At 34.7% G+C, this 72,089-nt stretch overlaps 1 protein-coding gene, 1 long non-coding RNA gene and 1 pseudogene across 7 annotated transcripts; 1 reads left to right on the top strand and 2 right to left on the bottom strand.

Moving 5' to 3' along the window:
* The first annotated feature begins 31,100 nt into the window (after positions 1–31,100).
* LOC145820175 (uncharacterized) lies at positions 31,101–35,241 on the top strand. 6 transcript variants are annotated; one of them, XR_014361291.1, is made up of 9 exons: positions 31,101–31,522; positions 31,608–31,811; positions 32,784–32,841; positions 33,065–33,381; positions 33,655–33,846; positions 33,962–34,009; positions 34,094–34,201; positions 34,749–34,925; positions 35,112–35,241. It is a non-coding gene; the product is annotated as an uncharacterized LOC145820175 (long non-coding RNA). The 6 variants fall into 6 exon arrangements; XR_014361287.1 differs by having other exon boundaries at positions 34,749–34,966; XR_014361288.1 differs by lacking the exon at positions 35,112–35,241 and having other exon boundaries at positions 34,749–35,069.
* A 9,105-nt stretch (positions 35,242–44,346) lies between these two features.
* LOC145815241 (disease resistance protein RPM1-like) lies at positions 44,347–44,976 on the bottom strand. The gene has a single exon (XM_082911975.1). It carries the CDS (start codon positions 44,974–44,976, stop codon positions 44,347–44,349), a length of 630 nt encoding a protein of 209 aa, XP_082768101.1.
* A 9-nt stretch (positions 44,977–44,985) lies between these two features.
* On the bottom strand, positions 44,986–46,570 carry LOC114262807 (disease resistance protein RPM1 pseudogene; annotated as a pseudogene).
* Positions 46,571–72,089: the final 25,519 nt, after the last annotated feature.

Below are 72,089 nucleotides of genomic sequence, written 5' to 3'. Positions count from 1 at the left end.
GTCGACGTGAAGCTTATGCTTAATAAAATGAATTTGCACATACTTTTTCGAAAGTATACTGATGCTAAGAGAATCCATGAATTATTATTTTCCCTCTAAACGTGGAGGCTTTCCTAGCAACCATGAAAGATTAGTGTGAAACTTTAGAATTGAAGTAGTGGGTAGTGTGAGAAAGGGAAAATTTTGAATTTTTCTTCCCTTGTTTGTTTACATGATAAATTTATCATGATAATGTTAGAAAATGTAAGATTGTTAAATTTTGTATACAATCCATAGCAACATGGTAAGTTGCTTTTCAATTTCTTGTAAAAAACAAAGAATGTTTTTTTTACTATTTTGTCACTTTTGATTTCCTATCTAAACATGCAGCTTTTTACACTTGGTTAATTTTGACCTAACGAATTGTACTTTGTTTTTTGAGTAACGTTATTATAATAAGGGATGTGCATAGTAGCATTTCCTTTATATATGTATATTATATACTTGTAAAATTTATCTTATAAATGCTATATTTTTTGGGACAAGTATCTTAGATGATTGGTTTCAGTTGGATTGTTTATATTCATATGCCTAAGAGGAGGGACGAATATCATCAGGATAGTGTAATTTAGTAATTTCAATTTGGGGAACTACATCCTAAGGACATTAGGGCTGCAATTAATAAATCAATGAGAAATTTTTTTATAATTACAACTAAAATGAGAAGGTGAAAAGTAAATATAAAGAGGTGGCAATCGCTTATTTGATTTACCAAAATATCCTTCTCTTCTTCCTTTTTCCTTCCCTTTGCTTTGGAAATTTGGTCACTGAGTCCCATACAACCAATTTCCTCCCTCCTTGACCAACCCCAACACCTTGCCTGCCACCACCAACCCCTCACCCACCTGTCCCTTCCTTCCTCCACCACTTGAAACCCCTCTCCACCCATTTTCATCACTTCCTAACGCTACTCTCGTCTACCTCTTCTACACAAGCCCCTTCTAACCCCACCCAACCTAACACCCTAATCAACCCAAACCCAAGCCATCGGAACCCCCCAAACTCCTCTAGTCCCTCCCCATCTCTACTCTGCACCATCTCTCTCTTCACTATTGTTAAAAGATACAAGTCCAAACTATGCAAGGTGATGATAACCTACTCCCAATGTTTTGGCCTGATAATTACATGATATGTATGGAATGGAAGAATTATATGTACCCAAGAAATTAGTCCGAGCAAGGCCTGACACTCCGGTGACCCCCCCCCAAAAAAAGGAAAAATCATGAAGGAATATGTATCAAACTTTTAAAAACAAATAATAAAAGAGAGAATATTTGTGTTATGTATTTCTATGAATTATTAAATGGTTGAACCAACAAGTAAATGTGAGTTTTGCCAAGATTGATTATTTGGTATCTAAATGTTTTGACTTGTGCATAAAAATCCATACAAAAATTGCTTGACACTTAGAGCTTATGTGCCCCACTTTGACGCAAGTTTCCACACTAATGGCCAGACTCAAGAGTTATATCCATTCATGTTTTGAAAAATCCATGAGAAAAAATAATCCGTTTCAATATGCTACCCCTTAAGGGTTGCATATAATATTCTCCCTAACTATTGGCTCTTTTTATTTATTTATTTTAATTGCTCGAAGGGTTGGTTTTGGTACGTTACTAAGTCTTTACATAATGGCCATTGAGAATTCAAACAAATGTATTAAAAGTTTCATCTCTTGTATGCTTATGTGGTTTGTTAATGTGAAAGCATATGTGCAAAATGATATTTGTTTTCTTTTAAATGATAGCATGGCACTAGCGGGTGTGCTAATTTATTTATTTGCTTTTAATTGATAACATGATACTGGCAGATGTGCTAATTTATTTGTTTTCTTTTAGTTGATAATAGGGCATTACCAGGTGTGATACTTTTTTGTTTGCAATTGATGATAGTTAAGGATTGGAGATGCTCTAAAGTGTACTATTATTGTTAGTCATACTCTATTGAGGTGTGAATTTATTGGGTTTTATGCCATGCTTGGGACTTTTACACCATGTTGTGAGTCCCAAACATGGTGTAAAATTCTATAAAATTAAATCTCACATAACTAGAATTAACATATCAAGAAATATATATTTAGAATTAACTTATAAAAAAATTACTTTTGTGAAAATAATAAGGATATCAAGTGAATGAGGATATCGCAGGTATACTCTACTGTCTTGATGTGCATATTTTTATATAATTTTATGTTATTAAATTTTGTCTATGTAGACTTAATGAAAATTTTACACTTCTTGATGATGCGATTGAAGGTGTGGTCATAATGTGGTTTAAAGTGTAGTCTTGCATGTGTGTTTTTTAGTTATTTCAATGAAGTGTGTTCTTTGATCTAGTTTATACTCATTGGAAAAAAAAATAAAAAAAATTCTAGCGTTGCCACTAATTATACACTGTTTTGAAATGTGAAACACATGGGTGACAATTACACTCTATTTTCAAGTGTCTCTGGTTATTAAGCCTTACATTTTTAATTTGAGTTTTGAAACATAAGTAGTTTCATTCATATGCAATTTGTAATATCCTTAGTAGTTAGTTGCCATTTGTAGGAAGCTGCATTGGTTGCATTGTCATTGATTACCGTGATACAAGGAGGACATGATAATGTTCATATAGGTGTCAATCATAGTAAAATTGAAAATATTTGTTTGGATTTGGTCCTTGTGGCTGCGTTGTCATTGCTTGAACTAACACCAGTGTGGTTTGAACTCCATATTTTGCAAGGCTACCATCCTCTTGGCGCAGGATTTTGCTGCATTCGTTCTTGGCGCAGAATTCCTTGGACTTTGCCTGTCAAATCCCTAGGTCACACCTCTCTCTCTCTCTCTCTCTCTCTCTTTGTATTTCCTAAAATCTAGTAGATATTTTGGTCCATTTTGTGAGCCTTATTCCAGTTGTGCTTGTGTTAATATATAAAAGTTAAAGTACCTACATATTCTTTTGTTCATATATTCTCTCTTTCTCTCCTTGCATTATGTGAACTTTAGTTGCTGATTTTTGCTTCTTTTAAGTTCATTGTTTGTGGGGGTGAAACCCATATCACCTATTTATTATAATTTTCACTAACTCTTCATTTTTGGCTACTTGGAAAACCTAATACGAAGAAAAGAACAGATCCAAGTTTCCATACTTTTGTTTGCTGAGTTGCAATATACTTACTTGTGCAGATTTTATTTATTTATTTTGTTATTTTGTTATTTTTTTGTTAAATTTTTCATATTCTAAACTTGAACTTTTGTGTTTTTCTCATATTTTCTCTGCAATTTAACACAACATATATATATTTAACTGTTTACTTGGGAATTAAGCAATTTTCTGATGTTAGAGAAGATGTTTATGTGGCCACTCACTCAACCACTATGTGTCATTACTATGGACTATTATTAATTAAACTTGTTAATGTCTACTTAAGTACTCAAGGAAAATATGAAGTTCTCCATAATTTCTATTTAAAACCAGTGAGATTTAGATTTGTCTAGAAATTATATTTTGTAATAATGAAATCCTTTGCTCCTTTCTTTCTTGGATTTTTTTTTGCTCCCTTTTCTGCAATTGTCACATGGATGCTCCAAATATGCAATTATAGTTAGGAAAATCAACACCACTTATTAATAGCTCATTATTTGTGATTTTGTTTGATGAGATTATTTGGTTTCCTCTACCTATCAATTTCGAGTTAACTTTTAGAGCGATAAAGAAGTTTTGATTCCTTTCTTGTAATGAAATAATTTGTGAATATGTTCATATATTGGCATGTATACATTTGTTGTATTTTGGAACCATATTTTTGCTTCAATCTTTTTGAACAAGAAGAAGTATATAAACTAAAGCTTAATTTTTCCTTTACTTTTTTCTTCTAATTTTTTATGCACAATGAAATAGCTACATTTTTTTCCTTCTCTTGAGAAGATAGTGAACTTCAATACACGCGCGTGTGTAGACACCCCATTTTTGACCGTCCTCAAGACTTGGACGTCACCATTGGAACACTTGGTGATTACCCTTGTTTGTGTTCGTCTTGAGTTCCCGGAGGTCTTGGTTGCGCGCCTTGCCTCAAGATCTCTCGACTCGATCATGTTGTGTCTGGTTTTGCACCAAACACTTATGTTTTGCCTTGGAGGGGCAGGGAATGCCTTGTGAGGCATCCCCACACATCACCGGCCATGGCTTGAGGCCACCGGCCAGTGATTTTATGCCATCGGCAATGTATATTGCCGGTCGGCACTCTTTGTTGCCGGTCGGCCATTTGTTTTTCCAAAATGGCAATTTTGAATGGCCGATCACTGTTCATCTACTTTTAGTAGATATTTTGTGCCAGCTGTGATAGCTGGCACCCACTCTGTTCCCCTCCATACACATGTATAGAGGGATTTTCCTCTAAGCAAGCTTGTTTGGTAAGCTTTGCAAGGGGGAACTTCTATAAGAGGAGAGCTCTCCTCCTTCTTCTAGGTTGGTGATTTTGAAAGAAAAACCAGAGCTTACACATATACATACACACTCTCTCTCTATATTTCCCTCTCTCTCCTCCCTTGTGTGTGTTTTGTGGCCTAAAAGTGCATTTTTACCTTAGTTTTGCACTAACACACACACTACCACACCTTACTTCGACTTTGAGGGTTGTTTGTTGAGGTTTTGGACTGATTTTGGTCAGTAGAGGGTGGCTGGACCAACTGTTCTTCAAGGGTTCTTCAAGGGTAATCACTTTACTTTAGTTTCCCCAATCTTGCATTGGCTTTTGACCTATCTTGCTTTCTGTTTTAGGCTTTGTGTATAACTGAAAATAGCTTTGTATTTTCATGCTTAAGGCATCTCATTGAGGTCGTTTTGGCATTGGGGGTCGAACTCCCCCTCTTAGGCCTCTTTTGGTGCCTTTTCTTTAAGCCTTGTTGACCTTTGTTGTATTGCTCTTTTCACCACTGAAATCCAGTGGATTTTTAGTGGTGAAGAAGATGGTTTGAGGTCTTGCACAGGGGAGGGACACCCCTCTCCCCTTTGTCTCTCTTTTATCCTTGTTTTGGCTTAAAGGGCAACATGCATGCTTGACTGATTTTGGCCCTATTTCAGAGGTTTTTAGGTGTCTTTTGATCATAATATATCTCTATCTTTGGTCAGGTTTGTGGTCTTCTGCATGCATAATACCCTTGCTTTGTATCCCTTCATTTTGCATAGAAATGCATCTTCTATTTAGGCTTCCATGCTTGCATGATTTAGCTTAGCTTGCTGAAGCTTTCGGTCATGATTTGTCATGCTTAAGGTCTGTTGGCCACTGTTTTAGTCATGTTCGACATGCTTGACGTAGGTGCTTTGCATTTTGGCTTGTAGGCCTTGAGTATTTTGGCTTCTAGCATGCTTAACTTAGACTATCCTCATGATTTGGCATTATTTAAGATCATATTTCAGTCTGTGTAAGGTGGTCTTATATTGTCATTTGTGTCCCTTCCCATGCTTTAAGGTGTTGTAGTTTTGTGCCTTGAAATGGGCATTGTGCATGCTTGTATGTTTAAGACATTTTGGGGCTGCCATATCAGCGGGTTTTTGGGTGTATCTTACTGCATTGAACATCTGTTTTGGTTGCTTAGTCCATGCCATGAGTGGTCATGATGGTTGTAGTAGAATGCCCCTTGTTTGTGCCTTAGCTTTGGGCCCCTTCGGCTTGCATTTTGGCATGAGTGCTTGTTCACCATTTTGGACACTTTTTGGTCACTGTTTTGGGATGGACTGAGGTCTGCCCTTCATGGTTTAGCACCATCATTGCATGATCATGTTGCATTGTTTTGGTCCTCATGCTTACATTGTATCACACTTGCATGTTGGCATGGCATTTATCTAGTTGCATCTCATATACATTGTACCATACTTGGCACATTTAGAATGCACTAACTTAGTTTGCATGTTTAGGTTGCATTACATTTGGCATGTTTTGCATTTTAACCTCATGTTGTGCATTTGAGCCAAGTTCGTATACACGCATTGCATTACTTGGTTTGGGGTGTCAAACCGGGCATGGGGATTGAGGAGTGTTTGTACTTCAAGTGACAAAACACGCCTCAACCCTCGGTCGCCAATCCCCTTGACTCCAACATGATAGGGTGTTGGTATTCATGTGTTTTGTTTGCATGCATTTTACATTGAATTGTAACCTCGGCCTCTTAGGCCATCATGCATCAAAAATGCACAATTGATGGCCCGAAGGTCGAGGGTCACGCTCCCTTGAGTCTCTTGCATGATTGGGAGTGTGACTGTCACACCCCAAATCCGGGTATGACCGGCCGTGGCCCACAGGGACTTAGCCCAAGGCACACGTAAGCCTAAACATGAATCCAAAACCATAAAGAATAAATGTAATGATAGCCCAGAAATAAATAAATCAACACTCAATCCAGTGACATACCACAAGTGAAAAACAAGTCATAACCAACTTCCTAAAAATATATATATACTAAATGGGACACAAACCGCCCACAAAATAAAATAATTCTAAATAAAATCCAATCACAATGTATGTACAAAACTCGACAAAGCAACCTAAAACAAATTAAATAAATGTCCTAGAGGTCCATGAAATTGAGTCCCCACTACGCCATGAGTCCACTCTAAGTCCTTCTAACACCTGGAAATGATAAACAACTAAGTCAGCTGATAGCTCAGTGAGTAGCAACATGGATAGTAAATACAGTTTTGAAAACAGGGTTCAATTCCAAAATAAGGTATATATCACAAAAACTAGATTGGCATACAGTTTGGTAAAGAGAATCTGTTTCAAAAAGAAGGTTCCACAATTCAATACTTAAAATACTCATGTCTCGCAATAACATGATAAACGACATTTTCCACTGAAAACAGATTATAACATGAACACCAATAATTTTCTGGGTACCAAGAAAAACAAATAATATGCCACACATTTCTCAGGCTATAAGCCCCGTTGGATCCAATACCGAACTAAGAGTCATCCTCAGGGTGGCACCTGGGCCTTTTCTCAAAGACGATCCGATTGAAGGTCACCTAGTTGTTTTTAAAGGTCTTTTCCTTACAATCGTTGAGCACTAGAGTCATCACGGCCCAACCCGGATTTGTTCCCTAGTGGCCAGAGTCACCGCACACAGTGGAATAATTTCCCTGGACTAAATACACACATGGTCCCAATAATCAATACACATCAGTTTCGCAAAACATGGTAGTTCATCATTATAAACATGAGACCAAAACAAATAGTTTACAGTATGCCAAGTTCACACATGTTTCAGAAATAATTTGATTCAATTGATAATATAATAATTTATCAAAACAGCTTAATCATGAAACAACAATTTAATCTTCCAACAGTTCAGGGTAGGGGAACATTTATAAAAATATGTAGCATGAAACTACTCACCTGAAAACGAAATAATATAATCCTCGTATAGAGTGTAAAAGTCCAACTAGTGCCCTGAACCAAGTATAAAAACTACACGTCACAACAAATTTAAAAATACTAAAAAAATAGGAACTAAGTAACCTCAACTAAAGCGCACTAACACGGCTCAACCCAACTCACCGTTACTCTTAAATATTACCTAAGTTCATATTCTTCAAGGTCTAAAATCACCCAAGACATAGATTCCGATCGAAACTTAACTAAAAATAACTTTAAGATAAAACAGTGTTTTAAACAAGTTTTCCCAATCTATTCGCTAACTTTGAAAATTACAAAACCCACTCCACGCTATTCAAAAAATTCCAATAACCTCCAGATATGATCTACTATATCCTAAGTTTCAAACCCAATTGGTTTCACTTGATTTGCTTATCAAAATAATTTTCTACAATTTATTATATCCAAACAGGTTGTTTTTTGCAGCACTTTAAAGAAATTAACGGTTCTCTTAATATACACGAGCAATCAATGCAAGGCCAAAAATTTACGAAACTAGACTCATAACCGGTTCTAATGACACTAATTTGATAATTTTTGGATTTATACCCAAAGAGAACAACACTCCCGTATTTACTGTTTCAGACTGGTTTCCTGGACAGATTTGAATACCTCAATTTATATGGATTTTGACTCCCAAAAATTATGAAAAAATTCAGATATGCAATTCAATATGTAATTGATCTACTGTAAAAATTTCAGATTAAAATTCATCTGTTTGATATGGTTTCTTGATTTTTAAAGTTTGCGATTATGTGCAGAATTTTTGGACTAAGATTCACACCGATTCTTTATACATGAATTTAACTCCTTAGATTTCTTAACAGCATATATATATACACAAAATACATACACCTACAATCTCTCCATCAATGAATTAAATAACAATATTATTAGGATAAAGAACAAAGAAAGAAGAGAAGAAAACCTAGGAGGCCACACAGCACAACACACCCAAAGCTCTCCTTCTTGGCTACAACAATAATCTTGATGATTGAAAAATCCCTATCTTTTCTTCATAAACCCACGGCTGCTAGGGCTGCTAGTGTTGTGGAAAACAATTATAACAAGAGTTAGGGTTTGTGTTTATTTTATTTTATACTAGTGGTGGGCACACTTAGGTCAAATAGATAGATAAATATACAAAATACATATATAAGTTACATGCAATTCAAATGGTAAGAGTCTAACTTATTAATTTTGTGGTCTAGAGTTCAAGTCACACCCTCTTCTCTATTTTTTTTTTTTTTAATAATAAACTTGCTTCTAAATCAATGACTTTCACCATAAATTTATTTTAGGTTTAAAATTAATTAAAAGATTCTCCAATAATATTTAATTTGCACTTAAAGATTCATAATAAAATATTTGAGATTTGTAAAATTATTATTTAATTATTTACTTAATTTTTATATTCGGGTTCTCACATTCTCCCCCACTAAAAAAAAGTTTCGTCCTCGAAACTAACCTGAGTAAATCATGAGAATAGATGTGGGTACTTATCGCGCATCTCGTTCTCGCATTCCCAAGTCGCCTCTTCAACTAGATGATTACGCCACAGTACCTTAACCAATTTAATGACCTTTGTACGCAACCTTTTCTCTTTCGAATCCAAAATCTGAACAGGTATCTCCTCATACGAAAAATCCTCTCTAATCTGAAGCGGCTCATAATCTATCACATGCGACGGACTGTGCACATATTTCCTCAGCATAGACACGTGAAACACATTATGCACTCCTGCCAACCTAGGGGGTAGAGCAACACGGTACGCAACCTCACCAACCTTCTCCAATACCTCAAATGGACCAATGTATCTAGGACTCAACTTTCCTTTCTTTCCAAACCTGATCACTCCTTTCCATGGTGATACTTTCAAGAATACCATATCCCCCACATGAAACTCTAAGTCCCTCCTACGATGATCATCATAACTTTTTTGTCTACTCTGAGCAGTCAATAATCTCTCTCTGATGGGGATAATTTTTCGTGTAGCATCCTCCACCAAATCAGGTCGCAACATTTGCCTTTCACCAACCTCATACCAACACAAAGGAGACCTACACTTCCTTCCATACAAAGCCTCATAAGGAGCTACTCCCAAACTAGAATGATAACTATTATTATAGGCAAACTCCATGAGCGGCAAATAATCATGACAATTACCTCTCCACTCCAAAGCACAAGCCCTCAACATATCCTCAAGGGTTTGAATAGTCCTCTCTGATTGCCAATCTGTCTGAGGGTGATAAGCTGAACTAAAATTTAACCTAGTACCCATAGCTGATTGTAACGCACCCTAAAACTTAGACACAAAACGAGGGTCCCGATCTGACACTATTGACACTGGTGCACCATGCAATCTAACAATCTCCTTCACATACAACTGTGCAAATCGGGCTTGAGAATAGGTCATCCGTACTGCAATAAAATGTGCTGACTTGGTTAATCTATCAACAACTACCCAAACTACATCGTGATTACTACTAGCACGAGGTAATCCGCACACGAAGTCCATGGTAACATGATCCCACTTCCACTCCGGTATAGGCAAGGGTTGTAGTTTCCCCGCACGTTTCTGATGTTCTACTTTAACCTGTTGACACACCAAACACTGAGCCACAAATTCCGCAATATCTCCCTTCATACCATTCCACCAAAAATGTTCATGAAGATCCCAATACATCTTAGTGCTTCCAGGATGAATGCTGTAACTAGAACTATGTGCCTCCGTCATAATCTCCTTCCTCAAATCACCACTAGCAGGAGCACAAATTCAGCTACGGAATCTAAGCAACCCATCATCACTAACCACAAAGTCTACGTGTTTACCCTCTGCCATCTCTCCTTTAATACGCTCACACTGGGGGTCAATCTCCTGTGCTAAACGAATCCGTTCTCTCAAGGTCGGCTGAACTGTCAATTGACTACAATAAGCCCTATTACCAGGTGTAACAACCTTAAGCCTCAAACGTCTCATGTCTTCCACCAAACAACTCTCAATAGACAAAGCAGCTATATCTCCAACTGCGACCTTCCTACTCAAGGCATCTGCAACCACATTTGCCTTCTCCGGATGATATAAAATATTCACATCGTAATCTTTTAGTAACTCAAGCCATCTTCTTTGCCTCAAATTTAGTTCCTTCTGTGTGAAAATATACTTCAAACTCTTATGATCAGTTTAAATCTCACATGACTCTCCATACAAATAATGCCGCCAGATCTTAAGAGCAAAAATCACTGCTGCTAACTCTAAGTCGTGCGTAGGATAGTTTCTCTCATGTACTTTCAACTGTCGTGACGCATAAGCAATCACCTTCCCATGCTGCATGAGCACACATCCTAAACCCTGTCGTGAAGCATCACTATAAATCACAAAACCACCTCCATCTGTAGGTAAGGCAAGGATTGGAGCTGATGTCAATCTCTGTTTAAACTCTTGGAAACTACGCTCATAATCATCATTCCACTCAAACTTTACCCTTTCCTGGTGAGATTGGTAAGTGGCAAAGCAATACGGGAAAATCCTTCCACAAACCGTCTGTAATACCCAGCAAGCCCTAGAAAGCTACGTACCTCCGTCACAGAAGTAGGTCGTGGCCAATCAACAATTGCTGACACCTTCGTACTATCCACAGATACCCCATCTTTACTCACTACATGACCTAAAAAGGATACACTGCTCAACCAGAATTCACACTTCTTAAATTTTGCATACAATCTCTTCTCCCTAAGGATCTGCAATACTACTCTCAAATGCTGCTCATGCTCCTCCTTACTCCTCGAATAAATTAGGATGTCATCAATAAACACTACCACAAATTTATCCAGTTGGGGTTTAAATACTCTGTTCATTAAATCCATGAACGCAGCCGGTGCATTTGTGAGACCAAAAGGCATTACCAAGAACTCATAATGCCCATAACGGGTTCTAAAAGCAGTCTTAGGAACATCCTCATCCCTTACCTTCAACTGGTGATAGCCTGACCTCAAGTCAATTTTAGAGAATACTTGAGCTCCCTGCAACTGATCAAATCGATCATCAATGCGTGGCAAAGGATACCTATTCTTCACTGTAACTTTATTCAGCTCTCTATAATCAATACACAATCTCATAGACCCATCCTTCTTCTTCACAAACAACACAGGCGCTCCCCAAGGTGAAACACTAGGCCTAATAAAACCTTTGTCTAGCAACTCCTGTAACTGAGTTTGTAACTCCCTCAACTCCAACGGTGCCATTCTATAGGGTGCTTTAGAGATAGGTGTTGTATTAAGGACCAAGTCAAAGGAAAATTCAACCTCACGGTCTGGAGGAAGACCAGGTAGATCCTCTGGAAAAACATTAACAAATTCCCTCACTACAGGCAGCTCCTCTAACCTCTGCTCTGGTTGTTCAGTACTCATCACACAAGCTAAATAACCATGACACCCTTTTCTCAACATTCGGTTAGCCTGAAGGGAAGAAATAAAACAAATAGAAGACCCTTTCACATCTCCCTGAAAGAAAAACTCATGTTGCCCCGGCATAGCAAAAACTACCCTCTTTCTAAAACAATCAATAGAGGCATGATGCTTCGTTAACCAATCCATCCCCAAAATCACATCAAAATCCTTCATCTCTAAAGAAATCAAATCCACTGGAAAAATTCTCCCATCTAACTTTATCTCACAATATCTACAAACATCCCCTAACACTACTGTTTCTCCTAATGGAGTAGACATAGCAATACATGCATCCAAAGGCTCACAAGGATTAGACAAGCAACGTAGAAACTTAGGTGCAGCAAAAGAATGTGTAGATCCTGAATTAATTAAAACTCTGGCAGGTACAAATGATATAAGGAGTGTACCTTGCACCACAGATGGAGCAACCTCAGCCTCCTCTCTAGTGAGAGCATAAACACGTCCTTGGGTAGCTGCTGACTTCTTTTCCTGAGTCCCATTCCCGGATGTCTGACCTTGGGTAGTCCCACTTTTGCCATTATTCTGTTTCTGGTTAAACCCACCGCTATAAAAAGTTCGTCTCTGCCCTTGCCCCTGAAATGACTGTGCTATTGACTGACCTCCCAGTCCCTTAGACCTACATTGTGCAGAGAGATGCCCAGGCTTGCCACACTTAAAGCATATTCGAGCTGTGCCATTACAATTATACCCAACAGAATGTGACCTACCACATCTATCACAATTCCTCCGATTCTGCTGTCTCATGCCATTGCTAACCTGACCTTGGGTGTAAGGCTTCTTGCTAGGATTGCTACCACCACCACGTTGCTCTACTTGTTTCTCTTCTCTAAGTCTCTTGTTTTGTGGTTCCTTAGCCTTTTGTTCCTCAGCTCTCCTTTCCTCTTCTACTCCCCTTTCAGCTAGTAATGCCTTGCTTACCAATGCAGAATATGTCTTCATCTCCAAAATAGCTACTTTTGCATAGATCTCTGACCGCAAGCCATTCTCAAACAACATCACTCTATCTTCCTCTATGGCCACCTGATGTGGGGCATACCTCGACAACTCCACAAACTTGGCTTCATACTGAGCCACTGACATGTCATTTTGCTTCAAATTGAGAAAATCCACTTGCTTCTACCTTCGCACCGCTTCAGGGAAGTATTTCGCATTAAACAATTCTAGAAACTTGCTCCACACTAGCTCTGTTTCTCTACCCTCATATTGACGCTTCACCATGCGCCACCAATGCTCTGCTTGACCCTTGAACCTAAAAGCTGCGAAGGCCACCTTCTGGTCTGCTGAACAACCTAGAACATCAAATATTTTCTCCATCTCTAGTACCCATGCCTCTGCCTTCGTAGAGTCCACTGTTCCGTGAAATTCTGGAGGTTTTGCCTTCATAAATCTCTCAAATAAGGAACCTCTATCCAAAGTTAAAGTTGGGTGAACTGCTGGTTGTGGGGCTACATGATTGTTCAGTAATCCCAACAATGACTGTAAAACCTGTGCGGCTGGTGCAGCAGGAACAACTCCTGGTGCTTCAGGGACGACTGGAGCAACAGGTGGTGCAGTAGGGGGTATAGGAACAGGGGGAACTCTACGATTAGCAGCTGGTTGATCAGTTCCAAGAGCATTGACACTTCTTCTCCTAGGTGCCATCTCTTAACCTTCAAAATGAAATTAAGAAAAGCTCAACACAAGCTTAAAAAAAACTAACTTAACCAAACACTACTAAGGACTATAGGGACTCGGACCTCGTCTAAATGATGAAATGCAAGATATGTAACTCGATAACTACAGCTTTGATACCACAATTATCACACCCCAAATCCGGGTATGACCGGCCGTGGCCCACAGGGACTTAGCCCAAGGCACACGTAAGCCTAAACATGAATCCAAAACCATAAAGAATAAATGTGATGATAGCCCAGAAATAAATAAATCAACACTCAATCCAGTGACATACCACAAGTGAAAAACAAGTCATAACCAACTTCCTAAAAATATATATATACTAAATGGGACACAAACCGCCCACAAAATAAAATAATTCTAAATAAAACCCAACCACAATGTATGCACAAAACTCGACAAAGCAACCTAAAACAAATTAAATAAATGTCCTAGAGGTCCATGAAATTGAGTCCCCGCTACGCCATGAGTCCACTCTAAGTCCTTCTAACACCTGGAAATGATAAACAACTAAGTCAGCTGATAGCTCAGTGAGTAGCAACATGGATAGTAAATACAGTTTTGAAAACAGGGTTCAATTCCAAAATAAGATATATATATCACAGAAACTAGATTGGCATACAGTTTGGTAAAGAGAATCTGTTTCAAAAAGAAGGTTCCACAATTCAATACTTAAAATACTCATGTCTCGCAAGAACATGATAAACGACATTTTCCACTTAAAATAGATTATAACATGAACACCAATAATTTTCTGGGTACCAAGAAAAACAAATAATATGCCACACATTTCTCAGGCTATAAGCCCCGTTGGATCCAATACCGAACTAAGAGTCATCCTCAGGGTGGCACTTGGGCCTTTTCTCAAAGACGATCCGATTGAAGATCACCTAGTTGTTTTTAAAGGTCTTTTCCTTACAATCGTTGAGCACTAGAGTCATCACGACCCAACCCGAATCTGTTCCCTAGTGGCCAGAGTCACCACACACAGTGGAATAATTTCCCTGGACTAAATACACACATGGTCCCAATAATCAATACACATCAGTTTCGCAAAACATGGTAGTTCATCATTATAAACATGAGACCAAAACAAATAGTTTACAGTATGCCAAGTTCACACATGTTTCAGAAATAATTTGATTCAATTGATAATATAATAATTTATCAAAACAGCTTAATCATGAAACAACAATTTAATCTTCCAACAGTTCAGGGTAAGGGAACATTTATAAAAATATGTAGCATGAAACTACTCACCTGAAAACGAAATAATATAATCCTCGTATAGAGTGTAAAAGTCCAACTAGTGCCCTGAACCAAGTATAAAAACTACACGTCACAACAAATTTAAAAATACTAAAAAAATAGGAACTAAGTAACCTCAACTAAAGCGCACTAACACGGCTCAACCCAACTCACCGTTACTCTTAAATATTACCTAAGTTCATATTCTTCAAGGTCTAAAATCACCCAAGACATAGATTCCGATCGAAACTTAACTAAAAATAACTTTAAGATGAAACAGTGTTTTAAACAAGTTTTCCCAATCTATTCTCTAACTTTGAAAATTACAAAACCCACTCCACGCTATTCGAAAAATTCCAATAACCTCCAGATATGATCTACTATATCCTAAGTTTCAAACCCAATTGGTTTCACTTGATTTGCTTATCAAAATAATTTTCTACAATTTATTATATCCAAACAGGTTGTTTTCTGCAGCACTTTAAAGAAATTAACGGTTCTCTTAATATACACGAGCAATCAATGCAAGGCCAAAAATGTACGAAACTAGACTCATAACCGGTTCTAATGACACTAATTTGATAATTTTTGGATTTATACCCAAAGAGAACAACACTCCCGAATTTACTGTTTCGGACTGGTTTCCTGGACAGATTTGAATACCTCAATTTATATGGATTTTGACTCCCAAAAATTATGAAAAAATTCAGATATGCAATTCAATATGTAATTGATCTACTGTAAAAATTTCAGATTAAAATTCATCCGTTTGATTTGGTTTCTTGATTTTTAAAGTTTGCGATTATGTGCAGAATTTTTGGACTAAGATTCACACCGATTCTTTATACATAAATTTAACTCCTTAGATTTCTTAACAGCATATATATATACACAAAATACATACACCTACAATCTCTCCATCAATGAATTAAATAACAATATTATTAGGATAAAGAACAAAGAAAGAAGAGAAGAAAACCTAGGAGGCCACACAGCACAACACACCCAAAGCTCTCCTTCTTGGCTACAACAATAATCTTGATGATTGAAAAACCCCTCTCTTTTCTTCATAAACCCACGGCTGCTAGGGCTGCTAGTGTTGTGGAAAACAATTATAACAAGAGTTAGGGTTTGTGTTTATTTTACTTTTTACTAGTGGTGGGCACACTTAGGTCAAATAGATAGATAAATATACAAAATATATATATAAGTTACATGCAATTCAAATGGTAAGAGTCTAACTTATTAATTTTGTAGTCAAGAGTTCAAGTCACACCCACTTCTCTATTTTTTTTTTTTAATAATAAATCTTGCTTCTAAATCAATGACTTTCACCATAAATTTATTTTAGGTTTAAAATTAATTAAAAGATCCTCCAATAATATTTAATTTGCACTTAAAGATTCATAATAAAATATTTGAGATTTGTAAAATTATTATTTAATTATTTACTTAATTTTTATATTCGGGTTCTCACAGTGACCAAGCCCACATTTGCTCAAAATTCCATGCCATGTACTGCTTTGCCCTCTGCTGCTGTCAACTGTAGGTCCCAGTAGGAATTTGTGGCCGATTGGCAGTGTTTAGTGCCGATCGGCAAACAATATGTGGCCGATAGACTTGGAAGCAGCCGATTGAGATTTCCCATGGCCGGTGGTTATTTCCCTTAGCCGATGGTGTCCTACAGTGTTCAGAGAACATATTCCAGGACTTTGGCAATTTTCAGAGGAGCAGGGCAGCATTAACAGAGGCAGCAGTGGCATGGTACGGGTTTCCGGGCAAGATGGATCGAGCATGCATCATTCGTGTATCCCGAGGCCGGGCTGCGGCCATCTCTATTCCGCATTTAATTTGTTAAATTAGAGGGTCTGTAATAATTAATTAGCTAGGATAGGTAATTCATTATTCGGATTGTATTATTCTTTTGGTCCCTCCGAGCGAGGGCAAATTTGTAATAAGTGTGGGTGCGTGTGTGCATGTCTTCCAATCCCGCGTCTTTCTTCCCTTTTATTTACCTGCTTATGATGGTAGACTAGGGCATATTTAAATTAGCATAACAGCAGGACAGCATGTTTGCAGTCATTCATCCGTTTCGCATGCACCGGGCTCGGCGCATCATTCTAACTGCATTTGTATTTCAATTCCAAATTGAATACGTGTTAGTTGTAGCATTTCACATGTCATTATAGATTAGCCGAGCCTATCTTAGTTGCATCTTGCATGTGTTGCATTAGCCATCCAAACATGAACTAGGATCATGCATATGATTACTAATTAGCTTTTGTTTTGGCACGGAGTGCGATGTAAGTATTTATGCTTTAGCATCCTTGCATGTGTGTGAGTGTTGCCATGATAGCATGATTACCATGAGGCTAGCTGCTTATGTGATATAAACTGCTTGAATGCCTGTGGGTGAAGGTTGGATTGTCTGAGTTGGAATAGCTCGTTGAAATCCATGTTTTAGCCTACTTGCGAGTAGCAAATTCCAAAACATTTTTTTTTAAAACAAACGGATATGCAATGTTTATTCCCAAATTAGGCAATCTAGTCTATACTTTTGTGCTGTGCGCATAACATAGTAATTCTAGGCTAATAACTGGAATAAGAACACATAATGCTTTCAAAACAAGATATCACGGTTAGTAGAGGCCGATCTTTGATCGGGCGAGAGGGGGTGCTCATAGCTGACCTTCCCCAATCGTACCCAAGTTCCCAAGCCGAGGCAACTTTGGTGATGACGGACACGTGGCCTTTGGCACCGAGTCAGGGTTTCCTAAATTCCCCAAAATAAAATATTTAGGTGGCGACTTTGTATCTGGCAAAGCAGTCCATGTTTGACACTTCTTTCAAAAATCTGTTTTTTCAAAACGATTTGCCAGATTTGGACTCTTTGGTTCAGATTAAGAACCGTGTCACAAATCAAGTCCGAACTGTAGCGGGGTCCTTCGCGGACGTTGTTACAGCGTGCACTCACCAACAAATGGACAAAATTGAAGCCATGAGGATATGAACTAAGGTAAAGAAAAAACTTTCACCGTAAGCTTTTTTTCTACAATAATTATGTCGATGGAGGGTTGTGATTTTTCTCTTGATTTCAAATTGGTTTTGTTTTGTTATGTGTTAATGTGACTTTCTTAAAAGATAATAATGTAGTTATATCTTGTTGTATTAGTCATGGGGTGGGTCATATACCAATTGATCGGTGAAAGAGTGGAAATCCCGACTTGCCAACAAAGTTGGTTTTTATCGTAGGAAAGTTGGCCCTGGTTGTTTCAATGGATTTCCAATGAAAGAACTTGAAATATGGGCTTCATGACAAAAAATCGAATAAAGCAGTTGAAGTGCTCGATAGGCTTGAAGGAGGCCAATAACTATTGGTGAGTTGAAAAAATTGGAGTTCGCTTAGGGATCCATTTTGGATAATTAATATATGGAAACTTTGACTCTAAATAAATTTTTTTTTGAGCTGCTTTTGCAATGTTTGATTGAGTGCAACATATTCTCAAGAAAATATAAGCAGCAAAATAGCAAGTAGATTTTGATGATCAACATTATGAAAGAAACATGCACTGCGTACTTAGATGGTTCTTAAAAAATAATAATTTAGATTCTAAGTAACATTCTTTAATTGTGACATATACTATGAGCATAACCTTAAATTAGCAGCCACTTGCCAGTTTTAAACCAAAACAAAACACCAATTATGTGACTCATGCGAAAACCAAATTTGAAGAATTCGCAGTTAGGCACATGTATGTGAAGATGTGTTTTGTCCTTTTGTTTTGTATAGTGGCCTTTTTTTATTAAAGGTACTAGCATGGCCTTTCTCCTGGACCACTCTTCAAATAATAGCCATGATGACTCTTGTCAAATGGTTTTGATTTATGCAAAATGGTTTTGAAATGGATTTCTATGAAATGAAATGGGTCTCTTTCTATTCGATGATTCTATGAATTTCTTTGTCTAGCTATATAGATGGGTTTTTTTGAAATGGGTTTGATGGGTTTCCAATAAAATGAAGAGGTATGAATGAGGGATGTCTATTACAAATAAATTTTCTAAGGAAGTAGTGGTTCTTGAATGATAGGTTCGTTTCTATTTCAGAGTCAAGGTTTTGGGAATTGATTCGTTAAGATCACAACTTTCAGTTAAGGTTGGGACTCACCTTTTGCATCAAAATTCAAATTTAGCAAAAGGTAGAATGTTGGAGGTTTTAGAGTACTTGATTATCTTACTAATTTTATGAAGCATAATTAAGAGATGTATTTCTGGGAATAGACTCGTGCACTTGTGGTAAGTGTTTCAAAAATGGTAGACTTAGCAAGAAAAATATGGTAATTTTTTCAGAGTTTTCCCTCCCTTTGAGTCTTCTTATAGGTTTTGCTATTCCCTTTGTATTATGTCAGATAGTGCCTAGATTGGTTTATGAGGGTGCTTCATGGATTAAAGGGAAAACAATTAAATATTGTGCAATTGCACACTTCAGGCCAAAAAAAAAAAAGAAGAAGAAGATGTTTTTGGTTAGGCACTCTAGTTCTCTGGATTATCTCAGAATTTTGAACAAGAGTTAGTCAAACTACGAATTAGTTTTTGGTCAAGCACTCTAGGGTTTTTGCCAAAATTGGTAAAAACTTTATACTATTTTTGTTGATAGGGTTAACATTAATTAATTAATGTAGTATCTAGGAACCATAATTTACTTTTCGGGTTTTTGCTAAATTGGAAACAATTTTATATGTAGTTTCATTCATATATAATTTGTAATGTCCTTAGTTGTTAGTTGCCATTTGTAGGAAGCTGCATTGGTTGCATTGTCATTGATTATTGTGATATAGGGAGGACATGATAATGTTCATATAGGTGTCAATCATAGTACAATTGAAAAATGCTACTCTCCAAAAAACTGTTTGGTCCTTGTGGTTTGCATTGTCATTGCTTCAACTAACACCAATGTGGTTTAAACTCCATATTTTGCAAGGCTACCATCCTCTTAGTTTGTTTTTGTTTGTATTTTTATTTTTTTATTTTTTTGTTTATATGTTTCAACTGAAACGTTTGGTCTTACTTCAGAAAATGTAGTAAAAGGGTTCTAGGTTCTAGAACATTGTGAGGCATCTTGCTTTATCATTGGGGTTGAGGAGGGTGCTCATAGTCCGGTAGTGGACTTCCACGAGGATGTCATTCCGAGCTCCGATGAGGTATCGAGGTGGGTTTTGTCTTGCATTAATGAGGTTAGTCATTTTTTTGGGGTGTCTTTTGAAGGTCATGAGCATGAGGCTTTTGCTTTATTTTCTGCCATTGAGGGCTCCTGGAGGGATAGTGCCCCGAACTGCCAAGTGGTGACGCCTTTGAAACATAATGAGAAGAGTGTTAGGGAATTACGAAGATTGGAGTGTTCTATTAATTATGACCGGACTGCAATTGGGAACGGACGAACTGCTAGGAAGGGTCGTGGTACTCCATTGATGTTGCAATGCGGTTAAAAATGTTGTCTTGGAATATGCGTGGTTTAAACGATAGGGGAAAACGGGTCATGGTGAATTCTTTGTTAAAAACTGCGCGTGCGGATATGGTTTGTTTACAGGAAACCAAGATGGAAAGTTTGGGGGAAGAGATGGTTTGGGAATTGTGGGGTGGTAGATTTGTGGATTGGACGTTTTTACCTGCCCAAGGGGTGGCTGGGGGAGTTCTTCTTTGTTAAGATAGGAGGGTGATTGTAAAGGAGGAGGAGGAGGAGGAGGTGGGGGCTTTTTCCATTTCTTGCCTTTTTCGTTGTATTGAGGATGACTTTCGCTGGGCCTTCACGGGTGTTTATGGGCCGGTTCATGGTGGAGACCGGACTGGTCTTTGGGAGGAGCTTCACTACATTGCCTTTCGGTGGGGGGTTCCATGGTGTGTCGGTGGTGACTTTAATGTGGTGCGGAGTTTGGAGGAGAAGAGGGGGGCAACCTCGGTAACGGCTTCTATGCGGAGTTTCTCGTCCTTCATTGATGAGGTGGAGTTAGTGGATCTTCCGATGCAGGGTGGTGCATTCACATGGTCTGGAGGTGGAGTGATGTCTCGGCTTGATAGATTTTTGGTTACAGGGGATTGGGAGGAGCATTTCTCACATGTGACCCAGACACATTTGCACCGTCCAGTTTCAGACCATTGGCTAGTTTTATTGGATAGTGGGGGTATCCGGAGTGGGCCGACGCCGTTTCGATTTGAGAACATGTGGCTGTCGTTTGAGGGTTTCCTTGAGCGGGTAAAGGGCTGGTGGGATAGCTATGTGCTTTCAGGTTTGCCTAGTTGTTGTCTGGCACAAAAATTGAAACTTCTGAAGTCCGATTTGAAGAGGTGGAATAGGAAAGTGTTTGGTCGCTTGGAGGTTCAGAAGGCCGAGGTGTTTGCTGTGTTGCAGGAATTGGATGTCATAGAGTCCGAGGGGATTTTGTCTGCGGCGGATCTTCGTCGTCATGATGATGTCCGCAAAGAGTTTGGCCACATTGCCCGTATGGAGGAGATCAGTTTTCGGCAAAAATCTAGATGCTTGTGGTTAAAGGATGGGGATCGTAATACAAAGTTTTTTCATCGAATGGCGAATGCCCATCGGCGGGTGAATCAGATAGGTCGTCTGTGTGTAGATGGAGTGGAGTTGTCTTCTCCAAAGGCGGTTAGGGCCGGTGTTGTGGGCTACTATGAGCACCTTTTTCGGGATGAGGGGGAGGTTTGGAGGCCAAGCCTGGATGGTGTTTCTTTCGATGTTATTTCAGACACGGTTAGCTATAGGTTGGAGAGCCCGTTCGTAGAAGAGGAGGTGTTGGAGGCTTTGCGTAGTATGCCTGGGGATAAGGCGCCAGGTCCAGATGGTTTTACATTGGCATTTTTTCAGCATTGCTGGGAGGTGGTGAAGGCCGATGTGATGGCAATGTTTGAGCAGTTTTATCAGTCTGGTGAGTTTGAGCGTAGTCTTAATGCCACATTTATTGTTTTGATCCCAAAGAAGGGTGGGGCGGAGGATATTCGGGACTTTCGTCCTATCAGTCTGTTGGGTAGTATGTATAAGCTTTTGGCGAAAGTGCCGGCTAATAGGTTACGAGGTGTGTTGGAAGGGTTCGTTTCTGAGTCTCAAAATGCTTTTGTGGGTGGACAGCAAATTCTAGATGCTGTCTTGGTGGCAAATGAATGTGTGGATTCTCAAACCCGCCAAGGGCAGGCGGGCCTTATTTGCAAACTAGATATTGAGAAGGCTTATGACAATGTTAATTGGAAGTTTTTACTATATATGTTGGACAGGTTCGGTTTTGGGGCTCGGTGGAGGCGTTGGATCCAATTCTGTATTTCCACGGTACGGATGTCAGTTCTTGTAAATGGGTCTCCAGCGGGTTTCTTTCCTACTTATAGGGGACTCCAGCAAGGAGATCCCTTATCTCCTTTATTATTCATTCTAGTGATGGAAGCGTTGGGGCGGTTGTTATCTGCAGCGGTGCAGGGAGGGCAGCTGCAGGGTTTTGCGGTGGGAAAGGCTCCCGCAAATTTATCGGTTTCCCATTTGTTCTATGCTGATGATGCTCTTATTTTCTGCGATGCGGATGTGGATCAAATTGGGTATTTGAGATGTGTGTTATTGTGTTTTGAGGCCGTCTCAGGTCTTCGGGTGAACTTAGCAAAGTCAGAACTGATTCTTGTGGGGGATGTGGCTTCGATTCCCGTGTTGGCAGCTATTCTCGGGTGTAAGGTGGCATATTTGCCAGTTACGTATTTAGGATTACCTTTGGGGGCGTCTTTTAAGGCTAAAGGGGTGTGGGATAGGGTGGTGGACCGTGTGCAGCGGCGGTTGGCTGGTTGGAAACGGCAGTACTTATCAAAAGGCGAGAGACTTACGCTGATTAAGAGTGTTCTCTCTTCCATCCTGACATATTTTATGTCTGTCCATGTGATCCCGGTATCAGTGGCCAAGCGGATAGAGCAGTTGCAGAGGGATTTCTTGTGGGGTTCAGGGGGGGAGGGTTCTCATTATCACCTGGTGGCCTGGGATCGGATTTGTCGTCCTAAGGTGCGGGGGGGTTTGGGGATTCGAAGGTTGGTTTTGTTCAATTTAGTCCTATTGGGGAAACGGTTGTGGTGGTTTGTGGCAGAGCATGGCTGTTTCTGAAGAAGGGTAGTGGTAGCAAAGTTTGGTGTGGGGCCTGGCGGGTGGTGTTCAGGGCGGGTGGGGCATTCTCATGGTTTTGGCCTCTGGAAGGAGATTTTGTTGGGGTGGGCGGAGTTTTGGAAGCGGGTGAAGCTCAAGGTTAGGGTAGGGGATAGGGTTCGATTTTGGCGCGATCGGTGGTGTGGCGATCTTACTTTACAAGAGCGTTTCCCTTTGGTTTTTGGAATTGCCGACTATGCTGAGGTTTTGGTGGGTGCTGTGTGGTCTAGCGAGGGGGGTTCGACTTTTTGGAATGTGGGCTTGCGCCGTGCTGTTCAGGATTGGGAGCAAGGTCAGTTGGTGGAGTTGTTGGCTTTTCTTTATGAGTTGAGAGTGGGAGAGGATGGACAGGACTCTTTGGTTTGGGACTGCCCTGGGGCTAAGGGGTCTTTTTCCATTTCTTCTTATTATTGTGTGCTTGCTCATGTGGAGGAGGTTGCTTTCCCTTGGAAGTGTGTCTGGGTTCCAGGTACGCCTTCTAAGGTGGCCTTCTTTGTGTGGACGGCTATGTTGGGTCGTGTTTTGACTTTGGATAATTTAATTCGTCGTGGTCACATATTGGTTAATTGGTGTTGCTTGTGTTGTGATGCTGCGGAGTCAGCTGATCATTTGCTCATTCACTGTCCGGTTACTTCTCGCCTTTGGATGTCAGTTGTTGCGACGTTTGGTTTGGCTTGGGTGCAGCCGGCGTCGGTTCAAGCAGTCCTGCATAGTTGGGTAGGGGGTCATGTTGGAAGGAGACGTCGGAAGGCGTGGATGCTTGCTTCTCATTGTATTCTATGGTTGGTCTGGTTGGAGCGAAACAGACGCGTTTTTCAGGGGATATCTCATTCAGTCCTTTGGTTAGAATGGCAGTTGCTTACGATATTGCATGGTTGGGTGACTAGATCGGTTGACCTGGATGTTTTCGCTTTTGTCGAATTTGTGGAACATTTGATTTGTTAGTTATTTTGTTCGTATAGCCTCTTTGGCCTCCTTTTTTGTTTTCTTTGCATCTTCTTGATGCTTCTTTATAAAATTCGGTTATTTATCAAAAAAAAAAAAAAGAATATAGAATAGCATTATAGAAGATTTGATTAAGAACAATAGGTTGTTGGACTGACCCGAGTAACTTCTCAGTTAGCTTGTTCAGAAGGGCTTTTAATGAAATGTAATAATTCTTTGGTTGAATTAATTCTTTAACTGTTGAAACTAGTCTATGTTTTTTTTCCTTTAATTGGATTAATCAATGGAATGTAAAAATTGTTCTTTCACTACTAAAAAATGGACCTTTTGCGACGGTCCCAAACGTTGCAAAAGGACCACATATCGTTGCAAAAGACTTTTTGCGACAGAGTAACGACGGGAAATGGGGGGTGGCAGAAGGGGCATGACCAAAGGTATTTGCGACAGTTACAAACCATCATTTCTTTGTAGCGACGGTTAGTCAATGATTTTTGCGACAGTTTAGCCGGACGCAAAAAAGCAAAAAAAAATACCACTTTTAGCGATGGTTTAGGATGTCGTCACCAAAAACTTTTTTAGAGACAGTAGTTGACGTCATGAAAAATATTTTTAGCGATGGTCTTAAACGTCGCAAAAAAAAAAAAAGAAAGAAAAAAAAAAGAAAAGAGAATTAAATCAATAATGTATTCACGACAATTTAAACCGTTGCTAAAGATGGCACTAATATGTATATGCGACAGGTTACCCGTCGCTAATAAAATGCAAGAAAATAATGATAACATTAGCGACAATTTATTACTGTCACAAAATAATTATTTTCATAAAATAAATATATATTTTATTAATTCATTCCCTATGCAAATTATTAATATTTTATAAAATAAAATACATCCACATCCACATACATCCACATTCACATTCACAAAATCATATATACAAATAATATATATATATATATATATATATATATGTACCATGTAACAATACAGTGTCAACCAAACATTCCTTACAAAAATATATTAAACATCCTCCAACAATACTAAATTTGATAATTCAAGGACTCAAATTTGTATCTAAACAAAACAAAAGTATCGACAGTACAAATAAAAAAACATATATATATTATAGCTTGTTTTAGTATCAACAGTAAGCTCCAATATCGATATGTGAAGCTATCATCACGTACTCAAAATGATAGCATCTACAAAAAGAAATACACAAAAAAATAAAATAAAATAAAATAAAATTATTTAAGAAGATCAGAAAATAAAAAAGCCAGTTCCATCAGTTTAAAGTTGCAGGCATGTTTATAGTTTTCATGAGTAAGCCCACATTGGACTCGAGTAGGCACTATATTGAATGTGACTTATACATATAACACTTGTTTACTAATATAGACATCCATATCTATAATCATCTACACTACATTTTATTACAAAAAAAGAGAGGTTAAAGTGAGCAGGGAAGGATCTAGACAAAAGATTAAAGGCTACCTTTATCACAAGCCTCTCAAGCGTGTTGTTTAAAGAAATTGGATCCATGTTGGGTAGAAATTGCTCTCCACTCAAGATGGAGAGCATCCTTAATGCAAGCTCAGATGTAATGAGCTCCCTTCCATGCTGCCCAAAACTCTGGAAGACAAGTAATTATCTGTCAAACACACCAGCAATTACCAATCTGAGATATTCTACAAACTAGACATCAAATTAAAATGAGGTATGCAGGTTACACTCAACTAATTTAATATGATTTTAAAAGGAAATAACTAATAACAATTCAAATGCAATCTTACTACATTAAGAGACAAACTTACAAGAAGGATCCGAAACTTTGACCTGTCATCTATGTCTTTCCTATTCTGGCAATGAGTAACAACAGTCATCTCTACACGGTAGCCCTTGTTTTTACCTCCAATTGTCTCCATCTGCTTAATATATGGACAATGAGAACTGCCAATTTAACAAAATAAATAACGCAAAAAAAGAACATAGACCTACATAAGAGTTTGTCTGGGTGACGATAGACCAATGCTTTAATTTGTTCCATCAAAGCGTCACTGCAAAATCCCACAGAGCCAAACAAAGAAAGAGAATCCTCAGGGTTAACTATACTGTTGCATGATTGTAGAAAAATACAGCAGGGAAAAAAATGAATTTCATACTGCCCATTATTTGATTTTCGACATAATGAAAAGCACAATCAAGTAAAACAAGTGTCTATTATCAGCAGAGTGGAGTTAAATTTTTTAAGCCACTAGGAGTGAAGATGTGTGTAAACCACACTTTCCCTTCTTTATTTAAACTCATACCTGGTAACAAGTTCTTGTGCAAGTTTGATTAGTTGCTGCTCTGAATCAAGGAATATTGCCCAATAATCACGGACAACTTCCACAGATTCCCAAGTAGAAGCCTAACACAAAAAAATAGTAGATAAGCAATAGTTATTGTGCAAAAACTAACTACAAGATATAAGAAAGTAAAACAAAAAATCTAACATGGGCACTTGCTATAAGAACTAACAAGAAAGAGTACATGCTTCAGGGGAAAAAAAAATTGGCAGAACAACAATACCAGCTGGCTCCTATTTCTGAAATTAAGTTCTTTTATTAATGCGTAATACAAGCACAGTCAGAAATTGAAAGACAGTTCATCTCATTCAAATTGCACTAACGGCAAGGAGTGGATTGATACCATACAATAGTACAATCAAATTTAAATTTAAGGGGTTGTTTGGGGTGTCCTAAATAAGTGCACTTTTTGTCTTTTTGGACTAAAAAATTGAGGAAAAAAATATGGATGTTTGGGTTAACTTTTTGACTTTTTATGGAAAAATGTGTAATAAAAAATTGTAAAAATTGATTTATAGAAAAAAATTAGGATTGGGAGTTGTGCAGCCGTAATTGTTGACTTTTGGTGAATAGTGTTAACTTTTTAACTTTTTGAGTAACTTTTTGACTTTTTGACTTTTTTGCAATATGCCAAACTTGGCCTTAATCCAATAGTGTTCCAATACAATTAAGAGCTTCTAAGTTGGTAAAAACCGATAAAGCTTGTGTGTGTTCAACTACTAACCTCAATTGCACCCTTATATAGAAACTTCTAAGAAGATACCTATATAAAAAACAAATATAATGCCCTTTTGTGTTCACATACCTCAGAAGCAGCAGAAGGAACTGAGTCACTTTAGGAGTGTTCACATGCCTTATATAGTCACTTTAACTGTATTGTTAGGACATTTTTCATCCATATTTGGGGAAAAATAGAAACTTTAGCTGGAACGTTATCAACAACTGAAAAGATTGTTTCTGGTTTGGCAAGCATTTTATTTACAGAAATTTTACTCTTTAAGATGGGTCAAGTAACACAAGAAACTATTATATATTTATTAGAAAACAAAAAATTACAACAGTTCTTTTGTGTGGTGCAAAGCAATGGTGCACGTTTAATCGTCCCTAAAAGTGAACACATCTAGGAAAATGAAAAAGATAACAATTGTAGACCCTAAATTCCCAACCAAAAAAGGTGAAGTTTAGATTTGAAAAGAAGAAATGAAATAGGTATAGAAAACCAGTTACAAAACACAAAAGTGAAACTTGCTATACTATAGAACATTAATGTACAGTATTTCATTCCAAATCTGTTAATCCCATAGCCGTCGTGAAGATTCTCTCTCAGCAATTCTTCCTTCCATCCTTTTATGACCTTGTCGATGAATCCCTCAATTCTGCTCTCCAAATCATTGTTAAATTCGTTTTCATCATCGTCCTAACCAACAACACCATCGCTACCATTGTCATCATTTTCTTCATCGTAACCATCCGAACCATGATAATAGACATCATCATTTTTGTCATCGTCATCATTGTAATTGTCGTTGTACTTGCTGCCGTGTTGGCTGCTCTGCTCCTCATAGGTACTGTCTGTGTCTTCGGTGTGCTCTTCCTCTACTCCATAACAAAAGTGGAGGACAGGCAAAAATAGATCAAGTACATCAGTAGATGATGGGCTGTAACTTTTGACAATAACGACGCATATAGCATGAAACACCAAAAACATGAAAAGACGACTACATGAAAATCCGAGAATGTTGTGATATAATGACAGAGAGAAATTTAGAAGTGCCACATAAGTAGCTGCACATAGAATGAGCACTAGAAGTACTGGTAACCAGACAAGTCTCACGCCATGTGTTGCGTACAATTGGTTGATCTGGGTAACCATTTTATAGGTCTATATCAGACTAATGGAATAGGCAAGAGGTGTTTTCTCAGAAAGTTTAAATATAATATATTCTCAGTTTGCATTTGAGATATAGAGAGATTGATCAAGTCTATTCTAGAAAAGTTGAAATTTTCAAGCATAAACTAGGAAGTCTCTCATCATCTCTTGGCATTGCCAAGACAAGTAGAAAGTATGAACACACCATAGATGATGAGGACACATTTTAGAAGGGTTGGAAATCTGAACCAGAGCTGTCCTGTCTTGACTAAACACACTATGCATTAGCTGGTCGAGTGTAAACACGTCATAGATGATGGATTTGGATTAATCTTTTACATCTCATAGGACAAATTAAAGTATATAATGACCATAAGTCTGATTATTCAAGTTGTCACTGGTAAACAGTACTTGGATGTCTTGCGAAGTTATCTTCAGGAATATTGACACCTTTCTTTGACAAAATCGCAGAACCTTTTGCTTTACAAACTTTTCCATGGAATTTGGAATTGATGGTAATACTTGCCTAGGTTTGGAGGTAATTTGAGGTTGACTGATCAACTAATGACTATTCAATATTTGAAAGAGCCAATCAAAAGGCTTAGTTTTGTTAGACAGCAATAGTGAAACCTTTAATTGTTTAATTACCCAACTAATCACTAGCTTACTGACAGTTTTGATGATGGTGATTGTGGAGCTAACTTTAGTGGTACCTGTTAATCTCTGTGTGTGAACATTAATTAAGAAGGAAAAGAATAACAGTTTACTGTTTTACCCTGATGGAATTTTTGTAATTTTCATTTGAATGCAATTGTCAGTTTGTTGTTTTTGTTGTAGTTGTTATTGTTATAGACATTCTTGCAAAAAAAAATGTTAATACCTAGAAAATTATATTTTGAAACGTACGTTCCAAAACATGATATACTTTTGTTCCATAACCCTGTACGTTGACCGCCAGCGTAAACACAAACATACCAACAATAGTCAAGTGCAGTAAGAATGTACCATTCATCTCTGTGCCATTAAAACATGAATCCATACAATTACCAAATAACCTGTGACTCAGTCAACTTTTTATAGATCAGTAGCTTAGAATCAGGGCAATCAGAAGTGAAATTTGCTTTTCAGAGTTACAAAGCAAATTATAAATTTGATAAAAAAAACTAACCACCCAATGTTTGTTTGGAATGAATTCAAAAAAGAAGAGGTAGAGATACTTTGGATATTACTATAACTACCCAAATTTTGTTTTGGAATGGCTTCACAAAAACAAAAGTAGAGGTGGAGATTATAAAATGCTAGTGGGTGTAGTCAAAGCAGCCCAACATAGTGTGAAAACCAACATGCACTTGCTTAGGGCTTTATTTTTCCAGTCAAAAAGTATTATTCAAACTCCAAAACTAAAGCCACAGGTGTATAAGTATCAATGCACCTTCCCTCTTAACTTCCACCCAACCCTAGCTTCATCAAATTAACAGCTTTGAAAACTAAAAATTATACAAAATTAAAAAACCAAAATCAAAATCCTAAAAACTTTTGTGTTCTATACAAAACACTTGAAAAAGCATCCACACAAAATCAATTTACAAAACCGAAAGAAACAGCACAAGAACATTCCAGACTTATAAATTACTATAAAATAAGCATAATCGACCAAAAAATAAATTAAAATGACACTCTTTACAGGATCATAATGATAAAAATCAAACAAATTCGAATGAATCAACGAGAACTCACCTCACGCGCAGATAATCAGTGTGATCTTGAAAGCATCTTTCGATGACATCGAAAATGTACAATAATAGAGATTGGGAACATAGCTCTGTTCGTTATTAGAGAGAGAGAGAGTGAGTGAGAGATTTGCAATTCGCACCTCCAGATGATCGTCGACTGTCGATTGAGAACAACTTGAAGGAACTCGATTCAAAATAGATTCGCTGACCTAGGGCTTCAACAACAAGGATCTAGCGTTCCAAAAAAGAAAACTAATAGTTATTGAATTATTCAAAATAAAATTTAGGATTTAACAAATCGAATCGAATAAAAAAAAGACCTGATCTCCAAATGTGAAAGATCAAACTAAATCAAACAGATAAAATACAGAAATCTGTATGAGCTTTTCATAAATGGAGAGGGGGGCGGGGGGGGGGGGGGGGGGAGAGAGAGAGAGAGAGAGAGACCCTCACATAGCTTTGATCGGGATTTGCTGCACCTTCTACTCGAATGATCGTCAGTGGGACGATGACGGCGTCGAAGTAGGGCGACACCCGTGGGAGGATTGCAAAGTGAGGCAGCGCCAATGGCAGGAAGAGATATAGCGTATGAATGAAATAGGGTTAGGGCTCGTATTATTTGTGAGGGACAGAGTGGATGCGCAAAAACGGAACACTACGTCGTTTTTAATTATTTTTTTTTGCCACAGTTTAAAATCTGTCACAACTGATGAACCCTTTTGCGACGGGTAATTTGTTTCCGTCACTAATGATAACATCTTTTTGCTCATTTATTAGCGACAGTCATTTTCTGTCTCAACAAATACTATTAGCGACGAATTATTTCATACGTCTCAAATGTGTAGCTTTTGCAACAGATATCAGTCCGTCGCAAAAAGCTTCTCAACGGCTCCATTTGTTGTCGCAAAAGCTTATTTTTTGCAACGATTTTTATACCGTCGCAAAAAATTTCGTGTCTAAAGCCCCCTTTCTAGCAGTGGTACCTTCAACTTTGATAGAATTAAATATCAATCATTTAAAAAATCACAAAATAGGATAGAACCTTTATTCTACTTCCACACTAACAGAGTTTGTGCTGCTTATTATCTGCTCCCTTGGCATGATTTGTTTCCTCTCTTTAATGGCATTGTGAGACCGTAAACTTTTGGAGACATACAACCCAAAATCAATTGACAATAGAGGGACACTACAGGAAAAGGGCGATTTGGTGGCGTTTTTTTAACGACGTTTCTGTAAACGTCACAGTTATTAGTATTTAACGGCGTTTTAAAAACGCTGCATATTCTATTAAACAAAACGACACCGTTTTATAATGGGAGGCGTTTAAAAACGCCTCCGAATGTGGTGACCCACACGCGCCCCTTTCTGTGAAAACCTTACTTTGAATCAGAGCTCTCAACCCTTAACACATGCGCACAGATCTCTCTCTCCATCGAAGCTTAAATCAAAAAAGATTCAGATCGATGCCCCGATCTGAACAAAACCTGATTCAGATCCATCGAAGCTTAAATCACTCTCTCTTGCTTCAAACCCTTTTCTCTCGATTCGCAGATCAGTCTTATCTCTATCTCTAGTTCATGTTCGAGTTCGCAGGTCTTTCTTCATGGTAAGTGTTGATCAGTCTTATCTCTATCTTCTCACAGTCAAGCTCGATTGAAGATGATACTTACTGATGGAATCATTCGATTCAGGTTTGCTAGGTTTTATCTAGATCAGATCGATCGATTGAAGATCTATTGATTGATTGAACGTGATTTCGAAGTTCAACCTTCTTCAGCTCGGTGATTCAATCTCAGATTCGTTCGGCGATTTCGAAGTTCTCTCTCGATTTCAAAGCTCGGTGATTCAATCTCAGATTCGTTCAGTGAGGAAAGTGAGCACCATCATCTACCAAGGTGAGCACCATCGCTTCAGATTCTCTTGTTTTTTTTCCCTAAATTAGCATGTTGAATTTTAATCTCTGTTTTTTTATTACCCTAAATTAGCATCAGTTTGGATTGATGAAGTTATAACTGAAAGGAGTTTTTTATTTTTATTTTTTTGGACAGTGTAATTGGAAGGAGTTATATGAGACATTAGAGATTTATGGGTGGGGTGGGTGTAGTTTTCAGGATGATGTTAATTTTTCCAAAGTAATTAATATGGATTCATTTTTAGCATGACATAGCTTCAAAATGAGGTCTACATCAAATTGGATTGCTGCCTTTATATATTAGTATATATATGTGTTTCTTTTGGTTGATTTCATAATTTAGTTGTTCTGTTTGGTTGTTTGTACATTGAGAGGGATTAAATGGCGAGTGGTGTAGATGATTTTAGTCTTGACCACTCTAATTTGGATTGTTTGAACATCAATTTTGTGAATTTGGTACAGGTTGTTCAGTAAATTTGGATTGGATGTCTTGGCTAAATAATGAATTTTTATTGGGCCATTGGAAATTGAATAAAATGTTGCATTCATATCATTCATAGTTTTGAATCAGAGATAAATTTTATTAGATCAGTAGAAATTGAATAAAATGTCGCCTTCAAAGTGTTTGCGGCTTTGAATAAATTAAAAGTTGATTGTCACACAACTCACAAAGTCTGGTGCACTATTATTTGAACTAATTGGTACATGAGGCATCCATTGGGTTGATTAGTTCTGTTGGGAACCATTGTAGTGCAAGGTTCACTTCCAATTTCTCCTTTGCTTTGGCCATTGTTGTTACGATTATAATGGGGTGAATTGTTGCTGTTTTATAATTTGTGGGAACTTGAAAGAAACATGACCTATATGTCCTTTGTTTTTCTTGGGCTATTAGAACCTTTACTGCATAAATTATGTTTTGAATTCAATTATTTGACATATCGTTTGGGTTATTCAGGTTTGACCGTGACTGGAAAAAATTTGAAGATTTTGTTGGTTCAAAGACAGTGATTTAGGTGCTTATATCATCATGTTGTGAAGTCTATAAGGACTTTCTTATTTTTAAATTGAAGATGTCATTATATGAATTTGTTGAGTATCCGGTTAATGTAAAAATTGTTGGGATCTGATTGAGTATTAATGAATTCTGTTTTTCTCTCATTGTAGAAACTTGATACCCATCTCTCTCACTCTCTTTCTTCTTCTTCTTCTTCTTCTTCTTTTTTAATGGTTTTGTAGGCAAAGACTCTAAGGAAGACCTTAGGTGGTGGGATGAGACAAGTTGGCGTCCTTTGTGCTGCTGCTTTAGTTGCAGTGCAAGAGAATGTTGGAAAGCTCGAGAGTGATCACAACAATGCTAAGTTTTTAGCACATAAATTTTTTCTCCTGTTTAATACATTATCATATACATACAGTGGTAGACCCATTATTTTGGCTGATGTTTCTCTTTTACATTTTTATAAATTTGGTTTTCAGAAGGACTGAATAGAATTGAAGGACTAAAAGTGGATGTCAATTCAGTGGAGACCAACATAGTAACCTGAAATTGACATATGGTAATATACAATGTAGAATAAGTAGTTTGTTTGGTTAATATATGCATATCTAGAGACCATTATTTCTTGATCCGATTTACAAAAGAAGTGGAGCTACAAAATGTCAAGAAAATAATTTTCCAGTGTTTATTTTTTTCTTCATATAGTATTTGTATGGTGTTTAAGTGTTCCATATTATCTGCAAGAGTTCCAATTGGAAAATAAATGAACAATTGTCTACACATGCAATGCGTTTTTTTAATTGTAACACTGACACAGCTCTTGAATCTGCAGCACTGAGTGTAAATATTGGACATAAGACTAGCAGTTTATTGTTAAAGAGATTGTATATACATCCTCCTAATGCTAGTCGTGTATTACTACCGGATGGTAGACACTTGGCCTATCAGGACCAAGGTGTTCCGGGCGACAGAGCTAGATTTTCTATCATCAGTACACATCCTTTTCTTTCATCCCGACCTGCAGGTACAATAATCTCATCCTCAAATCTTCTGGAAAAGTAACTAAATAGGGGAACTTAATGAGTAATAACTATTCATGCTGATGTTTTGCACACATTTATTTGTTTTGTGCAAATAAGAATACCCGGGCTTAGGGCTTCACTACTGCAAGAATTGGCATTCGCCTGGTAACTTATGATCTTCCAGGTTTTGGGTTAAGTGATCCCCATCCCAACAGGAATCTTGAGTCATCAGCTATGGATATGTTACAGTTATCATATGCTGTGGGGGTCACTGACAAGTTCTGGGTGGTAGGATACTCAGGAGAGAGCATGCATGCTTGGGCTGTACTCTCAGATACATTCCTGACAGAGTAATAGGTATATTGGTCTCTCTCTCTCTCTCGCTTATTTTATTTTATTTTTTAATTAGTAAATTTCTCTAAATAAGATGTTAGCCTTTAGGGACCCATGACTTGCAATTTAGAAGGCTGTATTCTGACTAAATGTTCTACCCCTGGGGGTTATGTTGGTTTTTTATCTGCATTTTCTCTTCATTGTGAGTAATTCATGTTCATGTCTTGATTATGTTGAACATTGGTCTGCAATAGTCACTTTGGAATTAGGAGGAGCTGAAACTAATAAATCCTCGAGGAATTGGACCGTTAACTAGCTGTTTTCAAACAATCTGATATGACCACATATCAAATGGTAATAATATGTTATTCCTTTATACTGAGATTCAAATATCTATGAACATACATGACATTGTGCAACTGCACGACCATTATTTGCCACTGAAATACTTATGATATGTTTCAGAAAGTATTGTGATGCTTCAGTGTCACCCACATAATAAATAAAGAGGTGAATATTTTTGTTCTGTTGATGCTTTTTATCTCTGATCCATCCTTGGCTGAATTTGCAGGTGCAGTCATGGTTGCTCCAATGGTTAATCCATTTGAACCAAGCATGACAAAGAAAGAAAGATATAGAAGCTGGGGAAATTGGACACCACGAAGGAAACTAATGTACTTTTTAGCTCGGAGATTTCCTAGTTTTCTTGCTTACTTCTACCGGCGAAGCTTCTTGTCTGGAAATCATGGTCAGATAGATAAGTGGCTATCATTATCGCTAGGAAATAGGGCAAGTCATGTTGCCAAATGCCAGTCAATCACTATTCCTGCTTTGATCTCAAATATTTTCTTTAAAATTTAGATTTTTGGCTATTTATGATTCAGATTGCGATGTACTTAAGGATTGATTGATGTTCATTATAATGTTAATTTAGGATAGAGCTTTGATAGAGGAGCCAATGTTTAAAGAGTTTTGGCAAAGGGACGTAGAGGAATCAGTCCGACAGAGAAATGTAAAACCATTTGTGGAGGAAGCGGTATTGCAGGTTTCAGATTGGGAGCCAATGTTTATTATTTTTTTCTTTTTCCTTCCTTTTTTCTGAAGTCAATTCTTGTTGTTAACTTCAATGAAATTGTAGTTTTCTGTCCCTCCTTTCTGCATTTTGTCAGGACTGAACTGCACAAATATGGTTGTTTGAATGATCAATTTTTCTTAACTTCATCTGTATTTCCTTCTAAAATGCACCTCTTTTTCTATTTGATGGATTATTTTAAACTTTGTTCTGGCATTGTTCAACAATTATGCATATTCTGTCCTCTCATTGGTCATATATTTGAAAATAAGGGGTTGGAATTGATGTCTCATGTTGCATCTTCACTACTGAAGACAATGAGTAGCTGATGCCTTATGCCAAAACATGTTACTAAGGAAAATATGTTTGTGACATCATGTCCTTTAGAATGCTCTATGTATTTCTCAATTGAAGGAAAATGACAGATTGAAATAGCAGACCTAGTAAGAAATACAAGAGGGTGTATCCATTTTGGCCAGTGAGCTCGTAGACTATGTATTGTTTTCAAAAGTTGGGATTCAACTACCTATTTTTAAAAACCATGTTATGGAACCTTTCCCAGAATTCATTAGTTTACATGTGTTTTTTATTGGGACCAATCCTTCTTTATTTCTGCTTTCTCAGGACTCTTCAGATGTTTCTTCAAGAGCTGGCATTTCACCACCATTTTGTTTCCATAGTTGCAGACATGCCGCATAGTGCCAATTGGAGGCACATGTGACGAATGTACACATATAGCTTCTCATTATCCTTATATTATATGCTCTATGGTAGAGGTGTTTTTATTATTATATTTTTCTTTTTTTTAATTTCTGACATGCATAACTTGAATGCTGTATTGCAGTGTAAAGATCCTCACTTCTGAAAGTAAATGGCGATGATGTGCTTTGAAGTATTCACTCTACATGTAAGAAGAAGAAGAAGAAGAAGAAGAACTAACAAGGTAAAAGTACTAACATCACTAGTTTAAGCTGATAATAATATTCATAAATCAATAGTGTTAAAGACATGTTAGGCAAATGCTTTTTTGAGTTGAGAATGATGTTATTCATAAATCATATACATTGTTTTTAAGTATCAAGTGGTTTTCACAAGTATGGTTTATTCTTCTTCTCCTACATTGTGTTTGGAAAGTGTCTAAGAAAAAGAAACAGTGTTGTGAGAATGTCCAACACACATTAGCAAACATGGTACTTATTGCATCTTAGTTTTAAATTATATAAAAACAAACATGTTTTATTGTCAAGTATTTTCAGTTTTAAATTATCCAGTCAAGTATTTTCAGCAGGCATTATACTATTATCCTAAATATCAGTATAATGGAATTATTTTAATACTGAAAATACTTGAATTGGTGGTCCATTCATGAATTGGTTGAATACTGAAAATTATCCTAAATACTGAAAATTGGTTGTCCATTCATGAAAATAATACTAAAAATATTTTCAGTATGGACAACTAATTATAAATACTGAAAATTGAAATATCCTAAATACACCAGTTTTGAATTGGTTGTCCATTCATGAAAATACACCAGTTTTAAATTATCCTGATTTAAAACAATTGGGACCAAGATTTTGTTGAGTTGAATGGCACAAACTTGCAAACATTGCATTGTACATGCTTATCATTTTTTAATCCATTTTATATCTCTGCAATAGTGGACGCATAACGTGCACTTTGCTAATTGAAATTCTTGGCCTCAGTTTGAGGGTTTTCATAAACATTTTGGTGTTTATTTCCACCTTTTGATAAAACCAATGTGCTTTGCTACTCAACTTTGTTGTGTAATTGACCTATTAAGATGCTAAACTTTCCTTTTTATTTTTTTTCAAACCTTATGCTTACAATGCAGAGATCAAATTTTCATCAATTTACATCATAATTGGGCTGTTGGTCTGCCAAAACGAGCAGTGAGTTTCATCTTCTGCATTTGTTATTAGTTCTTCGTAGGTTAAATTTGGCTTGCATTATTTAGTTGATTTCTAATCTGCCTACACAGCCAATCAAACTTTGGAAGACTTATGCAATGGATATCTAGAACTTGAGTGAATTTATTCTCATTCTAGAACAGATGCTTGGACTTTGTATTTTGTTGAATCAGTGGGGTTCTTTCCAGGGATTTTTGGAACATTCACAAATAACTGAAAGACATTCCTCTTTTGTGCATACCATTCAAATGTTACCTTATTTGAATTATTTTGATGTTGTTGACTTGCTACTTTTCCAGGGCCTTTGGTACAAATAACTGTAAGTGCTGAGACATTTGCTCACTTTTTGATTTTGTTATCCAGAAAAATGCTGCTTCTCTTAGAATTGGGAAATGGTGCAAGAATGCCACTTTCATACTAGTGTGTACTAGATTCTAGTAGCAAAGAATTCTTGTGTTACTGCAATTGAGCTGTATATTGAAGATTATCCCTAGTTTGCTCACTGCTTAGATGAGAAAGCTAACCAAATACTTTTCCCTCGACTTTTCATTTCTTCCCTCGTCAAGACAGTCCCTTCTGTTGACTTTAATTAGAAGAGAATTCCTGCGGAAGCATAGGGAAGTCTTCTACTCTCTTCTCTAATCTTACATTGGTAAGTCCAAAGGAAGACTGCAACTTGTTTGTGAGTGAGAGCAGAGACAAACTGAGCCAACCAACCAATGCTAGCCCATAAAGAATTGTTAAAATAATAAAACAGGCCCACACATAGAATACAGAACTATTCTAATGCCCCTTGTTGTATCGCACAGGTAAGGTGCACCAGACTCGTAATTATCATGATCTATAAAACAGTGTCAACCAATGATAGCCCATATGTACGCTTAGGCTGGGCTGTTGAGCTTATGGTTACTGGCAGGTACATGAAAATTTAAAATTTAAGTTGTATATTATTGAAATTATTTAGTCTTCTTCTGCTGAGATAAAAAGAGTTAATGATTGACATTTAACTATAACCTCTTACAGATTGAGGTAGGTGATATTATTATTGCAAGCAATTCAACAGGAACAGGTGTCAGAGAACAAATTTCCTTTCAATGCAGAAAATTACAAATTATATGAAGAAGTTGGAGAAGGTGTCAGCGCCACTGTTCACCGGGCTCTCTGCATTCCTTTGTGTTGACTGGGATTTGGGAATGTATCCTGCTCAAAATTGTCTTTGTTGTACATGAACCTATTTTGATTAATTGAATACGAATCCCTATTCTGCAGTGTAATGATGTGTAATATGCTTGACTATTCCATTGCATCTGCATGTGCAAGCAAATGACTTAACCTATTTTTTCTTTTTATTTTTTGATTGTATTTGTTGTTTGATTTTGGTTCAGACACAATCATGTAATGTTTATTTAGTCAATATATTGAAGTAGCTGTAAAATTTTATTCATATTATTGTTATTTTTCAGCTTTATTAAAGGTATGTTTTTTAGTTAAATATAACAGATTCAGAACAATTTTTTTTTTAAAAAAAGAGCTATAACGGCGTTTTTTCAAAACGCCACTACAGTGTCAACGGACATTTTTTTAAAATAGAAAAATCTATCACGGCGTTTTAAAAACGTCGCTAAATATTGGATGACGTCATTTTATCATTATTTATCGCATTTAGCGGCGTTTTTAAAAACGCCGCCTATACTAATTTTACGACGTTTATAAAGCGTCATAAACTTATAGCGACGGCCGCGTCCTCGACGTTTGGTGATAAGCGTCACTAAAGGAATTAGCGGCGTTTTTAATACATATAGCGGCGTTTTTAAAACGCCGCTAAAAGTCATTTTTCCAGCAGTGGGAGATGTATTTAGACAACAAGAGAAACAATTGTGAGGTGGAGATTTGGTTCGTGAGACACCTAACAATCAGCTCTCATAACATGTTAAAAAATTTGGATGTATTCATCCAAAGTTTGAACTCTTCTAATGTACGCGTGCTTCATCGGAGTGACAAAATTTCATCATAATGTCCACTTTGATAAATATCTCATTCTGATAATTTCCTTTAACATGAGAGTATTTTCATATAATTATGGTTATGGGCCCTCCTCTGTAATCAAGCTATGAACCCTTTGTTTTATTTTATTTATTTACTTTTACATCTACTAATCTCTAGTGTTTCTTGTGTGATTAGGAGTTTGTTCGGGGTGTGCTATATAAGCACACTTCTTATCTTTTTATATTTTTTGGATCACATAACCTTTCTATTTTTCTACACATATTTTTGTAAAAAGTTAAAAGGTGTACAAATTTATTTATACCAGGAAGACTATACTGATCCTTATGAGTATTATCATTGAGCCTTTTATAGTTACAGACCATTCGCTCCTTGCCACGTTTTTCCTCCTTAGTGACTGGATCAATGTATGTCAGATTTTGGTCGGTTTGTATCACTAGAAAAGAGAAGTTAGGATTATGTCCTTGAATTGAGACTACATTATGAAGAATGAGGAGGGGTAATTCTGAGTAATCCTTTCATTTTTTGCTTATATCTTAAAACTTGTACCTCATTGATATTGGCTGTACTCTATTCTTGATCTTCCTTCATATCACAGGATACAATCTATAACAGTACTATACTGAGCAAAACTCATACCACGAAGGAGTCAAAAACAAACTATATTTGCTCTTACCTCCTGCATTATGTTGAGATGCATGTCAGATTCATGTGGAACTGGAGGCATGCACTTCTTGTGTTCTACCAAGGAGCCTAACACTCCTTTGGGTGGTGTTTTTTTTCATTTTTTTATATAATTTACGGTGTAATCATCTGATCTAGATCCATGGTTTTTCTTACCTGGACAGGTCTGATTAGAATTTAGATTTGCTGTTTGCAGCAAAATGGATTGGATTCTAACCCAACATCTGTGACTGTTATTTCATTTGTTTATGCTCCCTTGTGTAGCCTACTATATAGCCTGTTCTTGTTTTAGTTGAGTTTTCTTTGAGAGCAACCTATACTTTTGATATCTCATTGTGCTCTAAGTTCCAATATTTATAAATTATTATCTAGGATTTTTGGTTTGATCACACCATTTTCTGCACTAAACTGATTGTTGTTTTATTTCAGCCAACTGAGCGCATCACCATTTTGTCCACGTACTATTATGGTGAGAATCGAATAGCCTCACTGTTTTCTAGTACTATGCAGTTTTATATTCTTGCTATAGCACATCATATAGAATGAAAGAACATGACATTGGTTGTATACCTTTGGCATTAAGACATAAGACGCTTATAACACACAGCATTCTGTAAATGCATATTGCCTGTTTCATTATTGCTTAATTGCTCCATACAAATGATCTCCTTAATTTGAAAATGATTTGATCAGATTATCATCTCGGTTGTTAAATCTATCCTGTTATTTCTTAAATTGTTATATGAGTTGAATCAGTCTTAAGAAATTGCTTTGGAACCGATTGGGTTTGGTCCTCACTCATTACAAGTGCTCCGAGTTCGTTGGTACTTAAGAATGAATATACACTGAATAGACCTGAGCGTCCTTTATATTTGAAAGCAAAAGGATGAATACACACCAAATAGACCTGAGCATCCTTTATATTTGGAAGCAAAGGAGATTATTATACAAAGAGACCTCTAATTTTTGGTGCCAGCATGAGATTAGAGATGAACATTGTTTTGAAAAAATGGTCAATAGACATGACCCTTTTCTTAGGATGTCGACAACAATAATATAAAATGACTTGAAAAAATTATTCTGTTTTACAATCAACAGATGATTGATTATGATCTTCATTCTTCACAATTCACATGATTTTAGCACCATCTTTCTCGGAGACCAATTTTCTTAATCGGTTCAGTAATAACTCAAAGTCATTTTGGCTTCTGAGGAGGCGGAGCCGAACATGGAAATTTTTGACACCAAACCTTGTACCCTTGCGGCCAATGATGTTTGCTGCTCGGAGGACTGCGTAACAGTCTTCGTCTTCTTCACTTTCACACTTCAACCATGCATAAGCTGCCACCAGTACAAATTCCTAGGCATTAGAACTGGTCTTTATACAAAATACGCTTGTTTTTTGAAAAATATTTTTAGCCGAAACAAACAGTGTGTCAAGGTTAATTCTTTATTATCTATTTGCATTCCAATTTCCAAGTACTTTTAGTCTAGTTGATATTATTAGACACAGTGAGAAAGAAATATAAAAGTTCTCGAATGAGAAGATTCTGAATCATATAAATGAGAAAATCAACTGGAGAACGTTCCCTGACTTGTTGGAAAAAAGTGCAGAATTGAGGTGGAATTTCCTGAATTACCTTTCTTTGTTATCTTTTTTGTTATCAATAAATATCCATATATCGTCATGAAATAGTTAGATTAGGTGGAGAGCTATATTCATCTTTGGCAATTGTGATTAGATGTTTGAGGAATCCATATTTTTTTATTTTATAAATCTTTATTCTTAATCTTTTAGCTTGGGGGTGTTTTTCTTTTTAAATTTCTTCACTGCTCTCTCTCTCTTTTTTGGGAGTGGGGGTTTGAGGAAGCATTATGTCTTCGATGTTTCTTGTTATCATGTCCTGCAAGTTTGGTCTAAGACTCAGTTCTATACAGGTCTTGCATGCGTCGATTTGAAACTTGGGAGCTCTCTGCTAGATTTTGAATGCCATTTCAACGAAGTCCTTGAGAAGAAGATGCGATAAGTTGTTTTGTTATGTAGGTAGATATAACTCCAATTACAATATGTTCATTGAATAGTTGAATGCTGCAAACAATACTTATGGCACTAGCCTTATAAATTGGAAATGAAAATTTTGAATTCTTTGTCAGTTTATGATATACAATCAAGATATTATGCACTAATGAATCAGAGCATGGTATTTGTTTGTTATTGAATGCGATGAGCATTTTTTTTTTTTTTTTTGGTGTAGTTGAATTTTAATTTGGAGATGAGCAGATGGTCTGGTGATGCGTTTGATATTTTCTGTTTGGTTGTTAAGAAATCAAGAAAGGAATATAAGTTGATATTCAAACTAGTATTTTAGAATAATTGTTACAAAATAAAAAGCCAAAAAAAAAAAAAAAAAAACTATCAAACTTTTAGAGACCAATTTTAGTTAACCTTCACACCTGCAAAACTAAAACTTTTAGCCACCACTTTCATTTGTCCCAAAAAAATAAAACTTTTAGAGACCACTTTCATTTGTCCCAAAAATTAAAACTGGACTATAATTAGACATAATTAGACTTTTAGGCACATAGTTCGGTTGTCTCAAAATCAAACCTTTTTGCAACCACATATTTTTGTCTCTAAAAGTCATTTTTTGGCGTTTGACGGAAGAAATTAGTTGGTTAAAGTTTTTTCCAACAAATATTACACTATTAGGGACGGAATAAATTTTACCTAAAAAGTTGATTTCTTGTAGTGTACAATAATCATTTTATTTTCCAACTCTCAAAGTCTCACCTTATCACTCTAATAAAAATCACTCTTGAACAAAATCCTTAAAATCTGTCTATTTCTTTATCTGCATACTTATTCGGTAACAGCTCTAATGCAGTAATTAATCACTGTGGATGCTTTTAGACCTGGTAAATGAGGGTCAATCACCAAATCTAAGCCTAATCAATCACTATATATAAATATATAAGAATAGGAAGAAGTCAAAGAAGAAAGAATGAAATGTTATAAGAATAGGAAGAAGTCAAAGAAGAAAGAATGAAATGTATGAATAAACCAAAATGGAGTAAAGTGCGATTTAAAATATATATATATATATATAAAGGACTGGGACATATGCTAAAAGCAGAACAAGTGTTGATTAGTCTACCACGCAATTGCTTCATAAATTTCCCCGCTGTAGTTGGTCATGGAAACAATGCAAACAAATATATAATCTAACTACCACTAATAAAAAAATGATAATAAGATAAAATCTATTTTAAGCAAATCTCATAGATATATTTATAATTTATCCTAAAAATTTTAACCACGTGGCAGAAGAGATGCAAAGAGCAATTTTGCCTTCACTCTAGGGAATCAGGGGCAGACAATTCCTTACGTTGTATTTGGTTGAGAGATTTAGGGAAGAGATTTGAAAAGGAAAAAGGAAAATGTGTGTGAAACAAGGTGAAATGTAAATATATTTTATTCACATTTCACCTACATTTTCCTTTTCTTTTTTCTTTTTTAAATCTCTTCTTAAATCTCTTAATCAAACACAACGTTCGTAAACAATGAGAACAAGTAACAAACTACCCCCCACGGTTTCTGTTTCTTCTTGTCTATTTTCATTTTCATTTTTTAGTTTGGAAATTGGAAGGCATTACTTGTTTACGATATTGTTTTTGTTTTTAAATAAAAATAATGTTAAATTCTAAATTTTCAAAATTTTTAAAAAAGGATCCTCCAATAATATACATCTACAAAAAAAACTTATATCATATACAAGTTATGATACTTTGTAATAGTCATTTAGTGGTGTTAATACCATAAAGTGTCGTAACAAAATTACTTTTAGTCATAACTAAAGAAACCAAAATAAATCATAACCAAACGGCATTTGAGTTATAAGCAAAGACTTCTTTAGTCATTACCAAAATAACAATCATAATAGCTTATAACTAAATTGTAATCAATACCATAATGAGTCATGGCCAATCAAGTCCCCACCAATACTACAATAAGTTATAATCAAACACCGCTACACTTACACGTATACCCAAAGATTTCTTTGATCATAAGCAAAAATAACAACTATAATAAGTCATAATTAATTCATAACCAACCACGATGAGTTAAGCCAATACTGCAATTAGTTATGATAAAATATCACAAAGAAATATATGGTATATGTGTATATATATATATATTAAAGTGTGTATTATAGAATTTGCAGATATACTTTCAAAGTAAAAAGTATCATACAATAAATAAAAAAAAATGTGTGTCATTGCACCTGTGGAACGAGATAATAGTTCGTATTTCAGTCCAACTGGTGTCTGCCTCCATTGGTATATGCGCGGCATATGCCGAACCTTTTGGTGATCCTTGCTCCCTTCGCCACGTATGCATTCTATGAGCTCATTCTTAACCAGCCTCAAAGTCAATTCTTGGAGATCTTCGAGATACTCGATGCCATGAGGTAGTATCTTCAACTCATACATTTCCCAATATAAAATTCTTGGAGACCTGGCATCACCCCCCTCTCTATAATAATCTCATTTAACTGAGGGAAATTCCACAAGTTCAATATTCTAAGTTTATGGAACCCTTCACTAAAGCATAATTGTCCTCTTCCTTCATATGCATTACAAAGGTTCAACAGTCCCAAATTCGGAAGTGCTTGAATGTATGGAATAGGATCTTCTGTTAGTCTGGACCATCGCAATGCCAAAAAAGTAAGGTTTTGAAGTGAGTGAAACCAACAAGGCACTTTCTCCAATTTTCCAACTAAAACGAGCACATTGAGATAGCGAGGAGGAGTTGAGGAGAGTGCATCCATTCGTAGATATTCATCCTCATCAATCACCATCACAGACAAGCGACGAAGGAGACTCATATTTTGGATTGCAGTACACAAGTCCTCCTCGTCTACTTGTCTCACCTTTGTGATCCCAAACCTTCTAAGTTGTGTCATGTTCTTGATTTGCTTCATCAAGTCTGCTTGTGCTTCTACACCTGCCAAAACTTGCAAGTTTTTTAGCTTGCAAATATTAGATGGTGTTGTCGTACCACGTTCAAAATGAAAGTCATCCCAAATTTCATTGTCAGAATGGTACATCATTAGATGTCACAAATTTCGCAACTCTGTGATTCCAGCTGGAAGCACTTCTATTTTGGACTTAGTAATGTCTAGAGTGTTTAGGTTGCAGAGTCTTCCAATGGATTTTGGAAGTTCCTTCACCCTAGATCCTCTCAAGTTCAATAATCTTAAATTGAACAGATCCACTAGTTCTTCGGGCAGTACTTCGATCCATGCATTCTCAAGATCCAATACTCTTAACAATCGTAAGCCTAGTGGCAATGCTATCTCCCCAACAACAAATACAAGAAGAGTCCGAAGCTTTAACATGCCCTTCCAGTTCCACGGTTGTAATTCTCTACCAATTGATTGAATCGACATGCGACGATTTGTTACACTTCCTTCTTCATCATTTGCCTCTCGCCCATCATATACAACACAAAACTTCTCTGCTTCAGATGTAGAAATTGCGAGTTCACGCATAAGATCATGCATCTTACATCTTCTTGGCCTTCCTAATTCGTTTCTCTTTACGACTTGAAGCATGCTTTGGCAAATAAGCTCCATAAGGTAGCTTTCTGCTATCTCCTCTGGTGTTCTCCCCCTCACCTTTTCTACGAACCCTTCTGCCATCCAAAGTCTAATGAGCCTCTTTCGTTTGATCTCATAATCTTCCGGGAAAAGACAACAATATAAGAAGCAACACTTCAGTTGGTACGGCAAATCATTAAAGCTAAGCAACAATACAGTTTTCACAACTTCTAGCCCAGGGTTGTTGCTCAATTCCCAGCTCAAGCTGTTATAAATATTTCTCCATTCCGACTCCAGATATTTAGAAGACATGACACCCCCCAAAGATACAATTGCAAGAGGAAGCCCTCTACATTTTGCAACAAGGTCTTGAGCTAAGGTTTTGAGATGTTGAGGACAACACCTATTTGGATTGCTTGAAAAAGCTTTCATACAAAAGAGGTTCCATGCATCACTTACAAGTTACACCCAACAATTTGATATAATGGACATAACTTTTTACCCCAAAAGAAGATGAAGCTATCTCTTCATTTCGGGTTGCAAGTATGACCCGACTTCCTAGTCCTTCATCAAGAAGTGATACATGTATTTCTCTCCAGAGGTTGCTACTCCATACATCATCAAAGACAATTACGTACCTTTTCAACCGTAAGAAGTTCGTAATCATCTCTATGAGCTCCCTATAGCTCATACTGCTTAAATCTATTGGAATTGCTTCCATGGCACCATGGTAGAATTCCTTAATCATGCTTCTAAGTAAGTCGTCAACTACATATGTTTGGGAGACAGTTATCCACGCATAGCAATCAAATTGTCTCTTGACAATTTGGCTGTTGTAGGCCTGGGCAGCCAGAGTGGTCTTACCTGAACCACCCATCCCCACCACTGAAATAACCGTTCTTTGTAATTCTTCTTTGTCCACCAACCAGTCCAATAGTTGTTTCTTTCCATCTTCGATCCCCACTAGATCATCATCTTTAAAAAATAGAGAAGACTCGCTGAGGTTTGGCAGCCGCCTCTGATGGTCTTGGGAGCTTGAGCTTGCTCCTCCTACACGATCGACCCCATAACGTCGGTTTCTTTCTGGGATGGCTTTGATCATGCTGTTGATTTTCTATAACTTTGTGGCTATTCGATGCCTCACCCATAGATTCTTTGGGGCGTAGACTATCTAACGGAGGAACTTTGTGAATTTACCATATACTTTTTGCTTGTTCATGTAATACATGAATTCGTCTATGATATTTTCAACCTCGTAGGCCAAGTCTCTAACATTGGCCACCCAAGTCTTCTCTCCTTCAGTTTGGACTGTTGTTTTATCGGCATCCTCCAGAAAAGATGTCATGCTTGTTAATTCATGGTTGAGTTGGTTGAGTTCATCGCGTACTCCTCCAATCAACGATGCTTCGTTCTCAAGGGCTGAAACTATCCTGCCAATCACAAGTCCCACGGCAGATAAGGCCATGTTAGCTTTCTACCTCCCTCCCCTCTTACTTCTTAGCACCCTGCTCTCTCTTGTCTTGAAGATGAATAATTTGTAATATGTACTTGGTTCACTTTGTTTCATATATATATTTTTTTTGGTGTTGGTTTATTTGTCAGATCATTACATATAGGGACCTACACAACATTATACGGATCAAACCTGCCAAACATTGTTGACAATTGTTTATATGTCACTTAGTTTTGTATTATCATATTACATTTATGGTAAGATATTATTTATTTATTTTAATTACTTATTAATTATTTTAATACAAGAAAATCAATTATACATGGAAGTGATATAAAACAGTAATAATAATAATAATAATAAAAAAGCTGAAATACTCGATTTTTGTACATTATTTTGGTGTCATATATGCATATAAATGTGGAGAAATCATAAAAAAAATCATCACCTTTATTCTTTTCTTTTCTTTTCTTTTCTTTTTTTAGTTTCTGTATATTTGTAAAAAATTGCTTCCGACCTCTAAAACTTGACCACTAAATCGGCACTAATGACGTGGCCGCCAACGTGGAAAGCTGAGGTAAACTCGCCCGTTTCTCCCTCTTTCTTATTCATTTTAAATTTCAAATTCATTTTCACAAAACATTTGAAGACTCTCTCTCTCTCTCTATTCTTCCTTCTCTTCTCTGCTATGCCTCTTTGTCGACGAGCTCCCGACGAACGCAGCTTCTACAATTCTGACGAGCGCAGCTTCTCACGAGAACGACGAGCACAGCTTCTGAAGAGACTGTAATCACAAATCACAAATATTGACTAGTCAATGATCTTGCAAGATATTGACAAACCACATAATTTCTCCACTTTTTTTACTCTTGGTTTGTGTTTTCTTCCACCTATGTTCAAGAGTTCAAATTTCCAACAAAAACCACGCTCCTTAATTTTACTTTTACATTGTCGTCTTTCCTACTAGTTATTTTTAAATTTAGTTTTCTAAACAATTCTTAGAATGAGCCAAACTCTTGTTTACCAATCTTGAAGTAGTGGGTTAGAATCAAAGGGACTTGGTGCAATAATGTCAAAGCTAGATCCATACCTAATCTATCATTTTATGGTGACTAAACTAAGCGTGCATTTTTCTTGTTAATTCGCAACTCCGAGAAGAAAAAATTGTTTTTAAAAGTCTGCCAAACACCGTCAACTTGGGTATTGTTATTGAAAACTTATCTAACTTATAAACAGGGGATTTCTGAACAGATTTTTTTTTTTTTCCCCATATCTATCTTGCTATGTGACAGAGATAGAAACTGACTAGATGGAAGTCCAAGTCCGACGAAGACGCCGGACGGTGGAGGAGGGAGAAGACGTCCGACGATGGAGGAGACGAACGGCGGAGGACAGATCTACAAATGTCGAACAAGACAGCAAACGCCAAACGGTGGAGTAGAGGGACGACGGAGGAGAGGGCTGACGCCGGACGGTGGAGGAGAGGGCAAACGCCAGACGGTGGAGGCGACGGAACGGTGGAAGAGAAGCTCAGATCAAATGTGCGGGAATTTTTTTTTTCTTTTATATACATGAGCTCGATGGATCAACATTTGCGCGGGATTGAACTTTTTTTTTTTTTTTTTTTTTACAGTGCGTGAAACACACGCACTCAAATATGCAAATGGCCTTCAATTTCACGCCTCACATGCCACCTGTTTAGAGCTCGGTTTAGAGCTCGTCTTCTAGTGGTCCGTAGCGGAACTGAGTTATATTGAAATATAAATAGAGAAATGTTAGGCCTTCAATTTCACACCTCACATGCCACCTGTTTAGAGCGCGGTTTAGAGCTCGTCTTCTAGTGGTCCGTAGCGGAACTGAGTTATATTGAAATATAAATAGAGAAATGTTAGGGATCATGAAATTTTTTTTATGAAAATGATCATGAAAAATTTGTGACCCTTAGATTACCTTGATTAGTATGTGGTGCTTTATTCTGAGTGTAATCCAAAGGTTATAAGCCTTTCATGATCATTTTCATGAAAGATTTTTCATGATACCTAGTATTGTTGATATAAATAAATACAATAAACTATATAAAAGTACCTGGGCCACTTGTTCAAGTCTATGCCTCCGAAGCTTTTGCTTTGACGTGTGGAAGATATGTATAAGTACCTGGGCCACTTGTTTGTTTGGTTTTTTTGGACCTAGTCCTTGGACTTACACGTCGTCATTCGGAAAAATTCTACTAATACTGAAAAATTGTTAAAGAAAATTATCGTGATAGGTTAACTGTGGTTTAATTGAATTTAAACTATACATTGACATTTAAAAAAAAATTAAATGTATTATTAGAGCTGAAATATTTACAAGCCTAGCAACAGATCCACGTGACGCACATTGTATTTTTTTTAAAACTTTATTTCAGGTGATAATAAGTTAAAAAGAAAAGGAGAATTAAAAAATTGCATATAGAATTTTCATAGTAAAAATCATATAAAATATGTGTTTGTGTGACATTGTTGCCAATCTAAGACACAATGATAGTTGTTTTGTCTTGAACTGAAAAGGATCACAAAAAATCACATTACTCTTTATTTTTTTTATCAACAGGATTAGGATCCGCTTTGACTTTTTCGGGGCTCAAAACGAACTTTTAACATGGGCCTTTCATACATATTTTTTTTAAAATAATTATGTGCCTAATTTTTTTTTTTGATATTTTACCGTACTCGTAAAAAAATTACTTTTAATATATATATTAAAATTTGAGCAAAATATACATTAAAGTTTACAATAAAGAAAATGACCAAAATAATTTAAGTTGAAATATTAAACAAAAAAGAAACAAACCATAAAAAAATCACTTAAATATCATTCTCCGAGCATTTTTAACTATAAAATTGCTAATCTAGTTTGCATAATTCAACTTATAAACTAAATCATTTTTTATGAATAAAATTACTAATTTATTTAATCTTTCATTTGACATAATTTGACATAGTAGAGTAAATGTAAGATTCACCTTGCTGATCTTTTTTTTTTTTTTTTTTTCTGTTGTCCAGATGCACCATCGAGCATCACCCGAGCACCCATCATCTCTACAATCCAACATGATACCCGTCGCCACCCATCATACCTCTCACTCCATCTCTCTCAGCTTCATTTCCCTTCCTTTGCTTCATTCATATTCTCTCTTCCCGGTCAGTCCCTGATTCGAAACAGAAACATTTTAATTTTGAGATCTCAAATTATATATACATAGATTTGATTATGAAACTAATATTGGATATTTAATTGTAACATTCCAGACATCCCATAAAGACGTTGATTTTTGACTAATAGTTGACCGGAGTGCAAGACAAAAAGTGTGTAGGTGTGTATGTGCGACAATTGGTGAGCCAACTTTGCGCTATGTTATGTGTGTCTCGAGGGTATACAAAACTTTAAAATCAAGAAGGAAGAAGAAGGCAGGTGCTATGCTATGGTGAACTAAATGAACAGTTTAATCATGAGCGACCCTAGTTAAGTTGCTTTAGGATATAAAATAATTGAATTAATTTTTTTTACATATTTTTTTAATAAAAAGTTAAAAAGATACGATATGCTAAAATAGTTAATAAGATAAAATATTATATCAAATTTATAATTATTTTATTTTTTTCTCACAAATATCATATCCAATTGTAAAAAAAAATTTAATCTTCTTTCTAAATATAACTATTTTAACCTACTAAAATAATCAAAAATTTAAAAACTTACTAAAAAAAATCAACTTTCCAGACGAGGCCAATGTGTCAGTGAATCACTGGTTGTCTGTAAAAGACTACCTTCACAGTAAAAAAATGGTTGGGACCCTTTTTTTTTAAGACTTCCACAATCTCTTTTGGATCTCAATTATTGATATATGTGTGGGACCCATTCATGTATGTGTGGAGCCTACACCATCAATGATTAAAATTTAAAAAAGATTGTGGGAGTTTTCAAAAAAAGAAATCTCAATCATCATTGCTTCACGGTATGACCGTGTAAAATTTAATCCCCTCTAGATAATCCACATATTTGGATTATAATCATTTAATAATTTTAAATAATTGGCCACATTAATAATTTTTTTGATTTCTTTTGATAAATAACAACTATCTATTAGTTTTAAATAATTTATCATATCAATTATCTATTAATTTAAGTTATAACTGAATTTTAAGAACTTTTAAATTCCACTGAGATTTTTTTTTCATAAATTAATATAATAATTAATAAAAATTTAGAGCCTTTTTTTTTGGTCAATTTTTCGAGGCCAAAGCGACAAGTTTGCTAACTTGTATCCAAAGTTGGGCCTTGAGCAAGGGGCTTTTTCTAAATTAAGTCAAATTAGCAACTTATTTTTTAAATTAGGCTTAGTTTGGACGAAATTTTTAAACTAGGCTAAAACGTGGTTGTGAACCTCACTTTCAACGTTTTTGTAGCTGTCGCGTGAAAATTTTGTGAAATCGTAAAAGCTTGTTTCCAAACTACACTTTTAATTAAGAAAGCGTGATTTGTAACCACGCTCTTAATTAAATTTTTTTTTTCTAAAAACGTTGTTAGGAACCACGCTTTTAAGTAATTTTTTTTTTTTTTTTTTCTGAAAACGCGATTGTGAACCACACTTTTACTGTTGACCAAAGAAACTTTTAAGAAAAATGTGAAAACGTGTTTTGAAAACATGTTTTCAACAAAAAAAAAAAATTCAAACCCAGCACTCTCTTCTTTCTCACATTCACACTCTCTCTCTCTCTCTCTCTCTCTCTCTCTCTCTCTCTCTCTCTCTCATTCATATATAATTTTTAATATATATAAATTTTATTTTATAAAATTGAGACCGATATTAAATATATATATATATATATAATAATTTATAATAGTAAATAATAATCAACTATATAATTTATATATAATTTTGAAAAAAATAGTTTTTATTGAAAAAATAACTTTTTTTTTCAATTAATTTTTTTTTCAAATAAAATTAATTGAAAAAAACTTTGTTAGTAAAATTTTTAAATTTTTGTTTAAAACCAACGTAAACTCATTTTTTAAATTTATGTTTTTTCCTCAAATTTACAAATTGAGACAACTATTTATAAACAAAAACAAATATCAAACAAGTTTTTATGATAGTTTTTTAAATTTTTGTAAATATAAATTGAAAACTGAAAACGAAATGGTTATCAAAAAGTTAAAATTGAATGATAATTAAAATGATAAAAAGTTAAAATTGAAACAACCATACGTATGTATATAACCTGCCCAAAAGTTAAAATGATAATTATTTTTTACCCTTAAATGATAATTATTTTTTATTTCTTAACCAAATTAATTTTTAATTTTTAAAAAAAAATTCTAAAAATCAAACCATACATAGTCTAAAAATCTTTTGATAAGTAATTTCTTACGTTGGTAACTTATTTAATTATTTGTTAATTTTACGATATTTTTACCATCTGAGACATGTTTGGTAACCATTCCGTTTTCAGTTTTCAATTTATATTTATAAAAATTTTAAAAATTATCATAAAAACTTGTTTGATAATTTTTTTGGCTTATAAATGGTTGTCTCAATTTGTAAATTTGAGGAAAAAACGTAAATTCAAAAAATGAGTTTATGTTGGTTTTTAAACAAAAATTTAAAAATTTTACTAACAAAAAAATTTTTCAATTAATTTTATTTGAAAAAAAAATTAATTGAAAAAAAAAAAGTTATTTTTTCAATAAAAGTTATTTTTTTTCAAAATTATATATAAATTATATAGTTGATTATTATTTGCTATTGTAAATTATTATTATATATATATTTAATATTGGTCTCAATTTTATAAAATAAAATTTATATACATTAAAAATTATATATGGATGTGAGTGTGTGAGTGCATGAGAGAGAGAGAGAGAGAGAGAGAGAGAGAGAGAGAGAGAGAGTGTGTGTGTGTGTGTGTGTGAGAATGTGAGAAAGAAGAGAGTGCTGGGTTTGAATTTTTTTTTTTTTGTTGTTGAAAACGTGTTTTCAAAACACGTTTTCACATTTTTTTTAAAAGTTTCTTTGGTCAACAGTAAAAGCGTGGTTCACAATCACGTTTTCAGGAAAAAAAAAAAATTATTTAAAAGCGTGGTTCCTAACAACGCTTTCAGAAAAAAAAAAATTTAATTAAAAGCGAGGTTACAAACCACGTTTTCTTAATTAAAAGCGTGGTTTGGAAACACGCTTTTACGATTTCACAAAATTTCCGCGCGACAACCACAAAAACGTTGAAGCGTGGTTCACAACCACGTTTAAAAATAGTTTGGAAATTCTATCCAAACTAGGCCTAATTTAAAAAATAAGTTGCTAATTTAAGTTAATTTGGGAAAAGCCCCCTTGAGCAAGACTCATATTATTCTATATAAATTTTCCATATACAAATTCTTTTTTTTTTTTATTTTTGTATAACGTTGCCATAAAAAAATCTTTGTTAGTGGCTTAGCTAATTTAAATGATAAATTATTATTTCGTTGTTGAACAAAAATGAGGTAGTGAGATTGTAGGATGAGAAATGATATGTATCAATTATTTTTGAGTCAGGCTTGTTTCAGTCTATTTTGTAGATTAAACGGTGTTGTAAGGTCTGTGAGGTTTATCACAGGTTCTGTTTCGATAATCTGAACCGTTAGTGTATAGAGTTCGTTGAGTACTTTATCCCTGTAAAAAAATACATTATTCTGATATCAATAGCTACTTGATTAGATCATATTTTTATCAACAATTTATTTAAAATTATATTTACCGTTGACAGAAATCTGATCCGATCAAGTAGCTATCGATATCTGATCAACGTGATTTTTTTTACAGGAATAAAGTACTCGATAAATTCTACATATTCAACGATTCAAATTATCGAAACAAGACCCGTGATGAGTTCTCATGAATTCAACAATATACTCTAATTCGATACTCATGATCAATACTTTCTTTGAAAATAATCATTAAGAAAGTAATCCAGACAAATAATATAATATTGTATAAGCGGTGATATAAAACATTAAAAAAGAAGGAAAAAAAAAAAAAAAGAGACAGCATCTATTTTGAAAAGTAAGTTAAAAGTCACTTTTTGCCTCCGTTTGGGAAGTGGGTTGGCTTTTTGGTTTTTTGACTTTTTTGGCTATTTTAGCCTGGGCTAAAAAATTTGGTTTGGGAAGGGCTTTTTGGCTTTTTAATTTTTTTGACTTTTTTTGTGAGAGAAGAATGTAATAATTATGGGTTGGATGTGATATTTTATTATTTGTGACTAAAATAACCTATTTTGTCTTTTATGGCTAAAATAGTCAAAAAAATCCCGTTTAGCTCTTGCCAAACAGAACCAACTTTTAACCAACTTTCATCTCTCACAAAAAAACTAAAAAAAATTAAAGAATAATTTTTAACCATCTTTCTAAAACACCCCATTGCAGCCCTCTTGAAGGAAATGACTGACTTTGGGAGATGAAGCCAGTGATTGGCATACTGTAAAGTAGTACAAAAAGTTTAAAAAAAATTATTAAAAAAAAAGTTCAAAAGTACGGGGGCGGTATTTATATTATGGCCATGACTTCTGTTCAGTTCGGGATCGGACTAGACCGTACTGTTAGGTCTGTGGAGGCCCACCACGGGTCCCGTTTTGATAATCTGAACCGTTCGATGTGTAGAACTCATCGAGTACTATATGTCTGTAAAAAATCACGTTGATCGGATATTGATAGCTATGTGAACAAAACAGTTTTTTATCAACCGTTAATTTTTTCACCGTCCATTTTTTTTTTATACAAAACTGATTTGATCACATAGCTATCGATATCCAATCAACGTGATTTTTTACAGGCATGTAGTACTCGATGAGTTCTACACATTGAACGGTTCAAATTTTCAAAACGGGACCCGTGGTGGGCCCTCACAAGCCCAACAGCACGGTCCAGTCCGATCCCGGACTGGACAGAAGCCGAACCCTTATATTATATTCCTTGTAATGGAAAGTAGATTAGAAGATTCTTTCTGTAAATTCTGTTATTTATGACATTTATTTTTTTGTTAAAGATAAAAAAAAAAGAAAAAAAAAAAAGAAGTAGTTGTTAGGTCATCAAACGTTGAGGGTAAACAAAAAATTTAGGTCAAGTTAGGTCTTGTTTGGTTTAACTCTTAAAATATAATTTTTTTTTAAAAAAATTAAAATTTTATTTGGTTGGAAATTTTTTTTAAAAAAAATTTAAGATTATTTTCTCTCTCCTATACATCAATCAATTACTTTTTTTCTCTCTTCTCTCATTCTCAATTACTTTTTCTTTCACACATATTTACTCAACTATAATAAAATATCAAATCATCCCAAATTCCCGTACTCCAAAACTAATTCCAAAATATACAAACAGCCAAATTAAAAAAAATTCTAAACTCTTTTCCTAAGATTTTTTTAAAAAAAATTATCTTCTAAAATCAAACCAAAAACACTTTTTGTTTTAGATCATCTAAATGCTTAATACTATTTTAAAAAAGACTTGTGAATTTTGTTAATCAAAAATAATAAAAGTACAAAAATAATTTCACCATCAGAAAAATAGATTTGTACAATTGTTAAGAAACGTGGAATTTTAGCTTGTTTTGTTTCGTTTTTCTGAAAACAGTTATCAGAAAACTCTACTTTTTTATTTTCAATGTTTTTTTTGTTTTTAATGAATTTTTTTAATATTTTAAACAATTTTTTTAATTTTTAGATATACCTAACATAAATATACGTAAAAAATAAAAAAAAAATTGAAAAAAACCTTTTAAAAATTCACTAAATACTAAAAATACACGAATTCAGTACATTTTTTTTTATATTTTTATGTATTTATTAATTTTAAAAATATTTTTTTACAAATTTTTTACTTTTTAGATACATCTAAATAAGGTGCACCTAAAAAAGTAAAAAAAATGTTTCAAATTTTAAAAATATTCACTAAAATAAAAAAAAAAACACGAAAATCAAAAAACTCAGTTTTCAAAAAACTTAATTCAAAAAACTCAAACCAAACATACTGATTATTTTGTAAATACGTATGTATTTCCACAACAAACAAATTATCATTTTTTTTTAAAAAAAAAAAAAATCCAAACAAAGAGTTTCTCAACTAGTTGGGTTAAAAGAGTTCTTTAAACTATGTTTGGTTTTGGCTTTTTGGCTAAAAAAACATAAAAGATAAAATCGGCTAGATAAGTCAATAAGATAAAATGTCATCTCCAAACTATAATCATTACACTTGTTCTCTCACAGAAGTCAAAAACAAAAACCAAACGAAACGAGACTAAAAAAGCTAGGCTAAAATAATCAAAAAGTCAGGCTATTTTAGCTCTTTCCAAATGAAGAATAGATTTTTTTAATAACTTTTTGACTTTTTGGCTAAACAATGATGTAAAAAAAACCAGTATGTTTGGGATGACTTTTGATTTTTTACGAAAAAATGTACAAAAAATAAAGAAAAAATAGAATCTTTAACTTTTTTATATAGGTTATTGGTTTTTTTGATTTTTTTAATGACTTTTAAGATCTTTATTTGACAATTTTGGTTCCGTTATGTTTTTGAAAAGAATTGTGAAATGTTATGTTTTTGAAAAGAATTGTGAAATGTTTTGATCAAATCGCCATCCCGAATGCGAAAAAAAATAATGTCAACATAAAATGAAAAAAAATTGTTACAATTTGTACAAATTAATTCACAAAAAAATTCAATATTAACATATTTTCTGTTACATATTTTTATTCCTAATTATTTCGTTTTTGACAAAAATAAAGAATGCGTATTTTGTTTTAAAAAAAATTAAAAATATTTGATTATAAATTTTAAGAATAATTCATAAAAGAATTTTTTTTTTTTTTTCTGAAGACAACTTCCGTTTGTATGGATTTTCAAATGTATCAGTTTTGATGAAATGCAAATGTTTTTATCACCAATCCTGTTCCCAAAATCAAACAAAGGCTGTACCAAAAAAATTTTAACAGCAAAAGCAAAAGAAAAAACAAAAACGTTCTTTATTGTCAGATAGATTCCTGAGCAATTGAAGAAAGGTCTGGATTATTGCGCCTCAGATATTTCTTGCGTGTTGAATGTATGCAATAATGGTCACAGAGCATCTCTGTCCGCTGCAGGACAAACGAAAAGAAAAAAGAAATGAAATTTTAAAGTCCCATCAACGTGCAGTTGTTGCAGATTTGTTGGTAATAAGGAGGGGTAATTTTAAATTCAATAATGATTCATCTCATCAATTTGGGAGTACTAATTAATCATTAATAATGTAAAAATTAAAAAAAAAAATTTAAGACCAAAATATCACATCAATAAGTAGAACCCACTAATTAGTGCTCTCTTAATGCTCTTAAATTAGTGATCTTAAACATTTTTCATTTAAATTACTATCCATTATTTTATATTATGTTTTTTTTCATAATATTTTTAAAAAAAATTTAAATATATATATTTTTAAAAAATAAAAATTATTTATTTATTTATGTTATGCCAAACAGTACTTTAATAATAACACCATCTATCAATGGGATGATTATTTAGGGACAATTTGGGAATATTAGCTTTTTAGTTTTTTTTTTTCAATTTTTTGATTTTTTTTGGGTCACATTACCTCTTTATTTTTTTTTTATTTTTTTACACAAAAAAATCTAAAAAACTAAAAAATTAACCTTTTACTATTTTTTCAAAACACCACTTAATAGTTTAAGAATACGATCGCGTGGTATTTATAATAGTATAATTAGTATAAAAAAAAGTGTAATATTATAATTTTATATTAAGTGATTAAAAGTATGAAAAAATATAACAAATAATAATTGATAAAAAAAATATAACCATGATATTTCAAAAATATTTAATAATTTTTCCTATTAATGTCACAAGTTAATAAAATATTACAAATAAGATTCGAAAAACTCTGGTAGCGTTTGGTAGAGTTTTGTAAATGTGATTTGAGAATATGAGTTATATTTTGAGTTTGTGTGTTGTGGAATTATGATTTGAGTGTAGAAAATTTATTTGGTTATTGTTTTTAAATAGAGTGTTGAAATGTGTTTCGAATATGTATTTTGAATTATGTTTTGAAAGTTTGATGTGACATGTGAAATAAGAAAATTTGTTTGGTAATGTGTTTTGAAAATAGTTTTCAAAATTTAATTCAATCAATAATTTATTTTGAGTGTACACAACTCTTATATCGATATCCGTATTTTTTATCAACAGTAATAACCAAACTATATTTAAAATACTGAAATTAAAAATTATTTTTTTTTTAATTAATTTTTTTTAGTAATTTTTGTTGAATAAATTGTTTTTTGTTATACGAAAATATTTTGGTTCTTTTACGACTGCGACGTAAAAGAACTCACAAATTTATTTACATATTTTGGTATACGAAAATATGTCACAAGAGGCTTCATTTGGGAGGGATACAAATGGACACTGTGGTTTTACTTTTTTTTTGGGGGGGTATTTCGGAAATAAGACACTATGGTTATACAAGCAGAACAACACACTTAACAACTACTTATAATGGGTGTCCAGTACCATTTTACATCCTGCCAAGTAATTTCTCAAAACAAGTTAATTGAGTAGTCAAAGAATGTGGGTTCGTTTGGTTTGTATTTCTGAAAAATTTTTGGAAAATTTTCTCTACAAATAAGTTTTTAAAAGAAATCAAACCAAACAAATTTTTCCAAAAAAATTTCTCACAACTTGTAAACCAAACAAGTTTTCCAAACAAATCTCTCTCTCACACACATCAAATCAATCACTTTTTCCAAAACTCTCTCTCAAAATAATTTTCCAAAACATCTTTTGAAAAAAACCAAACCAAATAACTTTTCGTACTTTTTATCTCTAAAACACATCTCTCAAACACAAACCAAACATACCCTGTAACTTCATGAAGTCTACCACTTGAAGAAACAATTGTTAAAAGCAGACAGTAAACCAATAGTCATTGACTATCTTCAACTAGGAATTTTAGCAATAATTACTATTTTGTACCTTGACTTGACTTGACTTAAATATTTAAAAATAATTGCAACTCAAATAGACAACCATAACTTACACAGATTTTGTAAGGGATTCATAAATTTAAGGGCAAATTACATATACACCCCTCCAGGTTTGACAAAATTACAGATACCCCCCTGAGGTTTGAGAAATTACGAATTCCCCCCTGAATGCTATATTTGCATAAGAAATTAGGGGGTAATTTGTTATGAAATATAAACCTCAGGGGGTAAATTGTTATGAAAATACAAATCTCAGGGGGCGGGATGTAATTTCCGAAACCTCAGGGGGGTATCTGTAATTTAACCAAACCTGGAGGGGTGTATATGTAATTTGCCCTAAATTTAACTAGAATTGCATTCAAGCAGTAGCAATCTCTCACTTAGACAATTCCATGACAAAACACTTCTCCATAATGTATGACTCAAGCTTATTTCCAAAAACCCAAAATTACAATAAACAATGAAATTCTATGGACAATTGAGATTTGTAATCCTGCCTATAAAAAACAACACGAAACAAGCACCAAGTGAAAAGTAATGTGTGACATAAAAAAATAAAATCAATTTCACAAAGTTTTTTTTCTTCTCCCCTTAGCCTCCGTTTGGGAAGTGGGTTGGCTTTTTGGCTTTTTGGCTTTTTTGGCTATTTTAGCCTGGGCTTAAAAGCTTGGTTTGGGAAGGACTTTTTGGCTTTTTGACTTTTTTGAGTTTTTTTGTGAGAGAAGAATGTAATGATTATGGGTTAGATGTGATGTTTTGTTTGTTATGGCTAAAATAGCCTATTTTGTTTTTTGTGGCTAAAATAGCCAAAAAAGCCTGCAAACCCACTTGCCAAACACAGGCTTAGTAATATCTATATCTCTCCCCCATGAACATTTTTTCTTCTCCCCCTTAGTAATCCTCTTGTGATGGATCTAAGCCTATTTTTGAATTAATATTTTGGTATACGAAAATATACGTCTATTGTAATATATTTTGGTTCTTTTACGACTGCGAGGTAAAAGAACTCACAAATTTATTTACATATTTTGTTATACGAAAATGATGTACAAAAATGTATAGAAAATATATCAAAAATAATATAATGTTAGTGTAAAAAAATGGAACACATATGATGGGACAGATATGAAAAACATGAACAGATCGGCAGCCACAAAACTGATCGACTGGGATGGGATGACCGGCCGGATGACCGGCCGGTTGACCACCCGGTTTACCGTGTCGAAGGCTACTACTCCTCTTCTTCTTCGAAAGCTACTGGTGTTTTAATACCAAAGGTAGTCTGAATAAAATACGAGATGCAAAGGTAATACGGAACTAACTTGTAATTGAAATTAATGTTCTTGATGGAGCTGAGACCACTCGACGGTGAAGTTGAAATCTTCCTTCAGCAGGATCAAAGACGGTGAAGATGGTGTGGTTAAAAGAATGGTTTATCATAATTTATAACAAGGCTGAAGCTTGGTTTTTTATTTTTTATTTTTATATTTTAATTTGTTATGTATTATTTTTTTATAATATTAATAATGTTTTTCAGAAAAGTGCATGTGAACTGATATACACAGCTATGATGTCCCTTTTCTTTTGGCTCAGTATATAGGTAGTAGGTTCATGAAATTACTAAATTACCTTTTATATTTTGTTCACTTCCCATGTAAATAGAGAGGGACAAAATAGTAAATTTATAGGTGAATTCAATTATATGAGCGTGCTGATGGTCCTTCAATAATGGTCTGATTTGTACTCATTTCCTAATAAATTAATAACGTGTAATAAATGAGAAAAAAAATTGATAATATTTTATAAGGTTTACGATATGATTTGTATTTTAATCTATTAAACTTAGTGTATTTATGTTAATTTTTATTAATATGTATTTTTAAAAGTTATTGACTTCAACAAAATTTAAAAACAAAAATTAAAAATGTATTGTACAAGATGTTTGTACAGGCGTAAAAAATAAATTGATATAAAAATTTAATTGACACAAAATAATTGACATAGATTTATTTTAAAATGGAAAAATCATTTGAAAAAAAAAATTTATTCAACAAAAATTACTGAAAAAAATTAATTCAAAAAAAAACAATTTTTAATTTCAGTATTTTAAATATAATTTGGTTATTACTGTTGATAAAAAATACGGATATCGATATAAGAGTTGTGTACACTCAAAATAAATTATTGATTGAATTAAATTTTGAAAACTATTTTCAAAACACATTACCAAATAAATTTTCTTATTTCACATGTCACATCAAACTTTCAAAATACATATTCAAAACACATTTCAACACTCTATTTAAAAACCATAACCAAACAAATTTTCTACACTCAAATCATAATTCCACAACACACAAACTCAAAATACAACTCATATTCTCAAATCACATTTACAAAACTCTACCAAACGCTACCTAACTTTTTTGCTTTTAACCAAGCTTTTTGGGAATGATTTGGAAAGTTGGTAAAAAAGCTACTTTTTTTTTTGAATTAATATTTATTTATGGTGTCACATCACACTAAAATGACTAAAATAACCTCACCAAACTTAAAAAAAAATAACTCCGATTCGTCGCTCGAATTTTCCGTGGCTTGAGTGGCTCGAAATCCCAAAACGACGTCGTTTTAGGATGTTTTTTGATTCTCTTACCGGTAAGATAATATTTTCCGTACCATTCGGGTCATTCGAGCCTCACTTTCTCGAGCTACGGAGCATTTTCCTAAAAAAAATTACATTTTACCCAAACCCACAAGATATAAACATTGAGGGTACTTATGTAATTTTCCAACCTACTTTTTGCCACTTCCCAAATGAGCAAAAAACGCAACTTTGCGTTTTGCTTAGCCACAAAACGTGGCGTTTTGCTCTAATCCCAAAAGAGCCCTAAGTGGCTGTTGTGCAGTTTGCATAGTTGGTCGGGGTGCTTGGGCTTATTTTAGGTCCTGTTTTAATGATACAAATCGTTCAATATTTAGAATTTTTTGAATATAATATTTTTATAAAAAATTAAATTAATTAGATATCACTAGCATTATGATTAAATTAATTTTATATTTGTAAAAATATATGATAATTGTAATTTTGAGTATAAAAGTGAATACAAAATTGATTTGACTGTAGTGCTATTGATATTCGATCAATTTGATTTTTTATAAAATATTTTACAAAAAAATTCTAAATATTGAATTGTTCGTAATATCAAGACGGGACCCAAAAATGGGCACAAACGCCCCAACAACCGTGATTGCTATACAAATGGCACAACAGCTATCCATCATCATAACTAAAATAGTTAGCTCCCAAAGCAACCATTTAAGTTGAAAAAAAGAAGTTAATTATCTAAATATTTCTACTTTTTTATTATCAATTTTTACCATACAATAAATTATACCAATCAGGACCATTATCATTGATCTTGAAGACAAGGTAATAGCGAAATGATATAAGGGATCATTATTCTAGCAAATGAAAACAAATACCATTGACACATGGGTAGGGATACGGGTACCGATATTAGTATGAGTATAATATGAGTACGTTGATACAGTAAGATCTAAAAAAAGTAAGATACGAGTATGACTAGGGTACGTTATTAAATTTTTTATTTTTTATAATATATAATTTGAGATTCAATCTACAAATCAAAGTTCAATACCAAAACTAAAAAAAGAAATTACAAAACCAAAAGAGAAATCATAATTGAATAATATCAATATTAAAACACAGCCTATAAGCTAATGCCATTAAATAAGAAATATTACAAATTAAAGTTTCATTCCAAAAGTAAGCTAAGTGCAATTTGAAAATTTGAAATTTCAGTTTTCACTTCTATCAATTTTATCATTGAATAATACATCTTTTAGTTTGGTGTACTCTTGATGTACCAATCTCGTACCGATGAAGTACTTATAGAGCACTCAAGTGCTAAAGAATATATAAAAAGTACCTGATACGTATTTCAAATACCCGGTACGCATGCAGTTGTATCAGTACGAGTACCAATACCCAATAAATACCCAGTACGAATATGGAAATATTTTTGAAGTACTGATACTTCATAGACAGATACACACCTTTATATGTCCCAGTTATGATTTTACGATTTTTATGACATATTATAATATTAATTATGACATAATTATAATTTATTATGTTATTTATTGTGACTTATCTATGATGTCTTGTATTTGTTATTTTGGTTATAATTAAAGAAGTCTTTAATTTTGCCTCAAATGATATTTGGTTTTGATCCTTAATTATGACACATTGAATTGTGATGTTAGTTATGACTCAATTATAATATATCTTGATTATGACTAAGAAAATTGTTAGTTATCTTTCAAAAATATTTGATTATGATTTATTAAATCATAATATTTTGTTATATTAGCATCATAAAATATTATAACTTACCTATGATGCACTCTTTGTAAGTGGTGTGTACTGAAGAATTACCCTACTAATGAGTTTTGAATTGTAAAGACATCTGCATCAATCTTAGCAAATTTTAAGTTAAATTATAATTTAAAATTTACTTTTATATTTTAGCTAGTCTCTTTTTTATGTACACACTCCTTCAAACTTTCTATTTTAAAATTCTATTTCATTAAAATATTACTTTTTTATTGGGAAATTTGGCTATAAACCCCCTTTACCTTCCTTTCATTGTTAGAAGGACTAAGAAAAAAATTATACTTTCTAAACCCCCTCATAATTATAAAATCTTACATAAAGGACAAAATTTATTATTTAAATATTTTATCAGACTATTATACCCTCACATATACACAATCCAGATACAAAATTTATCTTCTCTCTCGTCTCTCACTTCTAACCCTAGCTTCCTCCATGGCCGGAGCTGTGTCATTCCTAAGCTCCGACGATCTCTCTATGCATCTTCTTAACTCTCCTCCTTCAACTCTCCTTCAACTGTTCATCTTCTATCTCGTCTCTCTCTTCTAATCCTAGCTTCCTCCATGGCCGGAGCTGTGGAGAACTTGCAAATCGCGCTGATACATATATATATATATATATATCTATATATATGTGTGTGTTTGTGTGTTTTGAGATTTGAATTCGAATATATAGATTTTTGAAAGTTCAAAGTTTTAAAAATCTGAAAAATCTGTAAAATCTGAAAAATCTGAAGAACCGGGGTATGAAAAATTGAGATTTCTCTAAAATTTTCAGATTATAGGCCTGATTCAAGGATTATAGGCATGATTCAATGTTTTTCAAAGTAAACATCGATTGATTCAAGGATTATAGGCCTGATTCAAAACTCAAAGCTCAAAGTTCTATCGATTTTTCAGAGTAAACATCAAATTTCATTTGATAGAACCAGAGTAAAATTTTACTCTGGTTCTATTGCTCTGTTTTTTTCATTTGACAGAACCAGAGTAAAATTTTACTTTTATACAGAGTAAAATTTTACTTTTAGCTTTAGAGTCTTACAGTTTACTTATTTTTCAGAGTAAAATTTTACTTTTATATAGAGTAAAATTTTACTTTTAGTTTCAGAGTGTAAAATTTTACTCTCATTCATAATAAAATTTTACTTTTATGCAGAGTAAAATTTTACTTTCATACAGAGTAAAATTTTACTTTCATACAGAGTAAAATTTTACTTTTAGTTTCAGAATGTAAAATTTTACTTTTATACAGAGTAAAATTTTACTTTCATACAGAGTAAAATTTTACTTTTAGTTTCAGAATGTAAAATTTTACTTTCATACAGAGTAAAATTTTACTTTTATACAGAGTAAAATTTTACTCTGAAATATATAGTGAAGATGACTTAATAGGAGAGCTGATAGATATGAGGGTAATATAGTAAAAGAAACAAGTTTTAAAATATTAGGGGGTTTTGAAAGTACTTATATAATTCTTGTCCTTTTAAAAGACAAATTAGATAGTAAGGGGGCTATCACCAAATCTCCCTTTTTTATTCTTTTATCTTTTTCAATTTAAATATATGATGGATTATAGTCTCAGAAGAGCAACAAACAACAAGCAAACAAGCAAAAACACAATCACAGGGAGGTCCACCGGTTAGGGAAATTTGGGCATTTTCCTTCTTTGTTACAAGGCACTTATGGGACATTCGACTGGATGACTGGCCATGGCTTTTTACCAAGCTTTGCTCTTGAAAATATAATAAAAAAATAGATTATCGTATGAACAATGCCTCAACAAATTAATAGAGGCACTGTAGCAAAGTCAAAATGAAGGCTATAGTGAGTCTGATGAAACTGATATTCACAACTTTTACTCTTTACAATAATTTCAAAGCTATTGTAAAGAGACTGATCTGAATACTTTAATGTGACATAATTGAGGAGAGAGAAAAATAAAAGAAAAAGTAACAAAAGTGAATCATTATTGCAAAGTATTCAGCCTCCGTTTGGGAAGTGAGTTGGCTTTTTGACTTTTTTGACTATTTTAGCCTGGGGCTAAAAATTCTGGTTTGGGAAGAGCTTTTTGAATTTTTTGGCTTTTTGGTGAGGTGTCTTCCTGTTAAATTACCAAATTGCCCTTTTTGCCTTTTTTTTTTTAATTTTTTATTTTGGGTTTGGATTTGGCATATTTTTTATTTCTCTTTTTTTTTTTTTTTTTTTTTTTTTTTTTTTTTTTACAATTTTGGGTTTGGATTTGGCGTATTTTGCTTAATTTTTTTTTTCTTTTTTTTTTCGGCTTGGATTTGGCATATTTTGGTTTTTTTTTTTATTTTAATTTTGTTATGTTGGGTTTCGATTTGGCGTTTGTTTGTTTTTTTTTTTTTTTTTTGGGGTTTGGATTTGGCATTTTTTGCTTAATTTTATTTTTTTGTATGTTGGGTTTCGATCTGCCGAATTCTGCTTAAATTTTAAATTTTTTATTTTTTTTATTTTGGGTTTGGATTTACCATATTTTGGTTTTTTTTTTTATTTTAATTTTTTTATGTTGGGTTTCGATTTCGCGTATTTTGCTAAAATTTTTTTTTGAGCAGTTTTTTTTGGGGGTTTGGATTTGGCATTTTTTGCTTATTTTTTTTTTTTGACAATTTTTGTATGTTGGGTTTCGATCTGCCGAATTTTGCAAATCCAATTTTTTTATTTTTTATTTAAATATTTTTTGGGTTTGGATTTGGCGGATTTTGCTTAAAATATTTTTTTTCTTTTAGTTTTTTTTATTTTGCGTTTGGATTTTTCGTATTTTGCTTAATTTTTTTTTCTGTTACTTTTTTTTATTTTGGGTTTGGATTTGGCGTATTGTGCTTAAATTTTTTGAATTTTTTTTGAAATTTATGTTTTTGTCTTTTTATTGTTTTTTTTAACATTTATTAGTTCTTGTTCTTCATTTTTATTGGTATACAATAACTTTATTTTTAATATATTTATGTGTTTCATTTATTTGTAAATTACGTCGTGAATGGTAATTTATGTTTTCATGTTTTTTTTTTTTTAATGAGAATTGAATGTGGCGTAATGTTGTCGTTATTTTTTCAAAATTTACGATTTTGTCATTGTCTTATTCACTCACATTAATTTGTTTTTATATTTACAAAATGGCTTTTCTCTCGTTTTATTTATTTGTAAACGACGTGGCAAATGGTAATTTCTGTTTTTTTCTTTTTTTTTTCCTTTTTTTTTTGGATGAGGCCTATGTTTGTCGTTCTTTTTTTAATTTACGTTTCCGTAATATTTTTTAATTTGTATACAGTACTTTGTTATTATATTTGACAAATCAGTTTTCATGCGTTTTTTATTTATTTTATTGTCCTGTGTATTTTAAATAATTTAATTTTAATTTTAATTTTAATTTTAATTTTAAATATTTAAATAATGTAAATAATCTAAAAAATTTAATAAGTAAAAAATTAAAATAAATATTCAAAAAATTTAAATCATAAAAATTTAAATAATTTAAATATTCAAAAAATTATTTTAACAAAAAAATTTAAATAATTTAAATATTCAAAAAATTTAAATAATTTAAAATGTTAATATTTTAAATTTAAAAATAACTCTAAACTCAAATCGTAACCAAATACATAAAATAAAACTCAAGTAATAAATTATTTTTAAAACTCATAACCAAACACATAATTTGAAACTTCATATTACTTTCACAACTCTACACTCAAATCATAACCAAATACATAACAAAAAAAATTAAAATATTTAAAACTATTTTTATAAAATAGAGTTTAAATTTATTTTTATAAAATATTTAAACAAAAAACAAAAAAATGTGTTTAATTTTTTTTTTAACTTTCTTTGTTTTTTCTGGAAAAATGTGTTTTTTGGAATTTTTTTTTTTAATTTTTTTAATTTTTTGTGTGTGCTGCCGCATGCCCCTCTTTCATGAGGGGTAGTTTCGTAAATTTAGCTTAGCGTTGGAACTTGCCAAGTAGTTGTGAAGCTTTTGTCCTTTAGTGGCTAAATAAGCCTCTTTTGGCACCGTTTGGGAAGCAAGATTTGAGGCTTTTTTTACTATTTTAGCCACAAAAGATAAAATAGGTTATTTTAGCCACAACAAACAAAACATCACATCCAACCCATAATCATTACACTCTTCTCTCACAAAAAAAAATTGTAACGCCCTCAAAATAAACCCATTATACATATATCATAGGCATGCAATATTAGAAGAAACCAATACGTTATCTCATTCATCAGAGTATTACCAAAAAGAAAACATTGCATGTACTATCAAATTAAATGCCCTATAGGCTTACATCTTTCCAAGCCAACACTTGGACACAAAAATATGAGTTCTAACTCAAATACAAATAAAGCCCTAGGCTTGAATGTTTATCAAATAAAAACAAATAACTAAAGGTAGTCTTCAAAATCCAAATCATTCCAAGCTAAGTCCTTGGAGGTAGCTTATCACCTGGACCTGAAAATGATGTTCCCATAAAGGGTGAGCCACAGTCCAGCAGAAATATACTAAACCACATATAAGCAATGAATAAAGCAATAGCATTCAACAGATGGTTAACCAAGATAATCAATTACTTCATTTTACAGTCTTATGACACTATTGTCTAAGACACGTTTTACTTTCCAACTTTATCAACATGGCTCAGAACCTGGCCAAACTTACAACAGTGAATTATATATATCATATTCACATTCTTCCAATATCAACAAACAAATGAGACTCAAGCTCAAATCAAAACACTTCATACTTCCAGATTGATACACATTTTAGTGCTGTATCAATAAAAACACTTCTATATAAATAAGCACACATAAAAGTGATGCTAATGGAGTCCATCCCCTATCTCCTCCCAAACAAAATCCAGTTTAGAGGTCCATCCCCTATCTTCCCCTAAACCGTGGAGTACATCCCCTATCTCCTCCCACACAAAACAATGTATACAAATGCAATGCTCAATCAATACACGTATTTTCTGTATCAATGCAATAGTCAAAATTAATGACTTAACCAATGTGATTAGTTTCAGTTATTCCTAATCCACATGCAATGTCTACAGCAATCACGACTATCCTCCACCGATAGCCCAAAACAGTTATTTCTAGACTGGAAATAAATATATAAACAATTCAATGGGCGAGTGATTTACATTATCCAACTACACCATTTAATCAATAAATTTCCCAATTTCATGAATTTAACCAAATTCCCCAATTCCCTTAAATTAATTATACAAATTAATTGATTTAAACAACTAGGGTTTTTCCCAAAATTATCAAAGTAACCCCAACTTATCAAAATACTAAAACTTAGAACAAAACTTATAAAATGGAGTAGGAAATCCCTACCTCGAAGAAAACAACCCAAATGGAGAAGACAGAGATGAATACCCAAATACCAATGTGCTCCAATTCGCCAAATGTTCAGATTAAATGAAAGCCCTCGACTCCCTCTATCTTTTTAATAAAGCAACTATGGTAGAAACACACTCTAAATAGATCAAACCTAAGAGAGAAGGTGAGTAGGGAGAGAGAGAAGTCGGACCTTGGGATTGGAATAAAAAAGAAGATGAAAAAGACTGATCAAAACCCGCTGCTACGTATATAAACTGGACAGGCTCGCTCGAGCGAAGACTTGGTCGCTCGAGCGACCAGACACAGAAAATCTACGCTCGAGCCAAGGAGGCCTTGCTCGAGCCAACAACCCAAAAGCTCGCTCGAGCGAAATAAATCTCGCTCGAGCGAAGAACTCAAACCCTCAGGTCTGTAACCAGACACACGCTCGAGCGAAGGAACTCCCGCTCGAGCGAAGAACGAACTAACTCGCTCGATCGAAGAAACCCTGGCTCGAGCGACGGACCAAAACAAAGAGCTCGCTCGAGCGAAGAACTGCTCGCTCGAGCGAAGGATCAAAATTCTGGGCAGCAACCCTTTGCTCCCAAGCCCAACCAACCTGCTACAAACCTGCCCATTGCATCCCCCAACTCAGAAATAGGAAAATAAAGGACGGTAACAATCATAATACAATGGCAGGAGCTACGGATCCTAAGTCCGAATACAATAAACAAATGGGAAAAGACCGGGGTCGCTATAACCTCCCTCCCTTCAAAGAATTTCGTTCCCGAAATTAAGTATAAGTTTTTGAAAACAGATTTTTTTTTCATTATATGACAATTCATTAGTAAACATCTTGACCAAAACTGGTCATTTCATCTCTTATCAAGAAGCATCTCATAATGTGTATATAAAGCAACATATATTTCAGCCTGCATCACTATTATGCATTATTCTTTTCAATGTTAGCAATTCCCATATCATATTCAAGTGCATGATATATACAACTCATTCAACAATGTAATCAACATATGCAATGTTACACTAAACTTCTATAATGAAGCAAGTTTCAAGATACACCCATTTACCAAAACATACTCAATGTTTTACAACTTAAGACATATGTAAGGCTCTTAAGTTCAATAATATTACAAAATCTAAATACAAGATTACAAATCGATAAACATGTCCGGGTATTTTTCGCGAACTTCCAACTCACGTTCCCAAGTGGCTTCCTCCACTCCGTGATGTTTCCACAAAACTTTGACCAAAGGGATGGTTTTGCCTCGCAAAACTTGATCCCGCCTATCTAAGACCCGAACCGGTCTCTCCTCATACGAGACATCCTCATCAACCACTAAATCGGTCCAATCCAACACATGTGATGGATCCGGCTCATACTTCCGAAGCATACTCACATGAAACACGTCATGTACTCCGGACAGCTGCGGCGGTAAAGCTAAACGATAAGCAGCTTCGCCAATCCTCTCACGGATCTCAAACGGACCAATAAACCGAGGGGACAACTTCCCGCTCTTCCCAAACCTCATCAAACCCCGCCTAGGTGATAGCTTCAGAAAGACACAATCACCCAACTCAAACACCAAAGGTCTCCTCCTACGGTCTGCATAAGATTTCTGACGACTCTGTGCTGTAACAAGCCTCTTACGGATAAGCTCAACTTCCTCCGTCGTCTCCCTCACCAACTCCAGACCCAACAGAGGTGCATTACCCACCTCGGCCCAACAAACAGGAGATCTACACGGTTGGCCATACAAAGCCTCAAATGGTGCCATACCGATACTAGACTGGAAACTGTTGTTGTAGGCAAACTCTACCAATGGCAAGTGCCTCTCCCACGACCCACTAAAGTCTAGAACACACCCTCGAAGCATATCTTCAAGGATCTGAATAGTACGCTCGGACTGCCCGTCAGTCTGTGGATGATAAGCCGTGCTAAAGGTCAACTTAGTGCCTAAGGCACTCTGCAAACTCTGCCACAACCTGGCAGTAAAACGAGGATCTCTATCTGAGACGATCGTCACTGGAACCCCGTGTAACCTCACTATGTCCCGAATATATAAATCGGCCAGATGATCGACTGAATCTCTAACACGCATAGGAATAAAGTGCGCCGACTTAGTCAACCGGTCCACAACTACCCATATAGCATCACTACCCCGCTGAGTCCTCGGAAGGCCCACAACGAAGTCCATAGTAACATGTTCCCACTTCCACTCGGCAATAGGCAAGGGTTGCAACAAACCCGCCGGCCTCTGATGTTCGGCCTTCACTTGCTGACAAGTAAGGCACTTAGATACGAAAGCTGCCACATCTCTCTTCATACCCCGCCACCAGAACTGGCGACCCAAATCCCGATACATCTTAGTGCCTCCCGGATGCACCGCAAGGCGTGAATGATGGAACTCTCGGAGTACCTCCTCTCGACAAGACTCTGGCACAAACAGACGGTCTCGGTATCTCACACTCAGGTCGGGATACACCGTCAAACCCTTCTCAACCTTCCCACCGGAAATCTTCTCACGGAGGGTTTCTACCTCAAGGTCACCCCTCTGAGCCTCTAACACTCCAGTCACGAGTGTAGGCTGTACAACAACAGAAAACAAGGCCGCAGCCTCAATGGATTCGCCCAGAAGTAAATTAAACTCCCCAAGTGCACCCAACATCTCCCATTCTCGGATGGCTATACTAGCTATGTCACCAACAGGTTTCCTGCTAAGGGCATCGGCCACCACATTGGCCTTTCCCGGATGATAATGCATCTCAAAGTCATAATCCTCTATAAACTCCATCCACCTCCTCTGCCTCAAGTTCAAGTCTTTCTGTGTAAACAAATATTTCAGACTCTTATGATCCGAGAATACCTCGAATCTCTCACCATAAAGATAATGCCTCCAAATCTTCAAGGCAAAAATCACAGCTGCTAACTCTAGATCATGCGTAGGGTAATTCTGCTCGTGAATTTTCAACTGACGTGAGCCATAGGCAACTACTTTCTCTTCTTGCATTAACACACAACCCAGACCCTCTCGTGAGGCATCACAATAGACTGCATAACCCAACCCTCTCTCTGGAATAATCAATACTGGAGCGGTGGTCAGTCTAACTTTCAACTCCTGGAACGACTTTTCACAAGTCTCACTCCATACAAATTTGACTCCCTTCCGAGTCAATCTAGTCAAAGGCGAAGCTAATCTGGAGAAATCTTTCACAAACCGACGATAACACCCAGCTAATCCCAGAAAACTGCGGATCTCAAACACACTCTTAGGCTGTGCCCAATCTTGCACCGCCTCAGTCTTGGATGTATCAACAGACACTCCTTCCCCAGAAACGACATG

Source organism: Camellia sinensis, chromosome 2, assembly GCF_055761805.1.
Source record: "Camellia sinensis isolate YWXY chromosome 2, ASM5576180v1, whole genome shotgun sequence".
NCBI classification, from domain to species: domain Eukaryota; kingdom Viridiplantae; phylum Streptophyta; class Magnoliopsida; order Ericales; family Theaceae; genus Camellia; species Camellia sinensis.
The sequence above is the reverse complement of the archived record's forward strand: the minus strand, read 5'-3'. Positions and strand labels throughout refer to the sequence as shown.

Excerpts from the sequence above, each read along its gene's own strand:
- LOC145815241 (XM_082911975.1), bottom strand. The coding sequence starts at position 44,976 with ATGTACCATTCTGACAATGAAATTTGGGATGACTTTCATTTTGAACGT.